Source organism: Rattus norvegicus, chromosome 1 (genome assembly GCF_036323735.1).
Source record: "Rattus norvegicus strain BN/NHsdMcwi chromosome 1, GRCr8, whole genome shotgun sequence".
Lineage (NCBI taxonomy): Eukaryota > Metazoa > Chordata > Mammalia > Rodentia > Muridae > Rattus > Rattus norvegicus.
In genome coordinates, this window is record NC_086019.1 from 133097294 (window position 1) to 133169382 (window position 72089).

Consider the following 72089-nt stretch of genomic DNA (forward strand, 5'->3'; position numbering starts at 1 on the left):
GGGGTGGGAAAGGTGGGTCCCCACCAGGGAAGAACCCCCCAAATAATCCACCCTGAAAACATACATAAAAGTAACATCATATGAACTGAGCAGGTTATATTCAAGAATATATTTATATATATGTATATAAGTATACATATATGCATGTTATAGTAATTACTAAAAAAATAAATAAAAAGAGGCCATGAATTTGATGGAGAGCAGGGAGAAATATATGGGAGGGTTTGGAGAAAAGAAAGGGAAGGAATAAATATAATTACACTATAATCTTAAAAAATACAAAAATTAAAATCTACACAAGAGAGCAGCCTACTGTAAACACTTTCAGGTTTTCTTTTAATTGAAAGTATAGTTTCAGGCACATTTCCTCATTCTTGCTATAAATCAAACTATTACATTTCATTAATGGTTTACTTTTATTGTTTAGCATCTTCTTTCCCTCTTAGAGCCTGCATGATCTTATATTGCTTTAACCACAGCATTTTACCATTAAGTTAGAACAAAGTAGTTACCCAATAAATTATTCCATGAATGGTAATTCTCAGCCTCGGCTACACCTTACAGTTCCCTAGGAGGTTTTCAAAGTCCTAACACTTAGGCCAGCCCCCAGGTCTAATGAAATCTGTGAGGTTAAGTCTTTGTTGATCTCCAGGCGACATGACTGTGAAGGTGACAGTTACTGTCCTGAGGTTCAGAGTGTAAAATGTGTGTCAAAGGTCTGCAGTATAGCCTTTCCCAGAAAACTGTCTGGAAAGGCAACAGTTCAAGCAACATGCAAACACAATCCCCTTGACCCTTCACCCAAGCAATAAGTCCAGGTTGAGCTTAAAAGGTTGAGAAGTTCTGCCTTAAATGGAATTATAACATTCTGCTTCTTAAGACTATATTTGATAATAAAAAGTGTGTGTGTGTGTGTGTGTGTGTGTGTACTTTTAAATTGTAATCATTTTTGATTTATTAATCATTTTATGTGTTTACATTTCAAATGTTATCTCATTGCTGGTCTCCCCTCTACAAACTCCCTACCCCATTCCCCCTCCTTTGTCTCTAAGAGGGTGCTCCCCACCCACCCGCTCTCACTTCACCCCTCTAGCATCCCCCTTCTCTGAGCCATCAAGCCTCTACAGAACCAAGCGCCTCCCTTCCCACTGATGCCAAATGAGGCAGTCCTCTGCTACATATGTAGTGGAAGCCATGGACTGGCCCATGTTTATTATTTGGTTGATTGTTTAGTTCCTGGGAGCTCTGTGGGGTCCCATTAGTTGATGCTGTTGTTCTTCCTCTGGGGTTACAATCCCTCCCTTTCAGCTCCTTCAGCCCTTCCCCAACTCTTCCACTGGGGTTCTCCCAGGCTCAGCCCAATGGTTGGCTGTGAGTATTTGCATCTGTCTTAGTCAGGTGCTGACAGAACTTCTCAAAGGGCAGCCATACCAGATCCTGTCTGCAAGCACATCTTGGCATTAGCAATAGTGTTATGGTTTGGTGTTTGTGGATGGAATGAATTGCATGGTGGGACAGTCTCTGGATGGCCTTTCCTTCAGTCTGTGCTCCACTTTTGTCCCTGCATTTCCTTTAGACAGGGACAATTCTGGGTTAAAATTTTTGAGATGTGTGTGTGGCCCCATCCCTCCACTGAGAGCTCTGTCTCTCTACTGGAGGTAGTCTCTTCAGGTTATATCTCCCCGCTGTTGCATATTTAGGCTAAAATCATCTCCATTGGGTCCAGGGAGCCTTTCCCATCCCTGGTATCTGGGACTTAACTAGTTCCACCAGTTCCCCACCCCCATTGCTACTTACTTCTATCTATTCTCCTGGACCTCTGGGCTTCTCCCCTTCTCTTCCCATACCTGATTCTGTGCACCCCTTTTTCCTCCCCTCCCCTATCCCACTCAGGCCCCTTCCTCCCTCTGCCTCTGTGATTATTTTGTCTATATGAAGATTATTAAGAAGGAGGGCCAAAATGTGGATGCTTCAGATCCACTTAGAAGGTTGGAGATATCTAAAGGAAAGTTGCTGTTGCCAGCCATCTGTGCCTAAACCATACCTCTGGGGAGGAAGAGAAAAGCCAGCACACTCATTTCCAAGGTAGAGTCTTTTGAGTAGCAAGCTTCCATTAAAAAAAAACCCACAGTAAAACCTCCAAAACAGACATCGGACCCACAAACAGCAATGCAGATCCAAAGTACAGAAATGAAGGGGTCTACAGACTCTGTGTGCTGGTACCAATCAAGGTGTAGTGAGGAAGGTGACTGTGGGCAGAAATAGGACAGATCATTTCCAGATCTTTAAGTGAAAGAGATTTCTAGATTCAGGGCAGTGCTGTCAGCCCTGAGAGAGAGCAATGCTGTGATACAGAATCCAGGTCCTTGCCTGGGAATACCTGCTCTTACCTCAAGATAGTGAGACGACTGAGAGCAACAGTACGGGTGAAGCACTTAACACCATGCCTGACTCACAGGAGCATCTCAGGAAGGGAACGCTGCACACATTAATATCGGAAATCATTCCCAAGCTTTTAGGAATGAAAGAAACTCAAAAGATGAAGATGATGTTTACCAGGTTTTATGGTCTCTGTATTGTTTTCCAAAGCATCTGAAAGAGAACTTGGTGTGCCTGGGGGTGACTGACTTTCAAGAAAACCCCATCATGGTTTCAAATTTCACTTATTCTATTCCTATCAAGAGGCAAGGATCCATTGTCCCCATCCAAGAACATGGGGCAGGTTGTTGACTATTGTATATATGTATGATATATTGTGATTTCCAAAGCTAGGTCCTTAGAAATGATTAGAGATGACTCTGGAAGCCAAACAACACATTGGGAAAATTAGAACAATGGCATGAAAAGACTATATGTCAGTACTCTGGCTCCCTCCCCAGCTGAGGCCAAACTGACTGCCAGCATCCACATCCTGCTTGGAAATGAGTAAACTATTATATATATGCAGTCCAGAGTCTCAGGGACACCTTCTACCCCTGAGCCTTTCTGCTTTCAGAGACCCTGACCTGCTCTTCCTGTCCCCTTTCAGAATTTGTGACCAACAGATTCCACTGTTCTCATCTTCCGTGGACTTCGGATGGTTTGTTGCAAAGCAGTAGATTACTAGAACAAGACCACCTTCACATTGCCTCCCATGATGCAGGGTCAGGACATGCAGGGCATAGCAAAGCAAGCACTAGTGTAGTGTGCACAAAGACGTAGAGCTTTGAATGAGGTTGGTTGTCAACAGAGCAAGAGCTGGATTTAAAATGAGTCAAATCTGCCTCCTTCATGTGAAGGAGGAGGGACAGTTTACAGGAAGGTAGGAAAACTATGCTATCAGTAGATAAAGTGATGTGGTGAGGTAGAGGTGTTCTTGGGCAATGTAGACAGTCAGCATGCTTCTTCACATGTATGTTTCTTTTTTGCTTGGGTTATGTTTCTTGTAGGAAGTATTGGCACTTGTAAGGTTAAAGGGCCATTGACAGAACATCCTGACGTCCATGTTGGCATACTTCTGAACTGTCAGTTGCAAACTGCCCTTGCATGGGTTCTAGGCACTTTCCTGAAAAACAACTTCCTTTAAGTGATTCCTTGTTCAAGAGTCTGTGCAGGTGTATCCATGCCTTACCTGATTCAACAGGATTCAAGATCCCTATAGTTCCAGTCTTAATGGCTCTCTGCTCCTGTCCCTGAATAGAAATTTCTTAGAGGGAATGTTCAAAATTACCTCTGGCTGACAATAACAGAAACTCAAAAACAACCACAAGCAGCATGAGCATTAGTCAAACCAGGAGGATATAACCCAAGGATGCTGCTCTCTAAGGCCATGTGGCCTAAGCAGCTTCTATCTGTCCATTCAGTGACTCTGTGGGATCTCTTTCACCCTTCTGTTGGTAGGAATGCTGGTGTACCATATAGGTTTGCCTATGTCCTCAATTAAGGCAAGAAAAGAGAAAGATCAAAGGCAAAAGACCTCTTACATCTGGCCCTTTATGTGTAGAAATAACTTCCTTGGGAACATCAACAACTGATTTCAACTTATACTTCTTGACCAAAACAGGTGTAGCCTCTCTCAGCTTCAAGGAAGCAGGAGAAATTAGTTTCTCACGTGACTATACTGTAGCCCTGAACAAAATTAGGGAAGTTGGAAGCACGAATAGCTGGTAAATGACAATGAAGAGCACAGGCTAGACCTAACAAAAGCATCCTGTGACTATTGCAAATGCTGGAGGATTGGTGTAATGTTTCCTCAGAAAATGGGAGGGACATTGTGATTTAGAGAAAAGATGAGAAGAAATTTGGAGCCAAGTAATTAATGGGTCAGGCTGCCAGTAGGCTGCCAGAAGGATAGTTCTTCCAGTTGCCTGAATCTAGCCTGGTTCTTCTTATCATTCTCAGCCATTTTTCTCAAGCACAACTGCGGAATAAATTGGAAATCCATTATTTAGAGATAGCAAGAGTCACTCTGAATACCTCAGGTTCGTACTAGGCCTAATCAGGAGCAATATACAATTCATTGCTCTGGTCTACTGTTCAAAGGGGTCTCAGTCTATGATACCAAAAGAATTGAACTGTGAAATATATATATATATATATATATATATATATATTACATGCAAATGAACCTCTATCCATCCAATGTGGCTTTCCTGAATCTGGGTACAGCAGCTCACAATAACTCTGAGGCTTCCAATGTCCATGTTGATCATCTCTAGGCAATAAACCCATGGCAATCTACCTGAGAAGATTGGAGCAAAATGGTCAAGGCATTCCTCAGTACTGTGACCCTGCTCCTCAGAACCATTTTTCGCACCTAGAGGCTGGTGTTTGAATAATCCTAGTTCAGAAGGAAGAAGGAGGCCATGTGAAAACACTGATGACTTGTGTATGTTACTTTCCTATCTTCCATCATTTGCTTTAAGCCATGTCCCATTAGGAAGTGTTAAGTCTGTAATGGCCTTGGCTCTGTAGCTGCCAATGTTTTGTGGTACTGAACTTTAAACCTGTAAGACCAAAACCTGGAAGCAGAGAATTCCAGACTCTAGGTTAGCCACATCATTTCACTAAAACACACACACTTCCATTTTCTTTCCTCACTCTTTTTCTCTTTCTTTATTTTTTCCTTTCTTTTCTTTTTTATCTCCTTCCTACTTCCTTTCTTTTCTCTCCTTCTTGCTTGCCTACCAGCTTTCTTCTTCCTTTCCCTTCCATTCCCCTCCTTTCCCTAACCAACTTTTCTCTTTCCTTCCAGCAGCTTCTCATTCTTTCCCTCTCTGTTTAATTTGTTCAAGTCCCAAAAACAAAGGATACCTTACTTATTACTAAGTCAAGCTATGGGTTACTTCATAAACTGGCTATTGTAGTGAGTCATGTCTTATTCATGTAAGAATTTTCAAAACTAAGTATCCCCAGATCTCGTCTCATAAAGAAATTTGAAGAGAATGCCTCTGTAATTCAGCTAAACAGAATAATCAAAGTAAATGAATCTCCCAGCCCTACTTTGAGATGATGACAGGACATATAAAAACAAGTATATCAACTTATATACTTGTGTGAGAATGATTAAAACAGGAGATAATCAGAGTCCTGGGTGTGGCATCTAAGGATGCACCCACTCATACCACAGCAATACCTTTAGAGAGACACTGGATGACATGCTATGCATCTAATCCCTGATTCACCCTATTCTCATGACCACAAAAAGCAAGCTGTACTTCACAAAGACGTGCTAGAATTCTTGCCATGGTTTAGCAAGAATTTGATGGTTTATTCGCCATCTTTGAGATATGAGTCTGCCAGCACTGCAGTCATTTCTTAGCGTTGTCCTGAGAGGTTTCTTTTAACAAATGCTTACAGAACTCCTGAGGCCCACTCATCTTGACCTTCTGTCTTAAAAGAAGAGCTCAGACTTAATCTGACATATTTGGAAGAGCAATGAATAACAGTGAGATGGAAGTAGGCAATGAAAGAACCTTCTACTTAGAGAATAATTATCTACCCATAATTATTTCCATGACTTGTTGATTGATCAATAAATATCAAACAAGCTGAGGGTTTATTTTCATATCTAAATTCATGTGACAGGGACTAAACACAAGTCTCCCCCTATTGAGAAGTCTAATGGGGTTGATATTGTTTTGAGATGGAATGATCATTTGTACTTAAGAGATTTTTTTTCTCCACCAAAGATTTACAATCCCCTGGGAGTCAAAATAGAGAAATCTTAATTCCAATGTATGTTGTCAATCCGAAGGAGCTCTACCATCATCAGTCTTCCTCCTTCTACAGCTGCAGCATAAAGAATTCCATACGAGATGGAAAGCTGGAATCCTGGGTGTTTAGCTGGGTGTGCATCTCCCTTTCTCATCACTGCTGCTGTTGGAAAAATACGCAACATCTGTGTTAGGAAGGCCACTGGGCCTGGAAGGAATATTTTCAAATTTGTATTTCCTCTTCCCCACTAAGGTGCTGTGTCTCTTTCACTTGGATTTTCTGTTTCTGTTTGTTTGTTTGTTTGTTTGTTTGTTTAACTAGAACTAAACTATTTTAGGAAATAGGAAGCATCCATACAATTATGGAAGCAATATGGAATCGTTGGATGACTTCATAACTACACAAAAACATGGTTTGTACAAACCCTTCCTAGTAGATAAGATTGCTAGCAGTTCACAGTATTCTCAGTAGTACTTAAAAGCCCCCTGCTTTTTCACATGAACACCGAAGTAATGCTTGGCAAGTCCCAGGATAAGATAACATAGAGTGTGCTTATAAGAAAGGGCACTTTCTATGCTTTTGAAAGACTACTGAAGGGTCTTTGTACCTTGGAGAAGAGATAATATAAAGTACATATACGATTAACTTAATGGGTCTATCTTTGGAATTACGAAACTTTGGGGCCTTTAAAAGAATAATTCTAGAAGTAACAATGCTGCTCTGGATTTGGCAAGGGGAAACAAACCAAAATATGCATACCCATACCTGGGGTTGTCACAGTGGCATCCTCCAGATAGTATAGATTCAGAGAACCTCAAAAGGAAGAGATAATAGCCGGAGCAGAAGCTGAGAAATCAAAATCACAGACATTCCATTGTGTGTGCAATTCTAGGGACGCCATGACTACAACTGAGCCAGACGTGTTCTTGCTGCTTGGTGAAACCCAAAAAAACCTCTCAGTTACAACTCACTACAAAACTCTAGCCATAATTTCCAGTTCAGATCAATGGAATATACGTGGAACTTCCATGTTTGACATAGTTTCCTCCTTTCTTTCTAGTTGTATAATGCTCTGGCCTTGTAAATCATGACATATGGATGGCATTGTATCACAGATCACTTCTACTGAGCGTCAACCGTGTGTCAGATCCTACAGCACAAATGAAGGGTAGCATGGTGCATAACAAATATATGGTCTGTGCTCTGTTCAGATTCACCCTCTCCTGGATAAAGCAGACAAGCAAGGAAGCAAATAAATGACCAGCTAGCTCCTGCTAGTGCAATGTGCACATCTCAAGCACATCTGTAGACGCCAATCATCGTTTATAAAAGAACAGCAACTCTAAATCATCTTGGTATTCGGTCCTTTATCAACCCAATTGACAAACCCACCTTCAAGTACATATTTTTAAAGAGCAGAGATCTTTTCTGAAGACCTATTGGTGACTATTTAGTCTCAGTCCCTGGGGGGAACTCCACTCGGGCTATCCTTCTGTAGCTTTCTTATTCCTCAGCTTACATTCAGCAGTATGCAGGTCTCATCATGGAAGAGGGGCTCCAAGAGCAGATTGCATGAAACCTCTCCATCAGAATAGCGGTTGATGCATTATTTGAAGGGTTTAACACTTGCCCTCAATATCTAGCAATGTTCCTGGCTGTAATTCATATTCTCTATGTATTGCTTGACTCTGTGGGTTTCATGTGTTCATTATTTGAACCAGTACTTCACTTCATTATATTCCAACAGTATTTTCCTCCCCTCCTTACTTCCAATTGTTTTTTTCTTTTCATTTTTAATATTTTTCCACCTATATTCATGTAGGAATCTCATTTCCATCTCAAAGACTATTTGAACTCTCCACTTCAACATTTCATTAGCATTTTCTTCTGATTGTTCGAAGTTCTCTCATATGATTCAGACACTTAAAAAAACACTCTGATGACCCAGTTAATAAGTGGTTACAATGAAAAACAACAGTTCAGTGCAAAAGATTAACTTTCATAAACACATATAATATAGTAATACATTATATTGCAAAATAGCTGACCCTTTAATGACACTGTTTAATTCAACATATGAGGTAAATAAATATTCTTAAATTCCTATCATCTTAGTTAACAATCACTGCCTTTATCATGATCCTGGTCTTCCAACTGGCAGCTTTGTCTTCAATGATTAGATAGTGATTCTCAGTTCGGATGACATTATTAGTATCATCTAACTAAGAACATAATTCCAGTCTCCACTCCGAGTGTATTTGTAGAAGACTCCAGCAGCAGTATTTTGTACAAATTCTCTCAGGTGATCCCAATATAAGTACAGGAAGAAAATTAAACATACTAACTTACTAAATCATGTAGAAGCACATGAAGGAATAGAAGTGTCATGAACACATAGCCTGTGAGAACTAGAGAGGAGGAAAAACATTAAAGAGAAGGCTATCCTAGGGATATTCATTGTTTACATTTTTCTGAGGTTTCTGAGTTTTGATGGCAGAGATTCCTCTCTTAGGGATTGCTATATAAGCCAATATGAAATAGACTCAGACAGAAACAAAGAGGGAGGGAGGGAAGACATGAATTTGGAAGTAAGGGGACAACTTGCAGGAGTTAGTTCTCTCTCCCTTTACTGTGTGCATAAGAGAGGTTGATCTCAAGCTTGATGGCAAGAGCCCTTACCCACTGAACCATCTCACCAGCCTAACTTCTCTGACTTTAAATACTAGCTCCTGATCCCATTTTCTATGCAAACTTTAGAGCAAGGTGTCACCAAAAGGGGGAGGAGGGTATAAATGCAAACAGCATACTCTCCTTTAAAGTCTCTCTTTTCAAGATCTCCTAGGTAACACAAATAAACCAATGATGTCAGAGGCAATGGAAAAGCAAGGTTAGTTACTTGGTTAGTCTTTGGTTAGTACTCAGCTGGTTCAACTATTCATTTGAGACTGTAGGAATTCTAGTGCTCGAGGGCTCCTTTTGCAACTTTCCAGTTCTTCTCATCTTCTGACTACTCATTTTTATTACTTTGAGGCCCGAAAATTCTTTTCCTCAAACCTATATTTGACAGAGATTTTCTTTTGTTCTCTCTTGGGTAAAGCACTACTTAGTTGCAAAAACTCACAGAGTTTATCTCCATAGTATTTGCCTTTAGATAACGATCTTCTCTTCTCCAAACCTCCAGAGGAGTGATACTTCTACACTGATACTGTTAAGTTTTACTTGTTTCCCTTAGTCAGATGTATTTTAATCTTCTTCATTCATTTCTGCCGTCATATGTTTTATAAATATCTCAGAGATGACTTTTTTTAATCCAGTCTGAAGTCCATTTTGCATAAGTGGTTTATGCCTCGCAGGTCATTTAGAGTACTCCCACTTTGATACAGCACTGTATGCTTCAGAGACTGAGCTTCTGAGTATGCTTCTGCAGTGGCTTCCATTTCAAGACGAGAGCAACAGAAGGGCTAGTGTGGGGTTAGAGTCCAGGGCAGCGAGGATTTGGAGACCACCATTCCTCCATTTGTTGCTGATGCCAGTAGTCAGATCATGGCTCCTCCCTCTGTGCTCTGACTGTCAGGGTAGCCTATACCTCCTCTACCATTCAAATATGTCAAGGCCTCTAACCACATGCTTCCGTTTTTGAGATCTCTTCCTCTCCTCTGCATGGATACTCACATACTCTGAACTAAAGTTGGAAGATAACTAAATAGACTATTTAAGAGAGTGGACATCGAAGTTATCCTGCAAAAGTCCTTTCTGTCAGAGAAAAATATGGAACTTGGATACATAGGGACTCAAAGAGTTTTTGAATTGCCTTAGAATAGCCACATTCTGTACCCCTGTCCTTCTTACGTTCCTGGACAATAACCCCATAAATGCTCTTACCGAGGCACCTGTTCTGCTTTGTGTAGGGTTCACTTGACCTAGGTCTAGTCCAAGGGGATATTTGTCTGGTGACCCCTGGCCTCTCCCTGTACTGGAATCTCCAGATCTGTCTTGAGGTAATCATTTAAATGTCACTGTATACCTCAGGCTCTGGGTTGACCCACATTTTACATATTCTCATTTGTGAGCTCTGAGATCTTAGACAATTGCTTTGAAACTCATGAATAGCTAAACCACAGCGTGTTCTGCATAGTGTTGTGAGATAGAATAAGGACATCTCGCAGTGATGAGTCCTGCTCAACTCAATGTTGCCTTAACCATTAGAACCCAGATGCCTTCAATACTTCATATAACCAACTAACTAACCATATTACTAGATAATTATCACATAAAAGAGGCTTGAATCTTAAAGGCAAGCTACTTTTAATTTAATGAAAGAATATTTTAAAGCTCTTCATATCACATCATGTGACTGAGAAACATTGGTCAAGGGAATCAACTAAACAAATTATGAAATATGGCTGAGCAGAAGCGATTATATTCACAAAAAGGTCATTACTTGAAAGTTTGTTCTATGAATTAAGCCTTTCCAAAGGAGGAAATATTTCTTGGAGTTTTAAACTGTTTGACAATAATATATGTAAATCTGGTATAAGTGAGTTTTGAGGAGATACTGGTAAGAAAATGCAGAATGCATTTTGGAGAAAAAGCAGGAATTTGAACAGGATGACTATGTAGAGGTTGCATTGGCTGGTTTGGCCTGGGGAACAGTGTTTCCCTCCAGACAAGTCTAATTCTCAAGCATAGTCAGAAACCATCACGGACTTTCTACCCAAAGATTTTCAGAGGAGCCAAAAGCTTTTGAATTCTATAGCTCCATTAAACTACTTCCTCTAAATTCAACCTTTTCAACAAAACAATCTTGTCTATGTGGTTTCTTAGTATAATTTCAGGTTTAAATCAATAAGTAAACAAAAGGATTTCACAAGGGAAAAATAGCCTTATTCATCTGCCTGTCATTTGTCATGGGGGTAGGAGAAATGGTGACAAGGTAGAAGTTTATGCATTTTAAATGCCTACCTGGTTTTGTGTTGATTTTTGGGCAATCCCAGTTTTCCTGGCTGTGTCACTCATAACATAGCATCCCTACCTGGTTGCTTAAAGCAAGAACCTTAAGTAGCAATGAAATGACAGATGTCACTCAAACGCATTGCAAGTTATTATCAGTAGGCATGTTAAATAATATATCAGAGGACTCTGTCTTTTATGGCTGCAAAAATAGAGGGAAGTAACTACCTCACCGTTCACAACATTGCATACGTGATGAGCTTCTGTGTGTCATCAGATGTGATGCCTCAGCCTCGTCAATTTTAAATCCTTTCTGATGTCTAATGTTAGAATGTGCAGTTTGCCTTAAATTGGTGCTGATATTTTTCTTGACTACCCAACGTTTTCTTGCCTGGTATATCATTATGAGATTCTGCAGTAACAAGCATTCTTCTGCTCAAATTTATATCAATTAGTTTAAGACAGTAATTCAATTGGACGACCCATTGGATTTTGAAAGACTCAAGACCATGTCAAAGTGACGACCTTTTTCCTTCTCTCTCAGCCAAGAGCAATTTTTTAACAAGGAACCCTGGAAAGAAATGCTGGTTTAATAATTAGTTATTGATCATGAGCGATGCCATGGTGAATACCATTGGATTGTCAAAGGCCAGCAAATCAGGACATGGATGTCTCTTGTCAAGATCATGGAGGGTGGGGAGGGTGTAAATCAAAGAATGACAGCAAAGATATCATAGAATAGCTAATTACATGTGTTTTTGCTCTTTGTTATCCAGTTTTTTTTCAATTTCAAATTTAGAAGTAAAACTTGAACCTGCATAGTTTGAAAGCCAAATTCTTTCAAACTATTGTATTACTGTTAAGCAAGGGACTAGTATAGCCCTATGCAAACACACTATAAAGGACCAAGGTGAGTTAAGCAGACTTGAAAAACAACACAAACCTCTTGTAACAACACCATGCAAAGTTACTTTGATGAATTAACCCTGCTTTGGCCAGCATTTTTGCTTCTCCAAGATACCATTAACCCCTGTGCCCTGAAATGCCCATTAGAAACAATTTGGATACATGCAGAAGGAAACCATAACAATTATAGACAGGAGCTCTAAAAGTATAATTGACTTTTCTGAGAGCTAATTTAGGCATCACTTTAGGGCTGAATAAAAATTTCCACATATGAGCCACTTAATGGAAGGAGAAACTTCAAAGAATGATTTTATTGTATTTGGAAGGGAAAAAACAAGGAGATATTTGCATTAGTTGTGTGATTTCTCCCTAGAATAGAAAACATACAGAAAATGTACAGCAATTGTAACGAGAGAGTCACGACGCACAGCTAGTCGGGAGGTGGGTAGCCTGCGCCTTCCCTACTAACTAGCAAAGATGGAGTCTCAAAAGGTTCAACCCTTAATGGAGTTTTTTTTTCAGGTGAAATTAATCTGATTCATACTAAGTGGATTAATACAGAAAGTGTTTTGGAGATAACTTCACTTGTTGGGAGCAGGAGAAATGCATCAGTTGTCACGCAAACAGGAAGACCCAAATTTCATTTACCAGAACCAGTTCATAATGATGCCATGTGCCGGAAACCCTGGTAGTGAGAGTGCAGAGACAGATGGACCCCAGAGCTACCTGCGGGCCAGCCTAGAAAATCAATGACTTCATTCAGGGACAGAATGTTCTCTCTCATGGGTGGTTCCTATCTTCAGAATTTTAGAATTGTGTGTTTAACTTGGAATGTCTGTAGAGACCTGAGAGCTAGAAGAGGGCTATGATGGTAGAGAAGGAGTTGTAGGAGAGGCCAGGATAGTGGAGCACATGCGGCGGAAGTAGAATGAGAGAATACTGGGAGTGGCCATGTTTAAAGGGGATAGGAGTGTGTGGGGGAAGAAGGGGTAGAAGAGAGAGTTAAATAAAATTAAAGATGCAGGATGAAGGTATGTGAAGCTCTACGTTATAAGTTAATTTAAAATATACTTATCTTTTTCAAAAGGGTTGAATAGAGATATTCTGCATACTGAATAATGAGAGCCCCAGAATCCTTGTTTTTTGTTTTTTGTTTTTTGTTTTTTGTTTTTAATGAAAATCCTGATACCAGATGCGTGATATTTTTTCGATGAGTGACTGGGACTCCAAAACACAATAGGTTTCTCTAGCCTACCATGAATATCTGTGGAAAACAGTCACATCCTGGAATTCTTTTAGAGACGGGACAACTGTCCTGATCAAGTCCACTGCCCTGTTTATATTCCAGGCAAACACTAGAAGTTAGAAATAAAGAGTTAGCCAGTGAGAGGGTGAGTTATATGGTTACTCATAAAAATTGTATACATTTCAGGAAAATTCAGCTCAGGATGTTCTGTGTGTATTTCGAAGATTTTTCTTTGTAATGGCTATAGGCGAAAAGCCCTGGTCTTCAAATAAACTAAGAGTTCTAGTCTTTTCTTGAAGTTTAAGTTTCTGGCTAACCTTAGACATGTGACATCAACCTCCTTGGACTTTGCCACCCTATAGAATATGAGGGGTGTCTAAACCCCCACCACCCATACTGTGCACCCTAGACCATCAGCCGTAGCTTTATAGGAAGTACAGAAACCCTCTCTTTGTCCTATGGCATGGGAACCTAGTTTAATTAGATCTCCAGGAAGGAATCCTGCTAAAGGACTTTGAGATCATTTCCTATTCTGTTAAGTAGGAAAACAAATTCCTTAAGTTTGAAAGAAGTACAATCAAGACATCTGGGTTGTATGCACCTAGATCTGTGGAGAGGTGTGTGTGTGTGTGTGTGTGTGTGTGTGTGTGTGTGTTTACTTATTTTTAAATGTTTCACTGTTTTTTACCTGGTGCAGGTACCCAGACCTTTTGGGGATATTTACCTAGTTCTTCATAGTTTCGTGTCAAGCTACATCTCAAGTAGCCCAAAGGTGAGCAACACAGGGCAAGGGCCCCAGCTCTGTTCCAATCTCTGTCTTAGATGTTTTCTCCCAGGGTCATAGTGCAGAGACTTCAAACTTCCTTACCACAAGAGCTCAGCTCAGCTCACATCCAAATTAGAGATGAAGAAGAAACAAATAATCTCTCTTATTTTCCCCCAGCATCACCTGATCTGTCAAGCCTGTCTTTAGTATCCCTACACCAAGATGACAGCTCTCCCCCACCCGCCCCTTCAATATGTGGATCAGTGGGGATACACGCCCCACCCCTGAGAAGATTCACTTATTCAGTAACTGCCAAGGTACTAGCAGCGAATGAACAATGGAAGGCTGTCAAGCCCGACAGCCAGCCCTGGATGTACGAGCGTCGAGCTGACAGCAAGGGCCTCAGAGGGTAAACTGCTTTGCTGGAACTAATTAAACAGATGAAATTATTACATGAATATGCAGATGTTGTTTACATTTTACCATATGGTATTATTTCAGGTAATAACTCGCAGGAGAATCCCTTCCTCTCATCAAGAGGAAATGGGTTGAAACGAAGGCCCCACGTGTCACCTTTCAGTTGCTAGGCAGACACTGATAACGCAGGTTTCCTCTCTGAGTCATGGGAAGGATTCAGTCTGGATCCCTGTGGTACTCGAAGATGAAGCTGGGCCTGCTCTCTGGAAGGAGTAGGGGGGAGGAGTGCCTTCGCCAAGCTGAAATGGCTGCAGCTGCTGCAAAATCCACTCTGAGGTTGAAGTGAATCCAACCAGGGATGTACTGCCATTCAGCAAGTGGCACGTGAGAGCCAACACTATAGCCTCTGCGGCTGGCATGGCCTGTAAGACTTGGGGCTGTGCCCATTAGGCTAAAGCAACTGATTCTTAAATTACCATGCCAACATTAGAGCATCCAAATGAATGTCACCCCCCTGCAAGGGCACCACCTTCATAGGAAAAGCGCTCGAGCCAAGACAGGGGAGCATTAACGGAGAACACCATGGGAAGGCGGAGCAAGCACGGCCAACCAGAACCCACCTGCCAAGCCGCTCCTTCCCACTCCTTCCCTCCCTGCCTCTGTGGTTGTATTCACAACCAGTCTTTTGGCCAACCACATTTATGTACGTTTGTCCCTCATCTTTTGTGGTCTTCAAATACTATGGCGTGTAAGTTTTGTTCCTAAACGGTCAACACATGGTTTTCTACTGCATCACTCCCAGTGTGCCCTACCCTGGCCTTCTGCTTGGGAAACCGATAGCATCCTTACTGCTGGTCTTTTCTTATTCTCTGACACCCTTCCTCCACTGTAGGACCTTGCTCAAATCCATACATTATGGAGCCTCAACCACCCTTCAAGTAAGCTAAACGCTTATCACAGATTTGAGTGTCAACCAAACACAAGCCAGACTGCTCCAGGTATGGTCCTATCCTATAGTCTTTCTATTCTTCACGCATGCCAGTTTTTCCTCTAGGATATATCACATGTTAAGTCTTGCTACCTAGAAAATCTTTCCTTCTTTCCTTCCTTCTCTTTTTCCTTTCCTGTTCTCTCTCCTCTTTCTCCTGCTAAGAGCTACTCACACTTTTAAGTTTAGATTGCATTTTTGTAATAATTTTTGTAATAGTTATGGTTATATACCAATAATAAAAATTATGTGTTATTATTACATTTGTAATTATTTTACATATTTGTACTTATACATTAAGTATATAATTATAAATACATGTTTACATATGCATATATGTTTAAAGCTATATTTATTATTGCTGTCATCGTTGTTGCTGTTGTTGCTTGTTTGCTGCTTCTGTAGCCAACACCAAGCCCTGAATTATTTATCCCCTTGGTGTAGTCTATATGAAACACAGACAAATCCTTCATGTCCATATGAAACACAGACAAATCCCTCACTGCGTACATGTGAAGTGTTCTTTTTTCCATACCTGAGAGCTTCTTAATTTCATTCCTCAGCAAGTAGTTCTTGACACTTGGCGATATTACAGGTACTACCTACATCAAAAGATGGAAGAATGTAGCCGTCTTTCCCAGCTCTGCAAAATGATTTGTGCTGCACACTTTTCCATCACCCGCCAGGTACTCAGGTCCCTTTCATCTTCTGTTTGGTTTTGAAATTTTGGCAAGGAAAACTGTGTGACTACAAATTTTCTTGTATGTAAATCCTGACAGAATAACATCTTTACAGTAGATAACTACTAGATCGAAAGGCTCGGGTACTTTTAAGTGTGTGTGTGTGTGTGTGTGTGTGTGTGTGTGTGTGTGTGTGTCGGAGAACAACTTGAACTATTTTCTTTCTCAGTCTGGCTTATTCTATATCCCGTATTTACAGTTGCATCTATTTTCTTTCAAATGTCAGTTTCATTTTCCATGACAGATGCATAAAAATTCTATTGCATATGAGTGCTATATTATTTTTGTTTCCTATTAATAAAAATAACTATATATTTTATAGTTCAATGTGTTGTTTTAATATACTGTAAGGAATCAAATTAGGGCAACCCACATATCCATCACTTCCAGCATCTTCTTATCTAAAATCTTCTGCCTATTTTGTAATGCGGATGTTTTTATCAATACCGAGATCTATTCATTTCTCAGTTGATACCACATCAAGTTGTTTCTCTGCTGTAGTCTTTTAAACAGTAAATAACCATCGTGTTATTTATGCCAGGATGTTTCAAATCTAAATGTACACACAAATCACTGGAGGGTCTTTTTAAAATATGGAGTCTGCTTTAAGAGATATGGTAGATCTGTCTGTGATCTAATAATGACTTTGTCCCTGTTAGCCAAAACTCACATGTGTATTCAAACTGTACATAAATTTCCAATTACCTTTGCACAAAAACTGCAGCAATCCATATTTGAAACAGGAATATGAGGGGGATTTGCCCTGGATTTCCATAATGTTATCCTACAATTTGTTGCTTCCTTTTTATCTTTATGAGCACTAATTTTACCTTGAAGCCTCTTATTATTGAAAAACTTTATACTTCAATTATTAACATGAACGTGTTTAATCTTCCTAGAAAAATATCTGAAACCATAGCTTTTAAATTGTTCTATGGTTGAAATATCTTTTTTTTAAATTGCTTCATTTATCTACATTCCAAATGTTGCTCCCCTTCCTGGTGCCCCCTCCAAGAGTTCTTCACCACCATCCTCCCTCCTCTTTGCCTTTAAGAGGGTGCTCTCCGCCCCCACCTTACTGCCCACCTCACCACACCCCCCCAACACACACACATACATCCCCATTCCCTGGGGCATCAAGTCTCTACAGTATTAGGAGCATCCTTTCCCACTGAGGTCAAACAAGACAGTCCTCTGCTACATATGTGCCTGGGGCAATGGCAAACAGCTATATTTGCTGTTTGGTTGGTGGCTTAGTCTCTGGGAGCTCTGAGGAGTCTTGGTTAGTTGACATTGCTGTTCTTCCTATAGAGCTGCCATCCCTTTCAGCTCCTTCAGTCTTTTCCCTAACTCTTCCACAGGGGTCTCCGACCTCAGTCAGTGGTTGACTGTGAGTATCTGAATCGGTCTTAGTCAGCTGCTGGTAGAGCCCCTCAGAGACAGCCATGCTAGACTCCTGTCTGCAAGGACAACATGGCATCGGTAATAGTGTCAGCCATATTTGTTCCAGGGGCCTCGAACCAGCCTGTGTTTGCTCCTGGTTGGTGGCTCAATCTCTGGCAGCGCCTGTTGCTTTTATTCATGTCTTCACCGCAAGTGAGAGTGGTGCAGAAGCACTTGATTTACATCCACAGGTCCTCACTCAGAGGCTGCGTCTCTGTCAGTTGTGTGTGTTGTCTCTTGCCTTCTTCCCATACTGCTATTAAAAATTTTGCACCTCTAAAGACTTGTAGATTGCTTTCAGCTTTTTCTGTGATATGGCGACAATAGAGCTAATTGTCTGTAACAATTTTGTTTTGTTTTGTTTTGTTTTGTTTTAGAGTTTCTGGGCTGCCAAGTCAAGACAAGTCATCTTCTTGCCTTGTAATTTCTCATATTTTTATAAAAGTTGGAGTCATTTATTTTTATATGTCTTTTCTTTTCATCAATTTCATTAGCTGTTTTTTGAATATTTATTCTTACACATGTGCTTTGAAATCCATCCACTATATGTTTCTTATTCACCCTCCAAAAATAATAACTGGAATTCAAGTTATAATTAAATCAAATTTACTAACTGGAAAAGTTGAATATTCTTTAATGTTAATAATAAAAAATATTACTATGTGTCTTGGATTTGACTTTCAGTAAAAAATTTAAAGTAGTCATCATTTAAATCAAATCTGTGATTTCATGTTAATTTTTTTTAGAATTAGGCTTTTTATGGAATTATAACAAATATACTTATTTTTAACTATAGTATGTGTATATGCCTCTATCTATCTATCTATCTATCTATCTATCTATCTATCTATCTATCTATCTCTATCTCTCTCCTGTGTGTGTGTGTGAGTGTGTGTGTGTGTATGTGAGAGTGTGTGTATGTGTGTGAGTGTGTGTGTGTGAGTGTGTGTGTGTGAGTGTGTGTGTGTATATGTGAGAGTGTGTGTGTGTATGTGAGAGTGTGTGTGTGTGTGTGTGTGTGTGTGTGTGTGTGTGTGTGTGTGTGAATGTTCATGGAATAGAAGCAGAGACCATATGAGTGCATAGGAAACTAAGGGGCTATAGTTGCAGGCTATTCTGAGGCCTATGACATGTGTCCTTGGAACCAAACTCAAGTCTTCTGCAATAGTGGGACGAATATCAACCATCGATCTCGCTGTGCCTGATCTTAGTTTTTTGAACCTTTTCTCTTTAAACTATTGTTCATCTAAATCAAAAGCAAAAACTATTTATATCACTGTCTTAAGCATATGGTTTTTATTAATGCTAATATGTTATAGTAGGTTTTTAAGATTATCATACCTACTATTATGTCTTCTACCAATAAAATTAATCTGTCTTGTTTTCTAATGATTAACTTGGAAGCTTATTTGTTTGTTTGTTCGCTTTTACTTTATTGCATTAGCTAAAACCACCAAAAATATTAACTAATATTATTATTGGCAAACTGTGGAAAAAATCTAAATACTATAAAATTATTTTGGGATTTATAGTATTTGTTTTATTGTTTGTTTGAAGATATATATTTTAATATTAATTATATTTTATGTAAAATATTTTAATGGAAATAGCTGCTAAATTTTAGAAATTGCCCTTTTGGTATTATTGATTAATGATATTGATATGATTAATTATGTTGATAAACCTCCAAAAATGAATGATTTACATTTCTATTAATCATAATATACTGACAGATTCAGTTTTCTAACATGTTCTTAATTTATATTGTAAGCAAAATTTCACTAAATTAACAGGCTTTGGAATTGAAAGGTCAGGCAGCTCACTAACCTGAACTTAGTAATTTTGATGTGGATAAACCCAAAGCCTTGGTCTTCCAAGTATGATTTGCTGCTCAGTAGAAATGGACACCACCTGTGAGCTTTGTGAAACTGAAAATCCACTGGATAAATATCCACAATTTTACAGGCCTTGTGAGTGATTTGCATACCTGATGAAGTACAGAGAGCACTAGTAGAAAGAGCCCAGTGATTATCCACTTTCTACAACTCATGCTGTGGTTGCCTGAAAAGCCATTTGGCACTGACTGAAAATAGGTAGACCAGTTACCTCCTCAATTTCTCTTACATATCTGTATAATCACTTTCTCAAGGACTTTTGTTTTTGAATGACATTTGAGCCTGCCTTTTGGTAAATCATCTTAAACTCCTTTTCATTTTCCCCCATAGATGCAACAAGTGTCTAAAGGTAAATTGTTCTCCACATATAGGAAACACTCCTGATATCTGTGGCCCTGAGACCACACCTACCAGCTGCTGCATTGATGCCCTCTTTGTCTGGCATCGGCTTTAATACATTTTGCTGCAGTGTCTTATAAACTGTCTTTCTCTCCTGATAGATTATCAAATCCAGGACAGAAACCACTACATCATGCTTACTGTCTTTGTATGCCTGGCACCAATCAAAATGCACAACACATAGGGAGTAAGCATTTAAGAAATATTCTCACTGACAGCTGGATAGATAGATGGATGGCGGTATAATCGGAGTATTCTTAAAGGGATAGCTAACATGTAATTATCCTTATATATCCCTTAAACATTTAATAGTCCTTGGCGTCCTGCATCCGGCCCAGCACAGGAAAGACAGATGTATTACCTTGAGAAATATAAAGCAGTTTTCAAACTGTAAGGTAGTGAAGTAATGGGACTGTCACGATGCGGTGTAAAAAGACATATTCCTCAGGTAAACTTACTCACATTCTAAGAACCTATTTATGCTGTAACTTGGTTACTTACACAGCCTGTGGAATTTTCCAATTCCCATGTGCTTGTGACTCTCCAATCTACTTCTAAAAATCCTCTGGGGCAAGAAATCATCCTACAAACGAATGTGTTGTATTTTGGGATCAGACATCCACAACTCAGTTTTGGACTTAGAAAACAAAGATGTTCAAGTCTGACAAAGACGTCAAAGGTAGATGTGAAACAAAAAAGCAAACACCCCAAAAGCTTACACACATGAAAACAAAAGTCAGTACTGAAGGAACACTTGCTAAAAATGGGCGAGGCTCCAGTCCAGAGCACCGGGGATACAGGCTCTAGACCTCATCATGGGCACTGAAGAAGTCTCCATTTTATATCTCCTTGTTATTTTCCATGAATACACACATATTTGTCTTCAAACTGTAATTCAGAATTATTCTTAAATCATACTATTCTTCCTAAGAAGGATGCATTTGGATCCTGGAACCAACATATATCTGTTCCCTTCCTTGCTGTGACAGAACACCCAACAAAAGCAATGTAAGTGAAGAAGGATTGATTTTCCTCCACAGTTTAATAGGATCCAGTCTATAGTGTTAAGGAAAGCATAGTAGAGAGTTTGAGTCAAGAAGCCTGGAGGAGAGTTAAGCGAGAATGAAGAACCAGGATGCAAAGTCATAAGGCGAGCCTTCCAGCAAGCTTCCTTCTGGTGAAGTCTCATCTCTTAATAGCCCCACCACCTCCCTTGGAAGCACCCCAGCCTGTGAAACTAGTGCTGAAGCATATGAACCTGTAGAACACATTCTACAGCCAAATTCTAGTAAACCACAGGAAACACTTGGTGGGTATTTGAACAACTCTGGAAACTTTTCTCAGTCACACGGGGCTTGTAGCGACCAGCCCCAGGGACATCCCCGTCCAATTGGTGAGCTCTGAACCATATCTGTGGATGCTTTGTTCCTTTCAGACTGTGGAAGATTCTCATAAGGAGCCTGTTAACAAGGGAGACCTCCAGGTTTCATGCTAGAGAACAAGACCCAATATGTTTAAGGCTATCTGTATTTGAAAAGCATCCCAGACAAGTTGAACCAAGGCCCAGCTGTAAAAAGACACTGTCCTGAGTGGTAGAAAATGGTGTATTTGAGAGATCATTCAGTTGGTCTCTTGTCAGCTGGAGATTCTCTTTCAACTGTAATAGCAAATGCTACAAAAACCCATGTGTGTGAAACCCAAGGGCTAGTTGTGATCTCTGTACAGAAAGGCAAGTGATGAGATTTCATAAAAATTGAATTCCGTGCCTTCAGTTGACTCTCCAATGGGACCTGAACACTCTTACGGAGGTTGGGAGTTGGAAAATTGACCCCGAGATAGCCAATTATTCCTAGCATGTGTGCTTGGTGGTCAAGCCGTGATCTTCACAGGCTATTGCTTATCTGTTTCTACACACCTAAAATCCTTTCCAGCAAATTACAGAAGACTCACTGCATCTTAAAAAGAGTAATGTATGACTTAAATAGGATTGGAATTGGAATCTTCAGTCCTCTGATAACCGATGAAAATAGAAACTTCCCTCTATTTGCTACCTGAGACACACCTACCTCGGCTGAGCAGCCATGCACACCCAGACCAACGTGGAATCTCTCTATCAGAGATGTTTGTGTACCTGATAGATACAGTGTTCTCTGCAGCAACTCTAGGTAAACTAGTCACTGTGTAAAAGCACTTCTAGCTCATGGACTATAAATGATTGTTTCTCAGTGGCATATCTGAGCCATTATGGAATTAAAGGTCCAAAAGCCTGGTTAAAATAAGATTTGTCTTATATACAGAAAGATGCTTTTTTAAGGCAATTGATGCTAGCAACTTAGTGTGTCTGGAAAGGGTTGTTTGTCCCACATTCTTCTCAATATTTACATATGACCTACTTGATGTAATACTTTTATCAGGCCCTTTGTATTTCTCATTTGCAATGACCGGTTTTATTTTTTAATGCTATTTTAAGTCATTGAAATCAAAGAATAAGAGAAATGGGCCTAGCTGAACATCTGAATGGGACTGGGACTCCATGTAACACTTCCCAGATACCACGTGCTCCGCGAGTCTCAGTGCCCATATCCACAAAACAGCAGTCAAACGATACATCACAGCTGATTCTGAGCAACAGTACCCATCAATTCTCAAACCTAGTTCTTCAAACGCATTTAGTTTATGTGAATGAATATTTTGCCACCATGTATGTATGTGTGCCTGGTGCCCAAGGAGACCAGAAGTTAAGTATCAGATCCCCAGGAATTCAGGTTGCAGATGGTTATGAACCACCACCAAGTTGAGATGCTAGTACTCAAACACAGATCTGCTGAATGGCCCACTGAACTGCTGAACCATTTCTACAGACCCTATATAATAATTTTTAATCCCTAATAATTTTAAATGGTTATACAATAGCATGTGACATTTCAACAAACATTTATATATGTGATGGGTAGCTTTAAATATCAACTTGATAAAACCCAAAACCACTTAGGAAGAAAGTGTCAGTGAGAGATTGTCCTACATTGGGTTGACCTGTGGGTGTGCCTATGAGGGATTGTCCTAATTAAGTTAGTTGATGTAGGAAGGCACAGTCTACTGTGGGTGGCATCATTTCCTACACAATCGTTCAGGAGCTGCTTGAGAATACTTAAATATAGCTGAGTACACAACTAGTACACAAGTGAGCATGGATGTATTCATTTCTCTCTGGTCTTAACTGTGACGGTGATATGATTAGCTGTTGGAAGTTCTTCCCTTAATTTCTGTGCAGTCATGAATGGTAACCTAGAAGTGTAAATGGGAACAAACTCCTCCCGAAGTTGCCTTTTGTCGGGGGTACTTTATCATAGCAACAGACATAAAACTAGGTCACTGTGTAAGGATCAGATTGGGTGATTGGCACATTCATCTCCTCAGTCTGTTTTCATTTCTTTGTCAAACACTCAAAATCAGCCCCTGTGGCTAGCTCGCAATACCCAATTCATTGTTGTCAGCAGAGTTATTCTTCTGTTAAATGCCATTCATCCGTCCAACTATGCCCCTGGACCCATTAACAGTGCTCTCCCTATCACTCCTTCACTGACCCCACCCCCAAGGCTCGAGTTCTGCTCCACTTCCTTGAAGTCAACTTTACCTTCCATGTATGAATGAGAATATGAAGTGTTTGTCTTCACTTGACTCGTGTCACATAGCATTATGTCTACCACTTCATGGCATGGTGCTGCCAAAGATAATGCTTGTCCCCTTCAAAAGCTGGATAGATCCCAATTGAGCATGGGCCATAGTCTGAATTCTAAGCAGAGTCTCTGTTAAGTTAGCCAAATATGTTCTCCTCCTCTCTAACAAAGATATCTCCACTGTCCCTGTCTATCAATCCTGACCATAGAAAGCAGCAGGGAACAAGCAAGAGTGTGGGATATATTATATATAATTACAGTACATATATCCATTACATACAATCCATTATATTAGATAGATACAATACATGTTCTTCATGTGCTTTCTCAATTATACCTTGCTGCCAACTTTCTTTATTGATTAAATTTTAACCATCATATTGAAAGAATGTTCTGCTTTTATCAAAACATAGAGGACAGCAGCAAAAATTGGTATAAAAGCAGTTGATCAGACTGCATCATTTGGCCTCTGGACAAAAGGTTCAATAAATTCTAATTGACAATCCTTCCTTTCCCACCTCCATTCATTTAAAATTTAGAGGTTCTACAGATTTTGATTTTGACGCACTAAAGGTTAAACAGCCCCCACCCATTCATGGCCATGCAGGTTTCAGACCACAAAAGCAGAGAAATCTGCTCTTTCAACTCCAAGTCAAACTTTGAAGATACACTCACACCAGAGACTCTACATTTTCTTCTTGAAGCTAAAACTATAGCCAACTTTGTTTGCAATATCAGGAAACATTTCATTTTGTTTAGTGTCATATTATGGGCAAGATAGATTATCTGAAAAGTCTCTAGCTATTTGTAGGCTAAAACCAGAATAAAGGCTTGAACCTTTTGTCTCTCTCATACCCAAGCTAACTCTTCCAGCACAGAAGTTCACATTCCCTCTGAAGTGTACACACGGAATGTGGCTTGGCAACTCTTGCTAACAGGTACCACAGGTAAGTGTGGAGGCAGGTGGTTTTCCGATTCACCGGAAGTGTGCATCCTTGTTGAATTAAGCTGATACAGGACCCATGTTGGCACAGCATAACACTCTTATCTCTGTTCACAGTTCAAGATAGGAGCTCAATCATCATCTCCCAAACTACCCTCTCTCAGTCTCCAACACTGCCTGTTGGCAACCCCCCTTCAGAGTGTTCCCTCTCCTCTGCATTTTCTAATCAGTTTGTTCAATTATTCAGTGATCATTTGTCTTCCCACCAAAGAGTGGGGGGAGTAATTTAAAAGAGATTTGATTCAGTGTAATGGTGTACACTCAGGTGGCAGAGGCAGAGGCAGAGGCAGAGGCAGAGGCAGAGGCAGAGGCAGAGGCAGAGGCAGAGGCAGAGGCAGAGGCAGAGGCAGAGGCAGAGGCAGAGGCAGAGGCAGAGGCAGAGGCAGAGGCAGAGGCAGAGGCAGAGGCAAAGGAAACACTAACTTTGAGGGCAGAATGATCTACATAGTAAGTTCTAAGGCATTGTAAGACTGTCTTAGGAAGAAGAGTTAGGGGGTGTGGAAGAGGAAAAGAGGGAGGAAAAGAAGAAAGAAATTAGAAAAAAGAGAAAAAGAGGAGGAAAGAGGGAGATAGATGAAGGAAGGAAAAGGTGAAAAAGAAGAAAAGCAGTAGCAGGGATTTTGTGTGTGTGTGTGTGTGTGTGTGTGTGTGTGTGTGTGTGTGTGTCTGTGTGTGGGGGTGTATGTTATGTGTCCCTAAGCCCCTTATCTTAACTTTTAGTTACAGTACCAAGTATAGCAGCTAGTCAATAAATACTCACTGAATAAAAAAATAATAATACACAAAGGCAGGGCAAGCAAACACAGGCATGGTATGTGCCTGGGAAATCAGTGATACATTGGCAGCCTTGGCAATCAGCAAGTACTTCAGGCCACCTGCTGGAACAAGGAAAAGCTGGAGATCACAGATTAATTCATGAATAAAAACTAAATAAAAGGCTAGAGAAATGGTACAGTTAGTAGAGTGGTTGCTGCGCAAACTTGAGGTAGGTCCTAAGTTCTTATCTCCAACAGCCATGTGAAAATCCGAGCGCTGCAGCATGTCCCTGAAATACCAGAAAGGGAGACCAACATTTAGTCAGCCAATCTAACCAAACAGTAAATTCTGGGTTCAGTGAAAGATTCTGTCTCAAAATAAAGTGGAAAAGTGGTTGAAGGAGACATAGAACATGGGTCTACACACACACACACACACACACACACACACACACACACACACACCACAACACAGAGAGTGGGATGGGATCGTGCATGTCTACAATCTCAGAATTGCAACTCCAAAGGCAGAGGTAGAAAGATTACCTCTAACTCAAGGCCATACTAAACTGTGTAGTAGGAGACCCAGAAGATCCCATGCGCTTAGATTTCACACCCATTCAACCCTGGTACTGTAAATCTGATGAAGTACCCATAGCTGGAGAACTCGCAGGCCTCAGGGATGAAGTTATTACTATACTTTTACTAACTAGGCATAGTATCAAACTGCCTTTTAACCTATAGATTAATACAGTTCTCAGACCTTGCCAGTGTTTTTTTGTGCTGTGGACAGTGATTAACATGGAAATCCACAAGTGGTCGAAGTACAGAGACGTCTGTGGAGTGCTTAGTCACAGATGGAATTTTATATTATATCCCTCCCCTCAAAGCTTGGGGACCATTTCAGTAGATGGATCAAAAATATTTTAAGAGCCAGAGGGCCAGAAGAAAAACAGAAGTGCCTTGCAATTACAGGATAGTTGAGCTCATGAATTCACAGCAGCTGTGATTGCCTGCACAAGACCGGCATAAGACCACACAGTCACAGCTACCATGGATCAGAAAGGAGCTCATGAGTCTCCACCCCAAACTGAGGAACTACGAACAGGAAGAGGGACAGTCAAGTTTCTGTAAGGATGTTGACCTTGGTAGATCAATCACATTCCAGTGGATGGCCCCATACCCACTAGACTAGGGACAGCACGAGTTGGACTCAACCGGTTATTAAAAGGTTAAAAAAAACCCATAATTTGTGATAGAATTTGGGTTGAGTTGAGTTTGAAAGGAGGAGGAGTTAGGGTGGACATGATTAAAGTAAACTGCATGCATTATGAAATCCTCAAAGGTGCTGGTTCCATGGTGTAATGGTTAGCACTCTGGACTCTGAAATCCTCAAAGAATTAATAAAATATTTAATATTATTTTAGTATTGATACATTTATAATAATCTTATGTTACTAATGAGTAGAAAATACAGTTTTTAAGTCACAAATATTTTCAAATTTTTAACAGTCCTCCACTTCTTTGGATATACAGATTGCATGTTGGAAAAAGTCCCACAGCTGTCTGCCAATCTCTGCGACTTAAATAAATTCATTGCTATTGTTATCTCTCCCTGGATGGTATATATTGGCATTGCTACCCAACACAAACTTTAAAATAATCTACAACATCATAAGGTGAGTTGTGTATTCTAAGGACGGCTTAGTTGCTGCAGGCTTAGTACTACTGACTTTACAGTCAAGTGTTTCCTAGCTGGGGTCCCAAGGGTTATGCTGAGAGCCCCTTAACTTCTCTTACATTGAAAGAAAAGATTTCAAGTCTGATCTTTTCTAGATATGGCCAATGTTCCTGTAGTATAGAGAAGCCAGAAACACAGACTCCAACTCGTTCCATATTGTATGACACTCTCTATGACAACAGACTGACAAACCAGTGCCAATGCTCATCATTGGTGCATTGGCTACACCTAAGTTAAGAAGGGAGCATCGTCAGACCACCCTGTTAGCCTTCCTGTTGGTACACTGGCTGTTTTAACATGCCTATGAAGCTGACACCATGAAATGCAAATATGGTTATCTGATAGAAAAATAACCTAACAATTTAGCTTCATCATAAAGTACCATTAATCAAACAAGTGTAAGACTTCTCTAAAAAAGTGAACAATAGGGGGCTGGAGAGATGGCTCAGTGGTTAAGAGCACTGACTGCTCTCCCAGAGGTCCTGAGTTCAAATCCTAGCAACCACATGGTGGCTCACAACCATCTGTAATAAGACCTGATGCCCTCTTCTGGTGTATCTGAAGACAGCTACAGTGTACTCACATATATAAAATAAATAAATAAATCTTTAAAAAAAAGTGAACAATATTTTTAATTAGTGAAATTTCTACTCTGCTTATTTCACTAGTGAACAAGGAAGCACTTGACTTATACAAGCTCTTTTTTCATGTGTAGAGCATTTTTTAATTGTGTGTGTGTATGTGTGTGAGTGTGTGTGTGTATGAGTGTGTGTGTGAGTATGTGTGTGTGTGTGTGTGTGTGTGTGTGTGTGTGTGTGTGTAGAGGGGTAAGTGCAGACATACACATGTAACAGCAAGCATGTGGAAGCCAGAGGACAATTTTAGAAGTCTGTTGCCTACTTTGGTCATTGATTTAGGGATCAAACTCAGAACATGGCTTGGCACAAGTTCCCTTACCTACTGAGCCATCTTACCTCCCCATATATGTAGCTCTTTAAAGAAGCTGTAGACTCTATGTGAGGTATACTTGAAGCATTCTAACCTCTGCAGTACAGTGGAATGTTCTAGATTTTAAGACAGTGTCTATCACTTATGACATGCTTTTCAGATAGCTTAACTCTGGTCACTGGAGCAGTGTTACACAATAATGAACACAGTAAACGAACCTATACAGTGCTTATAGCCTACCTGTAAAGACGAACAATGAATAACATCATTAAGGCCCCGAGATGAGTATCAGGCATTGAAAGCCACGTCTCACCATGAGAATTCTCTCTATCTGGAGGGACTGTTGTGACTTCTTTCAATAGGAATGCTGAGAGAACTCTGTTAATTGTTGGGTGTGTACATTCAGACACTAAGCAAATAGGGTATGGTGTTGATGGTGCATTCTACCGTATTCATTCAGACCCCAGATGTTCGTTTTTTTTTTTATCTTTATTAACTTGAGTATTTTATTTACATTTCTTTTTTTTTCCTTTTTTTCTTTATTAACTTGAGTATTTCTTATTTACATTTCAATTGTTATTCCCTTTCCTGGTTTCCGGGCCAACATCCCCCTAACTCCTCCCCCTCCTCTTCTATATGGGTGTTCCCCTCCCCATCCTCCCCCCTTACCGCCCTCCCCCCAACAATCACGTTCACTGGGGGGTTCAGTCTTAGCAGAACCAAGGGCTTCCTCTTCCACTAGTAAGAGCACTAGGCTATTCATTGCTACCTATGAGGTTGGAGCCCAGGGTCAGTCCATGTATAGTCTTTGACCCCAGATCTTCTACATCCAGTTTTTCGATGTTGCCCAAGTCACTTAACTTCTTTGAGACTTGGTTCTCACTTCTGTGAAATGTCAATTATCCCAGTACCTACTGCCTCACTGGGGTAAGTATTTTAAAAAAAATGACTTGTGTAATGAGATTAATAAAGTGCTTAGCACAAACTTTCATCAACCACTAAATCTCATTTTCCATTAAATAAGCATCTGGTGGACAAGAGGATACCTGGGCATTTCTACTACTTCCTGTGATCCAAATAGGGTTAACTGTAATTAAGAACACTTTATGCAGAGAAAAAGCCTATTTTGTTTGTTTTTATTTGTTTGTTTGCTCTGATTTTTGTTGTTTTGCAGACTGAATACTCTGCAGTTTTTCTTATGGTATAATGTCAACATCCTGAAGTCCATCCCCACTGAGCCACAGACATTATGTCAGCCAGGAACAATCCCATGAATGACATGCTATGACCATTTTACTGGATTTGTACAGAGAGGGAAACTGAGCCTGGGCAAGGCTGGAGCACTTGTAAGAAGCCACTGAGTAGCAAGTGGTAGACCCTGTATTCTAGCTCATTGGAACTGGTCTCTTCGTAACAAGGCTTGGCTGACCATGGATGGAAACATCTTCTATGACTCTAAGAGGGAGCATGGAAAGCATGGTCCAGAAGGAAAGGGACTGCAGTGTCAGACAAAATCCTGGCCCAGGGGCTCTGCCCAGACACAGCAGCCTGCCATCCTGCCTCACTTTTCCATGCTCAAATGGCCCTGCTTTCAAACAGCATTGCTTCTAGGTGCTTCAGCCAAAATATTTGAATTTTTTCATAAATTTGACTAAGTTCTGGAATACACAGTCATGGTGGATTGCAATTTCATTGTCTTGTGATTATTTTCTGCTTTTTAAGCTCAGGTAATGTCATAGACTTAAACTCACTACCTCTATATGGAGGGGGAGGGTGTTAAGTACATACACTCTCCTCAAGAAAAGAGTTCTTGACAGAATAAAGTGTAAATACATCGAAGGGCACCTTGGTGAACAAATGAGTTTTACTGGGGTTCCATACAGGAATATAGGTGAGGCGTCATTACAGGAGCAAAAATGATTCAAAGACATCAACAAAGCTCACCCCAGCATTGGGTACAGCTCATGAAAGTTGGAAATCTGGAGCGCACAGCAGTCTACAGGCAGCTCAACAGGTTAGAGTGGCCTTTGCATGGTTTCAGCTGGTCTGAACTCTTCCAGCAACTCAGCTGTTCTGTGCTTCTTCTCAGTAGTTCGTCAGGTCGGTGCTTGCTTCTGGTAGACAGGCTTCTTCTTTGCCCAGGTTCTTTACAGTTTGGCTTGTCTGTAAGTGACTCGCAGCAGTCTTTATAGGAGAAAGAAGGGATGCTAACGAACCTGGTCAGTTTTAGAAACTTCCTGAAGGTATTTTGAGTTGATTACTTTCTGTCTTCGCTTCTCTACAGAACTTTCCTTCCTCTTCAAACATGCTGTTCTTGCACTTTCAATAAACATCCTCTCACTGGTTCTTTTTTCTTAAAACAGAAAGTTTTGCTCTTGCAGGAAATTGATACACAACTCTGAGGAAGAGCAACTTGCCTTGTGCTATAACACAGCTTTAAGAAAGTAATGAAATGACCCATGTGGGCAGAATGATAACCAGAACTGTCTTTATTCTTTATAAAAATTCCTGACATGTGAGAACTAAAATGCACAGAACTTTTTAATTGTGCACATTAATATATAATTTAGAAGCCAAATAAAAACTTTTGGAATACAAAGAAGAAGGAAAGGAAGGAGGGAGGGAGGAAGAGAGGGAGGGAGGGAAGGAGAGAGAAAGAGAGGGACAGAGACAGAGAAGGAAGGAGAAAGCAATCATCTGTTGATTATTGTTGTTTACTTTCTGCCTGGGGACAGGGCTCTGCATGGGCTGATCTGGGAGTGTCTTTTGAAACATGTGTCACTGGTTTCAATTCTGAGCTTTTGGACTATACCTTGATTTTTAGGCTGCCCAGAGCAGGGAGTTAATTTTAAGAGATTCAATAAGAATCACTCATGTATCTTTCCATTCAAATCTGGCTTTCCAAATAGACTTCTCTGAAAATGGTAGCCATTCCAAAGCATCTCTCAGTTAAGTGTTGGAAGATACCAGCTTTAAGATCAAGGCTCAACCCAGAGCTTCACATGGACAGTTAAGGGTTTGCTGTCCTTTGATCCTAAAATATGCGTTTACATATATTTTGCTACCAATTAATTAGCGAGTCCACTTCAGAAAGTGGAAAGAAACCTGGTATCTAATGGTTTTCTTTAGTGTTGCTATTTATCAGATGCTTCGAGCATTAACAGAGGATATGAATTGGGTTGATAGCAGGTTTTGAGAATAAAAATAATTAATGAAGCACAAAGTCGGTTAAGTATCTAAAATTTCTGAAGTCGATAATATGTGTCACTTTAATTTTAGAGCACTTTGGTTACTTCCCTGTGTAGGAAAGTGAATGAAGAAGGTTGGTCACGTCAGGCCTGCATCTGAAAGGCAACAAGTCTAACGGCATGTGCAATGTTGCACCTGTAATTATTTTGGGAGTGCAAAATTGGCTACACCCATAATTGCTCCTATAAACAGCTAATTGTAGCTGCTGTTAGCCACTTGTGGGTGTAATTAGCTACTTGCCCTTAATCTTCATGGAATGCCCAATTCTCCCTGTAATTAGTCAATTGTCGATGCTGTTACTTTTGCAAGAGAGAAGAGATTGGATTATTTCCCTTTGAACGTCTAGACTACATCTTTAACTTTGATTCACAATTTGTGAAAGGTATGAAGAGAAATAATTGTACTCACCAAATGAATGGGAGACAGCTTTCTGTTCCTTACCTGTATCTTAGAGAGCACGTGTTCAAAATAAGAAACAGTAGGGACATCTTCCTAGTAAAATCTTATTGTGGGCTGTGTATTTTAACCTGGAATTATTATTTAAATTTAAAAAATTATATTCCTACTGAAGTTTTGTGTAAATAGTCAGGGTCCCTAGGAGTCACTGCATAAGAAAAGCCTGCAAGAAAGAGCCTAATCTTTTGGTGGGGATGGGTTGTCCAAGGAAGTTTTGAAAGTTAAAAAAAAAAAAAAACGAAAAAAGCAGATCTCCTGAGTCTGACTTTAACTTCTCTGACCTCAGTACCCTCTTCTGTGGAGTAGTAACAATGATAGTGTCACCTCTCCAGGTGGCCTTGAGAACTGCACAAACAACACAGGTACGCGGGTGACACTTGATAAATATTTGCTGATCAAAACGTGGCAAGCAAAATTCGGCTCTGTGTGTTGCTTGTGGAGCAGAGCATCGCTCACCGTGGGGCCGAAGTGTAGCTTTGTTATTTGCTCCTCAAACACAAGGACAGCATCCAAAATACATTTTCCTTCTCGCTGTTACCTGCTTTCTCACCTATGAGTTTTGAAAATTGTTTTCTATTTTCTCTTCTTTAAAAAAAAATAAAGAAGCCTACATGGTTCTGAGGCTGGTTTCGAGGCAGCAATTTGCCTGTGATAAATCTATCACATACAATAAATGCTAGAGGGTAACACATTACAAATGTAAATGTAAATTTGGATCCCTTTTGAGCAGTTGTAAAGGCTGCTTATGATTCTAATCCTTGAGACTGGGGAGATGGCTCAGTGGTGAAAGTGGTCCAAGAACCCACATAAGTCAGAAGCTGTAGTCCATTATCTGTATGTCTAGTGCTCCTACCGAGAGTTAGGAGGTTAGAGTCAGGAGGCCCTGGGAAACTCTCGGCCCAGACAGCACGGAATCAAAATACCAAGAGATCCTGACTCAAAGAATGTGAAAGAACCAGCACTTGAGGTTGCATTCCATCACACACACACACATGCATATATATATATATATATATATATATATATATATATATATATATATAGAGAGAGAGAGAGAGAGAGAGAGAGAAGAATGAAAGAAAGAACGAAAATTACAGAATCCTAATCATTAAATCATCTTCAAGTGTCAAATCTCCTCCTGGGTAAAAATAAGAAACACACCGAGGGGCACTTAGAGTAACACCCTGTCCGCAGAACATCACTACTGGGACCAACTCCAGTCTGCTGAGGTCCATCTGAATTTTCTCTACAGATACTTTGAAATGTAGCTAAAACAGTAACATTCCAGTTTGGAGGAAAAAGCATTCTCTGGGAGAAAGATGATATACATCCTAGTGTACATTCGAGCATTCACGTGACCATACCATGGCAGGGGAGGGGCCTTGGAAGGTGTGGGGTCTGAAGGAGTGGGAAGTGGGGGTTGTGAGGAGTGCTTGTCTGTATGGAAGTGTGAGTGAGTAATGTTGTCATAAAATAGACTGGACGCATGGGGAGCTTGAAGCAATATCTTTCTCCACTAAACTGCTTTATTACTGCCGTACCCTCCCTCCTGGGTGTGCAGTCAGCTGAGACTAGGCCAAATTGGCAGTCATTTTCCCGGAGCCTGGCAGGTCTGTGATCTCTGGGAGTTCCCAGCCAGCATTTCTGCCTCAACCAGCCCTTCCAAGGGTCAGTGACCACCCTGGCACTCAGGCACCAGTTTGCATGAGCTGGGTCACAAGTCAGAAGCAATATGAGTTCATATCTTAAAGTCACACTGTGAAAGCATTCCCTGCCTCCTGTGGTATTTCACAGTGCCAACTCTCCTCCACATGTTCCTCCTAATCCTCTACTGTCAGAGCACGTCGGGAGAGCATCCTTCAGATTCGGCTAGAAGCAGAAGAGCTCTTTGGTGACCAAGGGGTTAAATTGATAACATATTTTTATTTTGCTTTAAAAAAAAACACTATAATTTGGGGAGATGTGTTGACTGTTGATAAGCAGCCCTGAAATAATAACGGCTGATGGCGCTTATCACAGGCAGGCAATAGTTCTATGAGCATGTTCTGGTGGACGGGAAAAAAATGGGAACAAAAATTAATAGTGACAGAGCTGGTAGAAACAAGCCACAAATCCGATACTGAGTCATAAAATACAGACTAACCCAATAAACACATGCTACTGTTATCATATTAATATTGTTAAAAATATCATAACATTTTAAAAATGGAATGGGGGTGGAGGGACACCATTTTTTTAAACATGATTTTTACTTCGTGTGGCTTAAAGGCATTTTTTTTCCCTACTGAAAATACTAAATCCCTAACTCACCGTGGTAAAGAACCTGGCTTAGAGACAGTGTTTTAAAGGTTGCCCACGCTGGTGTCCTCGAATGAAACAAATCGGAGAGAGAGAGCTGGTGTTTATTGGGGGGGGGGGGTCTCACATGCATGACCTCGGCAAACTGTGCACTTCACATCTCCTGAAGGAGGAATATCTCGCACTCTGAACTGAGCAGGCCTGGAACAATCCAGTCAGTCCTCTGTGAATTGAGCAGCTAGCAAGAGGCAGAGAATTAAAGGCCAAACTCAAGGCCTCATCCTCAACTAGCGCTGATGGATCTGATGCTTCAGGAACTGCTCTCTACGTGTGAAGACAAGGAGGAGCTGGGACCATCTCACCAGAGTGGCTGTAAGTCAAGGTCAGCTGATAGCGCTTCCAGGAGGATGGGTGTTCCTGAGAAAGCCAGACTAGAACATTCTAAAGTAAAAGCTCACCTCCTAAATGATAGAAAAACTGAACCAGGACATAGACCCTGAGTCCCCAAAGAGCTACTTCTCAAGCCTAACACCCAGATGTATTCTTTTTCTCCCAACCATACTTGCCCTGGAAAAGATACTGTCCCCTGCTTGTTTTCTGGGCTGACAGAATTCTGCTTCCTTTGGAGACTATCTTTATTCATCCTTCAATAAATATCATCATTCTAATTGCTCTTGACATAATACCATGCCTTTTGTTTTTCCTCTCTAAAAATCCCAGATGATGAATATTAACTACAGGTCACTTGCGGGTCTGTTTGTCAAGTAGAGAAAAGAGAACAGGGTCTCTGAAATGTTTAAAATCAGATCCTCATCAATGGGGGTCTTCTTTCACATAGAAGCCGTATTTATTGCTTGACTTTTAAAGTTTAGAAGCTCAACAATGAAAAGGTACTCCTCTCCAAGAGAGGAAAACTATTCGTATTTTAAGTTGGTGAAACAAACGCCAAGATATTACTGGAGATGCCACATCTTTCCAGACGCATGCGCAAGGCTAGGCACTTTGTACCAAGCTCTTTGCTGGGTTCTGGGATTAAATCTGCTGGAGGCCATCAAAAGAATGAGCTGACGTGCCTGAATGAAATACCTTGAGTGCTCAGGGGCCCTCCAACCTTGAATATGGTCAACACAGTGTAAACTTGGATGTCTGTATGAGTCTCAGGAAATGACACACGATTTGCCCAAAACCGTTTTCTAGTATTTTTAATCTTCTCATGGCCAGCCATGTAAACAACCTAAATGAGTTCCTCTTGGGCTCTGCATTTTATTTCCACGGCTGCGTTTTCTCTCTGCCCTTTATCCCAGCCCTCTGCGTGTGATGTGGTTTCATTCTCGACAAGACATCAGATCTTGACTTAATAGGCAGCAAGGGTAAAACGCCAGCCCTTCACACACAGGGAACCCAGAGGAACATGCCAGCCTCCTTCCAAGATGTGATAACGTAATCTAAAGCCAGGCCCAGCCTGTCAGTTCAGACCTAAAGGGATTTGATTCAGTGTCAGAACCTTTGGCTCAGGGGGTCACTTTCTGTTCTTGCTTTTCTTATAACAAAAGAGGGGAGGGGGCGTTCCGCGGCAAGTGTGTATGTGTGTGTGAGCGGGGAGTCCATACGCTCACGGTTTTTTTTTTTTCTCAAGCCCCATGAATTCCTCAGCTGCTGTCTGTTGGGCACAGAGCCTTTATTTCAGCTTCCCGCAACATTTTCATTAGACAGAGGCTCTGAAGTATGCTTGAGACGTGGATTGTGCAACTAAAAATCTTAGGCCTCTCCACAAGCAGGCTGATTGAAATCAGCACTGTGTCAGGGCCTGTCATATCTCAGAAAAGACATAAAACACACGGAAACATCAATAAGCAACAAGCCCCTGACAGCTCCGAGACATTCCAGCTGACAAGAAGAGAAAGGGGGTGAGGTTAGGGCTCAGGGGGGATATTTAAAATGCCTAACAGCCAGCAGAAGCGTTGGCAGGCTTCAGGGAGGCCAGGGGAAGACAAGATAAAGTCTCAGGTTATCACCTGGCGCGAGGTAGAACCCTCCCAGCTAGGCCGCCAGGATGAGACAATGGCGCGCGCCTTCGCCCCCTCCCCGCCCCCTCCCTCTTTATTTCTAAATGTTTCTACCAATCAAGCTTCATGGGTGGTGTTGCCCGGACAACGTGTGCGCAAGAAAAGATTTTAAAATGTAAAAAAGAAAAAAAAAAAAGAAGAAAGAGAGAAAAGATGAAGAAATGTACAAGTTAAACAATTCTGCTCCCAGCTACAATGTACAGAAATCAAAAAGGCTTAACAAGGTGGTTTTTTTTTTCTTCATTTAATTTCCTGTATACCAGAAGCTTTTGTTAAGAGATCAGAGATATTGCTATTTATTGAATTTTTAATATGATCTTTATTAAAAGGCAGCACACATGTTTGGTTTTCCTCTCTCTTTCTCTCGCTCTCTTTTTTAACATGCATGGATATAAAAATCAAAGGCCAAGAATGAGCCACAGTTGTTTGATTTGGGTCCGTCTACAATGCAGGTGAGGTTTCAACTATAGGGTGCATTTAAATTTTTAAAAAGAAAACAGATAAATAACCATCCTATTTTTTGTCAGAGCGTTGGTATTTGGTAGGGGCAAAATGGCCATTATTCCTTAACTGTTCGAGCATTTCAGACAGCCGGAAGGATTAAAAAAAGAAAAAAAGATCCTGTCTTCTGGTTGCCTATGATCAATCTCAGGAGGGTGAATGGAAGTGATTTGAGATTGAGTTTGCTCTGTGACAGGGTGTGTAGGACACATGTTGGTCCCAAGAGCAGACTCGAGCTGCTGCTCAAAGGACGTTCTTTTCACTGAAAGGGTTAGAATGCAAGTCTTGGAAGCAAAAGGCTGCTAAATGGGGGTGGGTTCTAGAGTCATAGCTATAGATTCAAAAGGAGGCGCTGTGGTATCTGCTTTAGCTCAAGGCTGAGTCTGCCTGCCTCTCTGGCTCTAGAGATCCATGTATAGACTCTAGACAACGTGTTCCTTCTGCACTCCTTATTCCCCGGAGGAAGTGGGCTCTCCTAATCTTACCCCTCCCTGTGAATCGAGCTGCAGGATCGAGCCCCGATTGTGCTGAGCCCAGGAGCTTAGGCCACATGACTGTGCTTTGCATCATTTGAGAACTTTCTTCACATTAGCACAGCCCTTCCAGCTCGCACCAGGATCTTCATCTCGATTTATGTCACTTTTCGTTCATTCATTCGTTCATTCGTTCGTTCATTTGTTCGTTCATTCATTTTTGAGCTGCCTTTCTGATTAAATACTTCCTTACATTTGAACTTGGTGGCTCCAACAGTTTGGCAGCCAGAGGCTTGGCCGGCAGCACCAAGGTGCATGCCAGGAGGGATAACATGAAGGGACATGTGTTTGGTTAGCACTTGAGTGCTGCAGCTGGTGCTGCAGGGAAAACAGCCAGGGCCTTGCTGTGATGTGAGTGTAGTCTGTGTCCTCTGGGGGGTCGTTAGGATGGGCGGCATGGCCGTGTGCTGATGCTACTGGTGGGTAAGGTCTAGTTAGAGGTTTGAGGGTCACAGGAATATGACCCTGTTACCATGGGACCCTCTGTGACTGCCCACTTGGTGACACAAACACTTTTTATACATATCCCTCTGCCACCATGTGCCATAGCCAAGATCCAGATCAATGTCTGATTGATGTCTGATACCTTGGACCTCCAAACTTGGGGCCAAATAAAGGGTTTATTTTAAAAAATAAAAAAAGAAAGAGAAGCCTTGGAAGAGAAATGCAGATAAAATGAACAGTGAAAGGTAGTGTGGGAGAAACTGCAGGAATTAACACCAAGTGAACCCCAGGAATTAACACTAAGAGAACTTGGAGGTGGTTTCTATATGATCACTCGGAGCCAGGATTTTGGATGTGGCGGGTTGGGAGTTGAGAGTTGGTGTGTGTGTGTGTGTGTGGGGTGTGTGTGTGTGTGTGTGTGTGTGTGTGTGTGTGTGTGTGTGTATGTGCTTCATTGTTTAACCATTCATCTGCTGATGGGGACTTAAGCTGATTTTGTAATTCAACTATCTGGAATATCACGATGAACATGGTTGCACAGGTATCTCAATTGCATACTGACTTTGATTTCTTTGGAATATTTCCCCAGCAGTGGTATTCAGCTATAGTTTTTCGGACCTGGACAAGAATGATGATACCAGGAGCTGTCAGAGGGTGACCTGAGCTGTGGGGTATTAAACCACCACCCAGAGTTTACAGTGTGGTTCATTTTTTTGTCATCATTCTAATAGAACAAAAGGGAGCCCAATGATTCAGGGGAGGAAATTATCAGTGTAATGCTGCACTTAGAGTCAGCAATTGCTGTAAGACAAACTACTGTACTAATTCTACTGCATGAGTTGCTTCTCCAGATGAGAGCTAAGTGACAGTTCAACTGTCCAATTGCAGGAAGCCAGAAATTAGCAGGTTCCCCATTACTATAGAATGACTAATTATAATGATGTGGAGACTGTTAGCTAATTACCAGAACTAATGGCTCCATTTTCTTCTCATATATTTTGATCATATTTACTCCTTCCTCACTCCCTCCAGATCCATACTCTCCTTCCCTACCCACAAAGCTTTAGGTCTTTTTTTTTTCAATCAAGTCCAAATTGTGCTGCCCACATATTCTTGGTTGTGAGCCTTTTTCTGGAGTATGGTCAGCCTACCAGGAGCATAATCCTTAAGGAAAACTGACTCTCCCTATCCCAACAGTAGTCAGTTGTCAATAGCTCCTTGTCTAGTAGTAAAACATTGCATCCACTTCCCCCCTTGATGCTGGTATTTTATCCAACTTGAGCTGACACAGGTCTTATGCATGTTATCACTACTTATGTGAATCCATACCTACAGTCATTCTGCTGGATCCAGAAGACACCGTTTCCATGTAGTCATCTACTACCTGTGTCTCTTATGACTTTTTTCTGCTCCCTCTCTGCAATAATCGCTGAGACTTGGAGGAGAGGTGTATGATGTAGATGTCTCATCTGTGAGTAAGAGTTCCAAACTCCCTTATTTTCTATACCTACACCAACAGGAGTCTCTGTTTACCTCATTTACTGAAAGAAATTTTTCTCTGATAAGGCTTGACAAATGGCCTTGTCTATGAGTAGAGTAATAAGTCATAGAATTAGTTGAATACTATTTCCATTTAACAGAATAATGTTCACAGGTTTCCCTAACGGTCTGTGAATTATCCAATCACAGGGTCCTGGGCACAGCATGTGCCAGATGAGGATCTCAACTTGTGTAGTGGATCTCAAATCTAATCAGAGGAGTTGGTCATTCCCGTGACATTTGTGCCACTATTACCCAGCGAGCAAGCATTGCTAGTTCAATATCATTATCGCCAGCAGTCATGACTCGCAGCTAGAAAAGATGAGTGATCATTTTTCACTCCAGTAGCATAAATCGTACCTTCCAGTGGTATAAAATCTGGTCAGTAGAGATAAAGCTTTAAGGCAGATATCAGCTCAACTTCTCTGAGTTCTATTGTATGAGTATGCTGTGTCTTCAGCTATAAAATCTTATCACCAAATTGTAAAGGGCTCCCAAGAACACTGGAAATATTCTGTAATGATTGAGGGGCTCTGTGGGAGCTTACTAGCCAACAACTCCAAAAAAAGTAACCTATTCTTTGCACTGCAAGTTTTATTTGTTAGCCCATGGTGTCTAGTAGGGACATTGTCCTGTTATAGGGCAGCAGCATTTAAACTGTGTGTGTGTGCATGTTTTAGGATGCTTCTATATTCATCTTTCAAAAGTTCTTTAATGTTAGTTATTCCTCTCCATATTCCTTCTCTGTTTTGCCCTCCCAGTCCCACTTCCTTTTCCATGGTATTCTCTAACCCTCTCTGCATGTGCACTCTCTTTCCCTATCTTGAAATCCCACCCTCATGGCCTGTTAGGAGTTCCCTGGCCTCTGTGGGTATTTCAAATGGAACACTCATATCTGAAGACTCAAAGCTGATGTCTGAAAACTGAGAGAAAATAGACCTTTTTTATTCTGGTTCTGCGTTAACCATTCTCGGCATGATTATTTCTAGCTTCCTCTACTTACTTGCACATTCCATAATTTTGTTTTTCTTTATAGTTGACTAATATTCTACTGTGTACATATACCACATTTTTATTACCAAGTAATAGGCTTGGCAGTTTCCATTTCCTGGATATTATGGACATAGCAGCAATGAAGATGGACGAACAGATATGTCTATTATTGGATATATAGCTATATGCCCAAGAGTAGTATACATCATACTATAGATCTATTTTTACATTTTAAGAACATTCAAACCGATTCTCACAGTGGCTCCCCGAGTCTGTACTCCCATCAGCGGTGGATAAGTATTCCTTTCCCCTTCATCTCTACCAGCATTTGCCAACATTTTTTTTTCTTTATTAACTTGAGTATTTCTTATTTACATTCGATTGTTATTCCCTTTCCCGGTTTCTGGACCAACATCCCCCTAACCTCTCCCCCTCCCCTTCTATATGGGTGTTCCCCTCCCCATCCTCCCCCCATTACCGCACTCCCCCCAACAATCACATTCACTGGGGGTTCAGTCTTAGCAGGACCAAGGGCTTCCCCTGGTGCTCTTACTAGGCTATTCATTGGTACCTATGAGGTTGGAGCCCAGGGTCAGTAAATGTATAGTCTTTGGGTAGTGGCTAGGTCCCTGGAAGCTCTGGTTTTGCCAACACTTCTTTTGTTTTTGTTTTATTCTAGACATTCTGACTGGAGTAAGATGAAACCTTAGCCTAGTTTTGACTTTCATTTCCCTAATATCTAAGAATGTTTTAAATATTTCTTAGCTACTTGCACTTCATGTTATGAGAACTTTTTGTTTGGTTCTGTTTCTAATTTATAACTGAGTTGTAAATTAGAACTTAGTTTAGTTTTTCAGTTCTTTATATACACTACATATTAATCCTTCCATTCTTGAAGCTCCCTCTTCATTCAAGTGATGGTGTTCTTTGATGTATAGAAGCTTTTTAGTTTTATAAGGTCCTATTTTTTCAATCTTAATATCTGTTCAATTATGATCCTTTTCAGAAATTTCCTACCCATATCAATGAACTCAAGTATAACACCTACTTTTTTCTACATCATATTCAAAGAATAGTCCTATGCTGAGGTCCTTGACTTATTGTAATTGAGTTTTATCCAAGGTTAGAGGTAATGACCTAATTCTAGTCTTCATGCCAATTTCTAAGCACCATTTGTTGAAGATACTACACTTTCTTTAATGTGCATTGCTGTCCTCTTTTCAAACAGCAGATGGCTATAGAAGGGTGGGCTTATATATGGGTCCCCTATTTTATAGTATTGACCCATTTTATGCTAGATTTTTACTACTGTAGCTTGGTGGCACATCTTGCAATCTAGGATGGCAATACCAACAGTCATTCTTTAAATGTTCAAGGATGTTTTGACTCTCCTGAGTCTTTAGTGTCTCCATATGAAATTAGAGATTTTTTTTCAGTTTCTTTGAAGAATTGTATTGTCTTTGTGTTCCAGGGAGATGTAATTAAGAAATAAACAAGTGCAGTTTTATAATATCTGACTGAAGAGATAAGGAGACTCATGCTGTATACATTAAAGGAACAGCCCACCAACAGGATGGTACAGTTCTAAACAGAGATATGGCACTTTCAGGAGTACCAAATTTCATAGGAAAAAAAAACCTATTCGGTCAAAAATTACAAATTTAAACCAGAGCAAACATCACCTAAAATACTGACGGGGAAGATTAATTAAAATCGCTGATGTTGTTATTGGTAAGAAAGCTACAATCTTTCTAGCCTCAGAGATTAGATATAGAGTAAAAGACTGGGGATGGGGAGATGGACCTCCATAGAAAGTAGAAACAGAAAAGGTGATTATGGGTAGATATGAGTAGAGGGTTGGAATTGAAGACTCAAACAGTGAGAGGAAGGAAAGATAAGGACACCCAGCTAAAACTAATGACCACAAAACTAATGGCTAACTACCTAAAGACTATACATGGACTGACCCTGGACTCTGACCTCATAGGTAGCAATGAATATCCTAGTAAAAGCACCAGTGGAAGGGGAAGCCCTGGGTCCTGCTAAGACTGAACCCCCAGTGAACTAGATTGTTGGGGGAGGGCAACAAGGGGGGGAGGATGGGGAGGGGAACACCCATAAGGAAGGGGAGGGGGGAGGGGGATGTTTGCCCGGAAACCAGGTAAGGGAATAACACTTGAAATGTATATAAGAAATACTCAAGTTAATAAAAAAAAAAAACAAACAAAAAAAAAACCTAATGGCTAAAACTAGAGCCCCAATTGGACATTTCTCATCACTAAATAAAGTTTCCAGTACCAGGAATGGATCACATCAACTGAGTTATTGCTCAAAAGGGTCACGTGAGAAGCCCCAAACAACTCAGGCTATTGCCAAGGGTGGCTTTCCACAAACTAACAAACAGTAACACTCTATTTGCTGAAGATAATACCTAAAGAACTCAATGAGCATGGAGAAGCCAAGCTGGTGCCTACTTAGGGCCTTCACATCTACACACTAAAGTTCATAGCACTGGAAGGTTCTCTTGCAAGCTCCGAAAGGATGGGACAAATCCATACCAAACACTGTTTGAATGACAAAGATCCTAAGACTATATAGACCCGGGGCAGGGACCTAGGGTAAAATCAAATACTAATGGACTGAAAACAGACAGAAAGAAAAAGAAAAGGTAGCAATAAAATGACTCCTAATGACATTCTGCTATGCTTGTAGGTCATGGCCTTGTTTAGCCATCATCATGGAAACTTCTTCCTGCAACATATGGAAACAACTATAGAGACCCTCACCCACACATTATGAAGAGAATGAAAGACTTTGGAACATTCATCCCAAAACATGATGTCTCCATCAAATCCCTTCCCTGAGGGTTAAGGAAACCCTGTGGAAGAGAAGACATAAAAAGTGTAAGTCAGAGGGATGGAGACACCAAGGAAATGAGGCTTTCTAAACAGCACAGCTGAAGTACATATGAACAAACAGAGACCGTGGCAACATGTACAGGACCTACACAGGTCTGCACCAGATGGGATACTAGGGCTGAGAGAGGAAGTGGACATACACACACTTTCCCTAACCTAGGAGCTTCAGTCACTTGATACCACTTGCAGATAAAAGGCAGTTGTCTTTTTTTTTTCCTGAGAGTCTCACTTAGGAAATGACCCACTTTTAAGGTAGACTTGATGCCCAGTAGTCAATGGCCAACACAACTGATTCAGTGGTATCCATGGAAGTTCTTGCTCTTCTAAAATTATGTCAGGGCATTGTTCTTTTAACCCGACAGGTTATGTGTATATAGGATTTCTGTGTATTCAGAAGTGTCTCTGCATCCATATGTGTTTCTTGTGGTTTGCCTTTGGCTTTTTCTCTTCTTTTTGATTGGTCCTATTCTAACTTGTCTGTTTTTGTATTAATTAATCTTATTTTATCATCATTTCTTAGATGCCTATTTGTTTTCTAAGGAAATATAGGAAGAGTGTTGAACTACACAGAAGGAAGTGTAGAGGAACATGGATGGAGTTGGAGGAGGGAGCCATAATCAGAATATATTGTATGAAAAATCTATTTTCTTTTTTTAAGGGTGGAAGTTAGTGTAAATCTGCATTTTGGGAGAAAGGTAGTAGTCATTGTCATTAACTCCACAGTTCAGCATAGTTTCCATGGAGACTAGAAGAGTGGAGACCCCCTGTCACAAAGAGTTTTGTAGCAGTGGGTATAAACAGCATTGGAGAAGAAATCAACGTCTGAAAAGTATTTCCTCCAGGTTTCATCATGATTCAGCTAGCCCTTGCCAGTAGTTAGTTTGAGATTCTCCTCTGAGAGTCTGGTCTTGGACCATAACAAGCTGAGAGCTTCTCTTCCAAAAATCTCTGAGTTCTGATGTCATAGAGCAACAGGGAGCCCTGCCCTGTGCCCACAGTGAGGATGTGTTCATAGAAGCTCACGGATCAAATCCCAGTGCTTCGCTCCCTGGAGCAGACAGATTTGATGTTGTCCGATGGCTGCCATGGGTCCAAGAAGGAGACATGTGCTTAGAGCCCACCGCATGTACTGACCACTCACTACCATAGGCCAGACACACATTTTCTCTACAATATGGCAATTTGGTGGAAAGGAGTTTAGACAGTGCACTTTCAGTCTTCCAGAGATGGAAGTAACCATCTGGCGATACTGCTCCCAACTCCTTGTTCTTGTTGAAGGCTAAAGCCCGCACCTTGCAGTTGTCTGGGTTTGTATCCTTCTTGGTGATATCCTTTAAGGCCTTGTGAGCGATATGAGCATACACAGGTAATGGTGACACATTATGTCTTGCATCACTTTTGGTCAACCATCATCTGTCACCTCCCAGAGACCCATAGACCCATCCCGTGAACCAGGCACTGCAACAGTATCATTGATCCACACAATAGAAAAGATCTAATCCTTGTGTCCATCCTCACCCACACACATATGATCCAATGTAGGCAGGCAATAGATGGCAAAACTGTTTCAGTTGTCTCTTCCAGTCGCTAGGAGTCTTCTAGGATTCAGTTCAACTGCATGGATATTACAGCCCTGCTGAGTCTCACATCTAGGTTCCTGGACTTTCAGAATGGGAATCTTGGTAATGTGGCCCGTGTGGATATCCACTACAAAGAGCATGTTGCATTTTATGCCACACACCACTTGCCTACGACTCAAGCACTGAGAAGCAAACACTTTATTAAGGGTCCTAAGGTGAAATTCTCTCTCCTTGAGGAGACTGGGAAGTTGTTGTGACCCATAACCATGTAACACCTGAGAGTAGTGGGTTTCATTCTGTAGCCTGACTTCACAAGTCTTCAGGTAGTACACTAGGGATCTCTTCACTGGGGGGGGAGTCTTTTCCTTTTGTGCACCGAGTGATCCCAGCCAAACTGCCGGCACTGAGCATCTCTCCGGCTCCTGGCGAGGCAGGGGTTTTCTGTTTCCTGCTAACTGCTTTCCCGTTTCCTGCTAACTCCTTTCTGGGCTATAGTGGGCAGCATCGCTTGGCCCAGAAAATGGCCGTAGGTCCTTATGGATCCCGGGGAAACAGCCTATAAAAATGAGGCGTGTAAATGGAAGGAGGGAAAATCCAGGTTGGGACAAGGGGAGGAGATGGGAAAGTGAAAAATCTATTTTCAATAAAAGAAAATTTTCTGACACACACACACAAAAAAAATAATGATGGATAGAAGGTGCCAGAAAGGTCAAGGACACCTCCAGAAAATGTACAGAATCAACTAACCTGGGCCCATAGGGGCTCACAGAGATTGAATCACTAACCAGAGAGCATGCATGGTATGAACCTAGGCCCTCTGCACAAATCTACCAGATATGCAACTTGATCTTTATTTGGGACCCCTAATTGCAGGAACGGGGGTGTCTCTGGCTCTGTTGCCTGCCTCTCCTATCTTGGCTGTGTTGTGTAGACTCAAAAGGAGAAGATGCCTCTAGTCTTGGTGCACCTTAATATTCCAAGGTGGGTTGATATTTATGGAAGTCCTCTCTTTTCCAGAAAAGAATGAAGGGAGGTCAGGGGAAGGACAGGAAAAGACTGGAAGGAGAAGACGGGGAAAGCTTCAATCAGGATGTAAAGTAAATAAATTAATTAATTAATGGAAAAAAAGTTTCCTAAGCTAGACTTGTTATTCATCAATGGACTTGCATTCCCTAGAACAAGACCCAGAGCATGAAACCAAGCATTTTCTGTTTCCAAAGCCTGCTTGCCTTTTGAGATATGAACCATCACAAAATAAGCAAATGTCACAGACGTTACATGTGTGTAATGACTAGCTACAACTGTGATGAGCTTCATAATTTTGTCAATGTTTACTAATCATTGCTTGTTTTTGTTTAACATTTGGTGAGCACCTGTGTGTTAGCTGGTTAGATGTTAGAATTTGCAGGCCAACTCTCTTTGGGTCTGTGACATTTATTAACACAGAATTGCAATTAAGGCTAAGTACAGGGAAGCTAAGGAACTGATTTGAGTGGGGTGCTTTTGCCTTAGGCATTCGCCTGTGATTCCCCAGGGCTCGTGTTGTAGACCTATGAGCTAGTATCTTCTTGGATTCCTGAACTCAAGAAATGAAGAATGTCCATAGAAATCAAACGTGTGGTCCTTGATGTTTATCTGTGTAGAATTTGTCATTCTGAGAAAATGTCCCCCTGTCCATTGCTTTCCAGAAGGAAGACAACATGGATACCATCGAAAGAGCTGCATGGCTGAGCTTCCCAAGAGTGAATTCAGCACTCAGCATATGGAGGGAGTGCTCCTCATGATTCTTCACTACACAATAAACTTTAATGACAATGTCGCACATCTTAAATGTAATTACAACACCCAATGCCTTTTCTCTAGGTTTTGATAAATGTTCAATTACATATCATCACGACAGAGGAGTGAATGTGTATTTTAATGTTCAACAAAGCATACTCCATATAATGGATGGCAAAGGACATCAACCTAGGAAACTCATAGGCTCACTGCAGCTACAGATCCAGTAATTCAGTCACATGGGAAACTCAAAAGGGAAAAGAAAACGACGACGAACCAAGCTTCGCCAAGTATTTTCTCTTTGGAAACTTTGATTATTTTTTATTCTTGTGCGCACCTATGTCTTTGGAGATGCTTTTCTCTGCCACAGCTTCAGGGAGTGATCTGAAATGGGTGGCGTTGGATGGGCTCTGCTCAGTCTGATGGAGAGCCTCAATACAGTAGCAACAGCCATCCAGAAACTCTGCATCTGTTTTATACATCAGAAAGGAGGAAATGGGTTTATTAAATGCAGCTGGACAAGGAAGCAGGTTTATCTAGTCCTGGTAAGAAGTCTCTGTAAGAGAATAATCTCAACTGCAGTCATCCCAGAGGAGGTACGTGTGGCTGAGGTAGTTTGGTGTATAATGTCATGGTATATTCTCACTTTAATCAGGGAAGACTTTGTTGTTTACTCCTGAGTCACTCCTGGATAAAACTTTGCTAATGTCATGGATCCGGAGGCACTGGGGTCCTGGGCATGGCTGTGTTCATGTCAATAGCACACTTTCACTCAGATATTAATCTACTCTGAACACATTCACTCAAGACTTTCCCTAGTCCCCGCAAGTGTATGCCACTTGGACCCAACAAGCAGCTGAAAGGGTCACATGCAGATATGTGCACCCAACATATGAACAGAAGCTGCTGACCTCTCTAGTTGAATTAGAGGAAAGCTGGAGGAAGCTAAGGAGGAGGAGGGCAACCCAGTAGGAGGACCAGCAGTCTCAATTAACCTGGACTCCTGAGATCTCTCAGACACTGGATCACCAAGCAGGCAGCATACACTAGCTGAGATGAGACCCCAACACATATACAGCAGAGGACTTTCAGGTCTGGGTTCAATCAGAGAAGATGCACCTAACCCTCAAGAGACTGGAGGCCCCAGGGAGTTTACAGGTCTGGTGGGGTGGATGGGGTGGGGACATCCTTGTGGAGGTGGGGGGCAGGGGTACTGCGGGGGGAGGCTACTGGGGAGAGGCAGGGAGGAGGTATGGGATATGGAACCCTCAGGGGTGGACCAGGAGGGGTATAAAATCTGGAGTGTAAAAATAAAAACAAATAGATAAACAAACAAGCAAACAAACAAATAAAAGCAAGCTCTTTTCAAGGTCTTAGTAATTGTCTTCCCATCTCTCTTGCTGTCTTTGAAAGACATGGAATGGACTATGCCTGTTCTCCATGACCACTTTCTATCCATAATTCTTCCTTTTAACAATTTATATGTTTGTCATTTTTATATTAAATTGAGCCTAATTCTAAAAAGAATTGTGAATACTATAACATGGGGTGGGGTGAGAAGACTAAAATTATAGGCTGGACTTGCCCTGGCATCTAGGAAATAGCATTCCTGGTGGGGACTTGCGGCCAGGGATCATGACTTTAAAGCATCAGTTTCCTCAACCACAAATATGGCAAATATATAGGCAAATGCCAATAGTAAACCACTGAACTGAGTATGGGACCCCCGTTGAAGGAATCAGAGAAAGGACTGAAAAAGCTGAAGGGGCTTGAGACCCCATATGAACAGCAATGCCAACCAACCAGACCTTCCAGGGACTAAGCCACTACCCAAAGACCAACTGGACCGACCCTGGGCTCCAACTGCATAGGTAGCAGTGAATAGCCTAGTAAGAGCACCAGTGGAAGGGGAAGCCCTTGGTTCTTCCAAGGTTGGACCCTCAGTGAACGGGATTCTTTCTTTCGGGGAGGGCGGTAATGGGGGGAGGATGGGAAGGGGAACAACCATATAGAAGGGGAGGGGGGGTTAGGGGGATGTTGACCTGGAAACCGGGAAAGGGAATAACATTTGAAATGTATATAAGAAACACCCAACTTAATAAAGATGGGGAAAAAAAGGAAAAAGAGAAAAAAGAAATAATATTGGTTATTTTAGGTACCAAATAATTTAGGTAAAACCTTTAGCACACAATGAGTATCCAGTTCCTGATAACTACTTTTGTGGGGATTATTAAATAGTATTTCCAACATTATTTTAGAGTACTGATTTTTATATGTTTTATGGGTGCTCTTAGTTTTGAATATTTTAAATTTTCTTTTGACACATTATCTGTATTTATTTAGATCATTATTTACTGATTTGATCCTTTATCTAATTAGTTTAGTTAGCCTTAGTATCTCTTCAAACTCATTTTTTCTGTGTTAGGAAATTATGACCTCTTCGAGTCATTTTGAGGCATGTAAGTTGTTGGAGAATGTAGTTAATTTATTGTGCTATTGGATGCTAAAAAGTCAATTCTCAAATCCCGTCTCCGGAAGACTGTGAATCTTGTCTTCGCAGTTATGTTTAGCATGCATTCAGGGATATTAGTTGTCTAGGTAATGATGCAGAATGACTTTTAATATATACCCAGGATCTTTCCTTTTAAAGGATAGATATGTTGCAGGCTGGAGAGTTGGTTCAGTGGTTAAAATCACTCACTGCTTGAGGAGAACCTAGGCTTGTTTGCAAGTACCCATATGGAGGTTTGAAAGCACATCTAACTCCAGTTTCAGAGGATCCTATGCCTTCCTCAGTTACCACAGACACCAGCACACATATACATGCATGCAGGAAAGCACTCATACATGTAAAGTAAAATAAATCTTTAAAGGAAAAACAACAAAGTGGAGAGTTTGGTTAATGGTTAAGGAGTACTTGCCGCTCTTACAGAGGACCCGAGCTCTCTTTCCAGCACCCATAAAGCAGTTCACGACCATCTATAACTGCAACTTTGCAGACTCTGATGCACTCTCCTGGCCTCTGTGAGTATGTGTGTTGCACAGACATATATGCAGGAAGAACATTCATATACAGAAAATTAAAATAAATTAATTTATTTAATTTAATTTAAACATTTATTTTCTAGACTTTGCTTCGTATATTTTTGACGGTCGCTGAATCTTAATTTATTTAAAATATTATAATTGTGGTTAAACTATGTCATGAGGGTACATTTTCCCAGTAGGATTACTTATATATGAATATCTGAAATAAACTTTTTATAAGACATTTATGTAGGAAGGTTGTGTTGTTTTAAAAGGGAAAGAAAGGAAGGAAGGAAGGAAGGAAGGAAGGAAGGAAGGAAGGAAGGAAGGAAGGAAGGAAGGAAGGGAAAAAAGAGAGAAAATATATTTTTACAAGTGTCCACTGGGTGTTGTCTACATTTGTTGCTATTTTTCAAAGAAGGAAAATTAGTGAATCAGCCAGTTAGCATTATCACAAGTAAATGTACAAAGCAAATCTGATTCATGTGACGACGGGCAGTATCCACCACACACACTCAGAAGGTCCACTCATTCATCTCCCTTTTCATACAGCAGAGCCTCCTTTACCTGGAACCTCTGGATTCGCTTGTTCAGAAAATGAAACACCCCTTCCCTCTTAGGTAGAGTCAATAGTTACAGATCACACCGAGTGAGAGGCTTATCCTAAACACACCTGTAGAATACAGATCAATACATTTCCACCTTTGAGCCTTCAACAAATCATAAAGTTTGTTTTGTCATTGTGTGTATGTAAGTGTGCATATGTGCACACGTGCTCTTGTTTGTGGTACTGAGTGAGGGTGCACATATACCATATACAGTGTCATGTATGGAAAAGTCACAGGTCCACCTTGGGCTTTGTTCCTACACCGTTCACCTCATTTGAGACAGGATCTCTTTGCCGTCACAGACTAGCTGGCCTATGGATTTCTAGAGACTCCCCTCTCTCTACCTCTCATCTCACTGCAGGGGTCCTGAGATTACAGAGCTTTGCACCCCTGTATCCAATTGGCATGTGTTCTGGGATCTGAGGTCATCAGGTTTTCATGACAAGTGTATTTACCCATTGAGTCACCTCCCCGGGCCCCAACAACAAATATACATCTCTCTCTCTCTCTCTCTCTCTCTCTCTCTCTCTCTCTCTCTCTCTCTCTGTGTGTGTGTGTGTGTGTGTGTGTGTGTGTGTGTGTGAGAGAGAGAGAGAGAGAGAGAGAGAATGTGTCTTTTGTTTGTCTCTTTTTGTAATTCTTCTCCCATAAATTACATCCTGACCACAGTTGCCCTCTCTTGAGCTATCCCAGTCTCTCCCTTTCCCCAATATTTATTCCTTCTTTATTTTCTTGCAGAAAAGAACAGGCCTCCCAAGACTGTCAACTGAACATGGCTATAGTAAGACTAGGCACATAGTTTCCTATTAAGGCTGGACAAGGCAGACCAGTAGAAGAAAAAGGGCCCCAAGAGCAGGCAAAAGATTCAGACAGAAGCTTCCCTCCCACTGTTAGGACTCCCACAAGAACACCAAACACACAACCGTAGCATATATGATCTAGATCAGACCCATACAGGATCTCTTATTGTTGCTTCAGTCTCTGTGAGATCCTATGAATTCTTCTTAGTTGATCCTGTGGGCCATGTTTTGAACCTCTCTGGCTCCTACAATCATTCCTCTTCCTCTTCTCAGGAGTTCCCTGAGCTCCGCCTCATGTTTGGCTGTGGATCTCTGCATCTGCTCCTATTTGTTACTGGATGAAGCATCTCTTGTGTCTACTAGGCTAGGGTCTGGCCTAGAGTGCAGAAGAATGTCTTTTTTCCCTTTTCTTATTGGATATTTTTATTTACATTCCAAATGTTATACCCTTTCCCAGTTTCCCTCCATAAACCCCCCATCCCATTTCCCCTCCCCCTTCTTCTATGAGGGTGTTTCTCCACCCATCCACCCACCCCTTCCTGCCTCCCCACCCTGACAATCCCTTAGGAAACATTTCATTCACTTTTTTTAATGGCAGTCATGTTTAGGTCTATCCTATGTCTCTTGGCTCTCTGGTTCCTAGCCATTCAGACAGTATCAGGCATGGGCTCATTTTCCTGGCATGGTCCTCAAGTTGGAGGCCACCCCCACAAGATCTTTATCGCCATTACCAGAGCACATCTTGCAGGTAAGAGAAATTGTAAATTTAAGGTATTATGGCTGGGTTGCTGTTCCAATCCCACCACTGGAAGCCTTGCTCATCACAGAAGATGGTTCATTCAAGCTCCGTATCCCCCACTTCTAGAGTCTTTATTAAAGCCATTCTCATAGATTTCAGGAAATTTCCATTGGACTAGGATTCCGCATCACCCCCAAAATGTCCCCTGATTTCAGTCTTCTCTCCCAGTACTCTTTCTCTCCATCTGCTGTGCCCCGTGCCCCTGCCACCTGATCCCTTCTGTTCGCATGCCCACCCAGCCCCCAAGGCTACCCACAAAATCTATTCTATTCCCCTTCTCAGGGAGATCCATGTGTGCCCTCCTGACCCTCTTTTTTTATTTAGCCTTTCTGGTTATGTGGAATGTAGCATAATTATCTCTTACTTAACAGATAATATACATGCCATGGTTATCTTGGTCTGGTTTACCTCACTCAGGATGATTTTTTTCTAATTTCATTCATTCAAATCTTATTCTAAAAAGATACCATTCATTTTTCCAACATTGTTGTATTTGATGTAAAAATGAATGTGATAATAGTATCTGCCCTACAAAATTATTTCTGAAAATTAAATAAAATAATGTTTTTGTTATTTCATGCCTGCCCCATCGTAAACCCCCTGTAAATGTCTTCTGCTTTTAAATGGTATCATTTTGTTGTAAGTCTGAGTACTTAACTTAGTTCCAGAGAGCTGTGACACATGTGTTGGAATAATATAAACGACAACACATTGACATAGAGACTTCTCATTAGTTCGGCAAAGATCAGATAACTTGGAAATGGAGTTGAAGATCTTGTCTAATTATGACTATATTGCATGCTATTAATAATAGTTTTTAAAAGAGCAGGCTAGGTTTTTTTGCCCCAGAAGAGTCTCCTCAATTTTCACATAAATATTCAAACTGTGTGAATAAATAAATATGTGAAAATCAGAGACTGATCCAATGATTGACATCTGGGTTACTAACCCATTTTCATCCTCATGTTGAAATTATTATCCGGCATATAGCATGAGCAGTTCCTGACTTCCTATAGGAGGGAGGACAGTGTGGAATCATAACAGCAGATTAGTACTGATTCTTGACGACCTCTACCAGAAGCCCTGTTTGTAAACATAGTAAACCACTTAGAATTAAACTTTTAATTCCTCCCTCCCTTTTTAATTAAAGAAGGTTATGAACAAAAAATTGCATTCATTTCCATGATATTGAAAGCAAGCAACAGGGAAAGAAATATTAGCTGGCTTTTTAATCTGAGCAATCCGGTGGGGACTGGTGACAGCTTTCTGAGAAGGGATGACAACCAAGTGGTCTAACAGTCCCAAGAAAACTTAAGTTAGTTTGCAAACTCTCTCACAGACTGTTGCAATTGCTGCTTGAATCTGTACTTTAGTCCCTGAACAATATTGATCCACTTAGAAACACAGAAGCACCTGAGTTAATAAGGGGCTGTGCTACAATGCATCCCCAAAGATTAAGAAGCAGCAGTCATCTCACCAAAGGAAAACATTCTGTAGATGACCTTGCCCATTCTCGTGACTGTGTCACAGTCATAGGAACTAAGACTTGAAATGAGACGCACAGGCAGGATGACCGGGTCCAGTGTGTGGTCCTACAATGTACCTTCTGAAGGTATTTTAAAAGATGCCACAATTCCAAGCACAGCTTGAGTGTCACTGTGTCCACTTTACTGAAATGAAAGCATCCATCTCATCGGCTAGAGGGAAGAACATTGCAACAATGTAGCATACACTAGGATGTCACTTACTAAAATCTGTGTGTTTACAGATAAGTGTTCTGTAAATGCACAAGTTGTCTGTACTAACTAGAATTTTAAATCAACTTCTACTGGTTTTCTGTTTTTCCTTCTATGGTAGCACCAAAGGTCACTCTTTTGTGTTTGTACAGCAAATGCACTCAAATATGGAGAAGAGAAAATCCTCCATTGATGGGGCATCCAAGATTCTGTAGATTCTTCACACACACACACACACACACACACACACACACACACACACACACACACGTTTACAAAGCTCTTGTATTTCTCAAACCCAAGCTCACTGATAACTTTCTTTCCCATATTTGTAACAATTCATGCTACTTTTGTGACTTCAAAGAAGGGAAACCCACTGTTCATTTGCCTGCGTTTATTGGAACATATGCTCAAACCCTGTACTAAAGACAGCTTCAGAAACCATTGAGGTGGAGCAATGAAAGCCTCTTTGCAAACTCTTGAATCTTGCCTTCTCAAGTAGCTATGTGCTAGACTGTTGCAACGTTGGTGGGGAGTCAACAAAGTCTAGACTTTAGCAAGCAAGAGCCCTCTGTGTGACTTCATATAAAGGAAGAATAAGTCTTCATTTACAAACATTATTTAGATGCTCTTCCACACATCCCTTCCTCTGATTAAGAACTAGTATTTATGAGAGGTCATCAAAATAAAGTTCCTTCTTTTTTTTATTATATTACATGCCCCATTTCTAATTAAAGCCTCTGCCTTGTAATGAGCCTTTAATTTATTTGCATTCAATTAATGAGCTTTGGAAACGAACCATATTCATGCACCTTTCCCCACTCTTTCCCTTTTAAAAAATGCTACAAAAAATTGTTGAGGAAATGGGAAGTCTGAAATCGTAAGTGTCAAAATCACTGGGGCTGGATTCTAAAGAATTAGAGAAGTCTGTGTTGTTGTTTCAGGGGCAAGTTGATACCCAAACACCAATCCTGAGCCATTGATAAACTCTGGTAAACTGCCATGGCACACAGTTGACAGAACTTGACTTCCAAATGCTTATAAAAGTAAAACCAAGATTCATGACATTTAACAGGTCCCTCCAGGAAGATGGTACTGTACACCTTACAGGAAAGAAGTGTGGTGTTGTCATTTGGACAGGTGAGAAGATGAGGTTGTCAGGAAAATAAATTTTATGGCCCTTTTCTTATGACAGTTGTGTATAAATAAATACCAACTCCACATTTTCAATTCACTAGAAGGATTACCACATCCAACTTTTCTTATTTTGCTTAAGTTTTGATTTTAAATACTACACAATAATGATTAGAGTTGCTTTCATTTTAATAACGGTACCTGAGGCTATGAAATCATCCTGTCTTCCACTTTCTCTTTATGTCTTGGAATATTGCACATCTTCTGAGACACCCCCAATCCCTCTTTCCTTCCTTCCATCCCTCCATCCTTCCAGCCCTGCATCCTTCCATCTTTCCATCCCTCCATCATCCCTCCATCATTCTCTCCCTTCACCCATGAGAGGTGAAATCATCTCAGCATTTGCTTCCTCATTTTGATTCTTTGATGTGGCATTATCTTTTTTCCTTATAGTATCCTCTAGGGTACTAATCCCTTCTCTCTGCAACAAAAGAATCTGGACTTTTTTCATTAAAGACCAGTTCAGCAAGATACAGCCATCTGTTTGACTTGGTATCTTAAATGTCGCATTGCTTTGATGAGAGAACAGATGCCCAGCCAAAACCTGTACTGATATACTTGGTTGAATATGAATATCTAACTTCAGGGCAAGTTCCTAGGGTAGATATTTGGTCCTGGACCAGTCTTTATTTCTAATTTATGAAAACAAAGGAGAGGGTCTGAGTCATTCTAAGACATTTATTAAGCTGTGTGTTAGTTTGCTCTTTTTGAAGATCAGATCTCCTCTTTGTCTCTCTTCTTTTGTAGCTGTTATTTAATTCTGGCTTGGAAAATGTCTCTACTCCTCCCTTTCCACTCTGTCTCTTCTGAGGACCTGGCTTTCAAGGCGCCCTCTGTTCTTCCCCAAACTAAACTCCTGGGTGTTTGATTTTCCCAGTCCTGTTTCACACTTCCTCCATGCTGGTGCTGGGACCTGGAAGAATGCCCTCCCTTTCAAGCCTTCCCCTCCCCCAGCTTCGAATCCCACCCCCTGCACAAAGCTCTCTTTATGTGTTCTGTGGTATTGGAGAAGGCTTTGGGGAAGTGGGTAATGAAGGTATTCATGTATGTGGTTGAGGGTGAGAAAATAGAATGGATAATTGGATTTTGAACAAACAGGCTCATTACCTAACTCAAGATACCAAAACATGAAATGAGAGTAAATGCTTGATGTGTCCCTTAATTCTGTAATATATTCCCAATTTTAGAAAGATAGGAGTCGGACATTTTGTTTCTTTTATGTCCAGCCTTTTTCAACAAGGGCTTAACAAAGAACTCAGTGCAATAATAGCCATGGTCCTCTGGCAGGAGAGAGGCACAGAATGAGAAGAATTGTGAAGCAGATAAAACTTGAGGCACACATTGGGAAAGCTCTAACCGGTTCCTAGATGGGGACAGAGCCACACCTTGAAAGCTCTCTCTATGCATTCAAGGTCAAAGGCACACTTGCAGAATGGTCCAGCTGGCACTCTGTCCCCTTAGTCCTTGGCTATAGTCAGAAGGTTGTATTTTCTCACAAGTGTTTGGATAAACTTAGTTCTTGTGATTTATCTTGGCATCTATATCATAATGACAAGCCCCAAGGTTAACCACTGACCTTCTGGTCAGTGTTTAAGCTCTGAGTTCTATACAAGATGTGTGCTTCAGGAAATATTGAGTAGACCATTCCATGTCACTTTGCATGGAAAAAATTGTCTAGAAATTCGGGAGCAGCCTGTAGAAATTGCGTGGGACTTAGGCCTTCTACTTTTACCACACTTCTGCATAGTAAGCAAAGGAGCATAAAATCTGGGAGAGAGCAAGTGTGTGGGGACTGAGCAGATGGCTCACTGGGTAAAGCACTTGCCTTGCAAAGACTAGTACCGGTGAAAGATCTCTAAAACACACATCAAAATGTCCGACTTAGTGGCTCATGTGTATAATCAGAGAGCTGGAGATGCAGAAACAAAAGCATCTCTGGGACTCTGTGATATCTAATTGGTGATTCCAGACCATCAGAGACTCTGTCTTAAAGATGTGGGTGGCACTTCTTTTTTTTTTTATTAACTTGAGTATTTCTTATATACATTTCGAGTGTTATTCCCTTTCCCGGTTTCCAGGCAAACATCCCCCTTCCCCCCTCTTTATGGGTGTTCCCCTCCCCACCCTCCCCCCATTGCGCCCTCCCCCCAACAGTCTAGTTCATTGGGGGTTCAGTCTTAGCAGGACCCAGGGCTTCCCCTTCCACTGGTGCTCTTACTAGGATATTCATTGCTACCTATGAGGTCAGAGTCCAGGGTCAGTCCATGTATAGTATTTAGGTAGTGGCTTAGTCCCTGGAAGCTCTGGTTGCTTGGCATTGTTGTACATATGGGGTCTCGAGCCCCTTCAAGCTCTTCCAGTTCTTTCTCTGATTCCTTCAACGGGGGTCCTATTCTCAGTTCAGTGGTTTGCTGCTGGCATTCGCCTCTCTGTATTTGCTATATTCTGGCTGTTTCTCTCAGGAGCGATCTACATCCGGCTCCTATCGGTCTGCACTTCTTGCTTCATCCATCTTCTCTAATTGGGTGGCTGTATATGTATGGGCCACATGTGGGGCAGGCTCTGAATGGGTGTTCCTTCAGTCTCTGTTTTAATCTTTGCCTCTCTATTCCCTTCCAAGGGTATTCTTGTTCCCCTTTTAAAGAAGGAGTGAAGCATTCACATTTTGATCATCCGTCTTGAGTTTCATTTGTTCTAGGCATCTAGGGTAATTCAAGCATTTGGGCTAATAGCCACTTATCAATGAGTGCATACCATGTATGTCTTTCTGTGATTGGGTTAGCTCACTCAGGATGACATTTTCCAGTTCCAACCATTTGCCTACGAATTTCATAAAGTCATTGTTTTTGATAGCTGAGTAATATTCCATTGTGTAGATGTACCATATTTTCTGTATCCATTCCTCTGTTGAAGGGCATCTGGGTTCTTTCCAGCTTCTGGCTATTGTAAATAAGGCTGCGATGAACATAGTGGAGCACGTGTCTTTTTTATATGTTGGAGCATCTTTTGGGTATATGCCCAAGAGAGGTATAGCTGGATCCTCAGGCAGTTCAATGTCCAATTTTCTGAGGAACCGCCAGACTGATTTCCAGAATGGTTGTACCAGTCTGCAATCCCACCAACAATGGAGGAGTGTTCCTCTTTCTCCACATCCTCACCAGCATCTGCTGTCACCTGAGTTTTTATCTTAGTCATTCTCACTGGTGTGAGGTGAAATCTCAGGGTTGTTTTGATTTGCATTTCCCTTATGACTAAAGATGTTGAACATTTCTTTAGGTGTTTCTCAGCCATTCGGCATTCCTCAGCTGTGAATTGTTTGTTTAGCTCTGAACCCCAATTTTTAATAGGGTTATTTGTCTCCCTGCGGTCTAACTTCTTGAGTTCTTTGTATATTTTGGATATAAGGACTCTATCTGTTATAGGATTGGTAAAGATCTTTTCCCAATCTGTTGGTTGCCGTTTTGTCCTAACCACAGTGTCCTTTGCCTTACAGAAGCTTTGCAGTTTTATGAGATCCCATTTGTCGATTCTTGATCTTAGAGCATAAGCCATTGGTGTTTTGTTCAGGAAATTTTTTCCAGTGCCCATGTGTTCCAGATGCTTCCCTAGTTTTTCTTCTATTAGTTTGAGTGTGTCTGGTTTGATGTGGAGGTCCTTGATCCACTTGGACTTAAGCTTTGTACAGGGTGATAAGCATGGATCGATCTGCATTCTTCTACATGTTGACCTCCAGTTGAACCAGCACCATTTGCTGAAAATGCTATCTTTTTTCCATTGGATGGTTTTGGCTCCTTTGTCAAAAATCAAGTGACCATAGGTGTGTGGGTTCATTTCTGGATCTTCAATTCTATTCCATTGGTCTATCTGTCTGTCTCTGTACCAATACCATGCAGTTTTTATCACTATTGCTCTGTAATACTGCTTGAGTTCAGGGATAGTGATTCCCCCTGAAATCCTTTTATTGTTGAGGATAGTTTTAGCTATCCTGGGTTTTTTGTTATTCCAGATGAATTTGCAAATTGTTCTGTCTAACTCTTTGAAGAATTGGATTGGTATTTTGATGGGGATTGCATTGAATCTGTAGATCGCTATTGGTAAAATGGCCATTTTTACTATATTAATCCTGCCAATCCATGAGCATGGGAGATCTTTCCATCTTCTGAGGTCTTCTTCAATTTCTTTCTTCAGTGTCTTGAAGTTCTTATTGTACAGATCTTTTACTTGCTTGGTTAAAGTCACACCGAGGTACTTTATATTATTTGGGTCTCTTATAAAGGGTGTCGTTTCCCTAATTTCTTTCTCGGCTAGTTTCTCTTTTGTGTAGAGGAAGGCTACCGATTTATTTGAGTTAATTTTATACCCAGCCACTTTGCTGAAGTTGTTTATCAGCTTTAGTAGTTCTCTGGTGGAACTTTTGGGATCACTTAAATATACTATCATATCATCTGCAAATAGTGATATTTTGACTTCTTCTTTTCCGATCTGTATCCCCTTGACGTCCTTTTGTTGTCTGATTGCTCTGGCTAGAACTTCAAGAACTATATTGAATAAGTAGGGAGAGAGTGGGCAGCCTTGTCTAGTCCCTGATTTTACTAGGATTGCTTCAAGTTTCTCTCCATTTAGTTTAATGTTAGCAACTGGTTTGCTGTATATGGCTTTTACTATGTTTAGGTATGGGCCTTGAATTCCTATTCTTTCCAGGACTTTTATCATGAAGGGGTGTTCAATTTTGTCAAATGCTTTCTCAGCATCTAATGAAATGATCATGTGGTTTTGTTCTTTCAGTTTGTTTATATGATGGATCACGTTGATGGTTTTCCATATATTAAACCATCCCTGCATGCCTCGGATGAAGCCTACTTGATCATGGTGGATGATTGTTTTGATGTGCTCTTGAATTCGGTTTGCCAGAATTTTATTGAGTATTTTTGCGTCGATATTCATAAGGGAAATTGGTCTGAAGTTCTCTTTCTTTGTTGGGTCTTTGTGTGGTTTAAGTATAAGAGTAATTGTGGCTTCATAGAAGGAATTTGGTAGTGATCCATCTGTTTCAATTTTGTGGAATAGTTTGGATAATATTGGTATGAGGTCTTCTATGAAGGTCTGACAGAATTCTGCACTAAAACCGTCTGGACCTGGGCTCTTTTTGGTTGGGAGACCTTTAATGACTGCTTCTATTTCCTTAGGAGTTATGGGGTTGTTTAACTGGTTTATCTGTTCCTGATTTAACTTCGGTACCTGGTATTTGTCTAGGAAATTGTCCATTTCCTGCAGATTTTCAAGTTTTGTTGAATATAGGCTTTTATAGTAAGATCTGATGATTTTTTGAATTTCCTCTGAATCTGTAGTTATGTCTCCCTTTTCATTTCTGATTTTGTTAATTTGGACACACTCTCTGTGTCCTCTCGTTAGTCTGGCTAAGGGTTTATCTATCTTGTTGATTTTCTCAAAGAACCAACTTTTGGTTTTGTTGATTCTATGGTCCTTTTTGTTTCTACTTGGTTGATTTCAGCTCTGAGTTTGATTATTTCCTGCCTTCTACTCCTCCTGGGTGTATTTGCTTCTTTTTGTTCTAGAGCTTTTAGGTGTGCTGTCAAGCTGCTGACATATGCTCTTTCCTGTTTCTTTCTGCAGGCACTCAGCCCTATGAGTTTTCCTCTTAGCACAGCTTTCATTGTGTCCCATAAGTTTGGGTATGTTGTACCTTCATTTTCATTAAATTCTAAAAAGTTTTTAATTTCTTTCTTTATTTCTTCCTTGACCAGGTTATCATTGAGTAGAGCATTGTTCAATTTCCACGTATATGTGGGCATTCTTGCCTTATTGTTACTGAAGACCAGTTTTAGGCTGTGGTGGTCTGATTGCATGCATGGGATTATTTCTATCTTTCTGTTGAGGCCCGTTTTTTGACCAATTATATGGTCAGTTTTGGAGAAAGTACCATGAGGAGCTGAGAAGAAGGTATATCCTTTTGCTTTAGGATAGAATGTTCTATAAATATCTGTTAAGTTCATTTGGCTCATGACTTCTCTTAGTCTGTCTATGTGTCTGTTTAAATTCTGTTTCTATGATCTGTCCATGGATGAGAGTGGGGTGTTGAAATCTCCTACTATTATTGTGTGAGGTGCAATGTGTGTTTTGAGCTTTAGTAAGGTTTCTTTTACGTATGTAGGTGCCCTTGTATTTGGGGCATAGATATTTAGGATTGAGAGTTAATCTTGGTGGATTTTTCCTTTGATGAATATGAAGTGTCCTTTCTTATCTTTTTTGATGACTTTTAGTTGAAAATTGATTTTATTTGTTAGTAGAATGGCTACTCCAGCTTGCTTCTTCTGACCATTTGCTTGGAAAGTTGTTATCCAGCCTTTCACTCTGAGGTAGTGTTTGTCCTTGTCTCTGAGGTGTGTTTCCTGTAGGCAGCAGAATGCAGGGTCCTCGTTGCGTATCCAGTTTGTTAATCTCTGTCTTTTTATTGGGGAATTGAGGCCATTGATGTTGAGAGATATTAAGGAATAGTGATTATTGCTTCCTGTTATATTCATATTTGGATGTGAGGTTATATTTGTGTGCTTTTCTTCTCATTGTTTTGTTGCCAAGATGATTAGTTTCTTGCTTCTTCTAGGGTATAGCTTGCCTCCTTATGTTGGGCTTTACCATTTATTATCCTTTGTCGTGCTGGATTTGTAGAAAGATATTGTGTAAATTTGGTTTTGTCATGGAATATCTTGGTTTCTCCATCTATGTTAATTGAGAGTTTTGCAGGATATAGTAACCTGGGCTGGCATTTGTGTTCTCTTAGGGTCAGTATGACATCTGTCCAGGATCTTCTGGCCTTCATAGTTTCTGGAGAAAAGTCTGGTGTGATTCTGATAGGTCTGCCTTTATATGTTACTTGACCTTTTTCCCTTACGGCTTTTAATATTCTTTCTTTATTTTGTGCGTTTGGTGTTTTGACTATTATGTGATGGGAGGTGTTTCTTTTCTGGTCCAATCTATTTGGAGTTCTGTAGGCTTCTTGTATGCCTATGGGTATCTCTTTTTTTAGGTTAGGGAAGTTTTCTTCTATGATTTTGTTGAAGATATTTACTGGTCCTTTGAGCTGGGAGTCTTCACTCTCTTCTATACCTATTATCCTTAGGTTTGATCTTCTCATTGAGTCCTGGATTTCCTGTATGTTTTGGACCAGTAGCTTTTTCCGCTTTACATTATCTTTGACAGTTGAGTCAATGATTCCTATGGATTCTTCTGCTCCTGAGATTCTCTCTTCCATCTCTTGTATTCTGTTGGTGAAGCTCGTATCTACAGCTCCTTGTCTCTTCTTTTGGTTTTCTATATCCAGGGTTGTTTCCATGTGTTCTTTCTTGATTGCTTCTATTTCCATTTTTAATTCCTTCAGCTGTTTGATTGTGTTTTCCTGGAATTCTTTCAGGGATTTTTGTGACTCCTCTCTATGGGCTTCTACTTGTTTATTTATGATTTCCTGGAATTCTTTCAGGGATTTTTGCGATTCCTCTCTCTAGGCTTCTACTTGTTCTCTAAGGGAGTTCTTCACGTCTTTCTTGAAGTCCTCCAGCATCATGATCAAATATGATTTTGAAACTAGATCTTGCTTTTCTGGTGTGTTTGGATATTCCATGTTTGTTTTGATGGGAGAATTGGGCTCCGATGGTGCCATGTAGTCTTGGTTTCTGTTGCTTGGGTTCCTGCGCTTGCTTCTTGCCATCAGATTATCTCTAGTGTTGCTTTGTTCTGCTATTTCTGACAGTGGCTAGACTGTCCTATAATCCTGTGTGTCAGGAGTGCTGTAGACCTATTTTCCTGTTTTCTTTCAGCCTGTTATGTGGACAGAGTGTTCTGCTTTTGGGCATGTAGTTTTTCCTCTCTACAGGTCTTCAGCTGTTCCTGAGGGCCTGTGTCTTGAGTTCACCAGGCAGGTCACTTGCAGCAGAAAAGTTGGTCTTACCTGTGGTCCCAAGGCTCAAGTTTGCTCTCGGGGTGCTGCCCACGAGCCCTCTGCAGCGGCAGCAACCAGGAAGATCCGTGGGTGGCACCTCTAAGGATGATTTCTCAAGTTGTCTTCCAACCTCCGCATGCACATGTGCACATGCATCCTCATAAATAAAACACACAAACATACACATGCATGTACGCATTGAAAGTGGGAATATCTGCCCATCACACTTGCTTTCAAGACCTATTTTACTAGGTACAGTGTGGAACAGTTGTCAAGTGTGAGAACTTGTTGAAAAGTTAATATATAAGATGTCAATTTCCTGGAAATGGCAGAAGTCACAATGCAAAAAATGTTGCCCAGTTAAGAAAGAGAGAGAAACAGAGAGGGGGGGGGGGACAGAGACAGAGACAGACAGAGAGACAGAGAGACAGAGAGACAGAGAGACAGAGAGACAGAGAGAAAAGATTTTCAGAGGTTGATGTTCTCTGTAGTCTAAAGAATTGCAAGAAAAAATGAGAGGAGGACTGGTTCTAAAGAAATTGTCAACTACTAAAAAGGATAGATACTCAATGAGGGAAGGGAAGAGGGACCAGGTTTTAAAATCCAGATCTTCTTCTAAGGCATGTTAGAATGAGGGAGAGCTCACAGAATCAGGAGGGTAGCCTGAGATTTGAATTTGAAGGCCTGCTTGCAGCTTCAGGTGATGACTGGTCAGGGACACCTGGGTAATGAAGGCCAAAGGCCACTTGGGACATCTGTCCTGTTGAAATGAGTGTTGCTAACTCTCAGACTGGTTTTCTCTTCACACTTCCTTCCATCCTCTACTGGAGGCTCCCAAGAATCTTAACTCTGCACCTCAGACCACATACACCCTTCATCAACTCACTTGACCCAGAGAAGAAAGACAGAAAGAGACTTAGATGTGCCTATGAGCCCTTAGGCCTTCAACACACCATCATAGAGACTGACTATAGTTTTTGCTTACAGAAGACCATCACTCTGCTGAAGATACAAATAAATGAGTCCAGATACGTTAAGAAGCACAATGAAAGTCACACAGCAAGAAGAAGAAAGACCACCACATCATTTAAGCTTTGTGCCAGAGCCCTGATCACTTCTGTTATGAGTTGTAGCCCATGGGACCAGAGATAGAGACCATGTCTACCCATTACTTCATTTTGTCTATGGAAAGTTGGTTCCAGTTTCCAAGGAGCTAGACATAGGACATACATTGAAACAGGCTGCACTGATGATGCATAAGACCAACAAGAAGACATCCATAACATAGAGGTGGGCCACAGGAGAAAACCCAAGGAAGCCTGATGAGAATTTAGCAGAATCCCAAATAATACTAACTTTCTCATTCTGAAACTAGACAAGGATATTCTAATCTTGTTGCAACTCAAGGAAAAGTAGTGTATAAGAATAGCCCAAACAGTTAAAGATGAAAACACAAAAACAGTAGTTTACACACACACACACACACACACACACACACACACACACACACACACACAGAGAGAGAGAGAGAGAGAGAGAGAGAGAGAGAGAGAGAGAGATACCATTGACTATGACACAATGGAAAAATGAATTTATATATAGAAAATGTTGTTGATAAATTAACAATTAAGAAAGCCAAATTACTATGCTAAGTATTCAAAATAAATTAGAACTATACTTAAAACTAGAGAAACTTAGCCTCATTTAACCAAAATTAATATTTAAATGTAATTAAAAATAATTAATAATGGTCAAATTAATGAAATGATTATATTAATTTGTGCATAATTAAATATATAATTATCTATAAAATAATAGACTGATATAATATAATTAAGTACAATATAGTCATAATTAATTATAAGAATAAATTATCAAATTCAAAGCCCAATGACAAACTGAGAGAAAAAATGCTTCTGAGTGCAAGCCAATCATTCAGATAAAGAACAACCCCTCCAGAGCAAGAGGTTGAGGAAAATTTATAATAGAAACTTAATCCAGTTTAGTTTTAAAAAAATCAAAAACTGAAGAAATATTTTGGAAGGCTCCTACTTCCTGATTTTATAACATACTGTAAAGCTACGATAGTCAAAACAGTGTGGTAGTGGCATGAAGAAAGAAAAATACCTCACTGTAGTAGAATCAAAGATTCAAGGCAGGGGAAAAAAACCATACTACTACAGTCAGGTAATTTTAACAAAGGTTATAACACAGCCAGCAGAGTTGACAAAGGATACTTTCTTTTTCACCAGAGTAGATTCTGGATCAATTAAATATCCACCTGCTCCTACCTTATGTCACAAGAATAAAGAAATTCAAAATTTATCAAAGGCCTAAAAGTCAGAATTTGAGCTAAAAGCATGTCTTTGTAGCTGAGGACCAGTGACAGTCACATGTGACATAAAGTAATAAAAGAACATTTGGATAAAGAGAGATCACGGAAATTGAGAGATTTATACTTCAGTGCACAGCATCTACAGACCAAGAAGATGAGCTGTGGAGAGAGGAAATACATGCAGACCCTTTATGTGTGATAAGGAGGTATTGTCTCCTTATTAGGAAACAGACTCAGCAAGAGATAGACAACCCTATTAAAACAGACATTTTGCCAGTGAAGACACAAATAACTCATACACAAAAGAGAAGGCTCCTGGCATCACTACACCTGTGAAATGCAAGTCACAACAGAGATGGCGCACTACTCCATATCCGCGGGCAAGGCTGTCACCAAGCTGAAGAGGACACCGGATGTTGGTGCAGAAGTAGTAATTCAAAATCTTCATGCACTGTGGGAAGAATTCAAAATGACCCTCGGAGGACAATTGGAAAACACCCCATGTGGTTAAACATAGTCATCATGTGACCCAACAAATACACTGCTAAGCAGATACCCAATGGATTTGAAGACTTGGCAAAAGCTTCCTCACGCATGCTCACAGCACCGGTACTTGGAACCGAGGAAAGGGATTCACAACCGCAAACTCCATCAACCAGTGAAAGACAACGTGCATATCCACACGAGGAATACTCTTCTGCCTTAGACAGGAAAACTTCGGATACATACCACAACAATGAAGTTAGTACATCAAGTAAAATAAATGACACAGATTGCCTCGCACTATGTGATTCAACTTATATAAAATACCCATAGAGAGATGGATTGGCTATGGTAATCCTGGGAGCTGTGGAACATACAGGGCCTATTTCGGAGATGGTTAGAATACAGTTTTCTTTTCTTCAGTGTATTAAACTAACACAGCAGATAATCTCGACTACCTTGGTGAGTAAGTCAAGGCAATTAAACAAATCACAGTGGTATATCATCCACCAATCATTGAATCCGAGGATCCTAACACCTGGCAAAGAATGAGAAGGAAAAAGAAATCCTCCTGGCAGGAATAGGACTTGAACTGGTATGATTTCTTTAGGAAGTGGCATAGTAATGTTACCAGTAACTGCAACACTGACCAGTCCCTCTAGGCTTGTACCCTCAGGCAAACTCTCCCAGGCGCCCAGCTATTACCATCAAAGACAAAGCATTTGGAACTGTGTATGCTGTGCACACAGGGGCGAGCACTCTACCATTCACTTACATCTTGTTGCCCTTGCTCCAGACAAAGGAAAAAAAATCTACAAACAAACTTCGACCTGTCTGTGCTGAGGAATATTATGAAGCATGTTCTAAGAAATTAAGCAGATACAATACGTAAACTACTTCAGGTCAGACCAAGGTGGGAAAATTGCAGAAGGCCTACTTTGATCCCATCTGGGGTTTATTATACACGAAGTTATTTCTCAGACATACACATGTGTGCTAGCATACGTACAATAAACACCCACAAAGGCCCATGCCACAGTGTACACTGATTACCTTTGAGAAAGGGGTGTAGAGGAGCGCTACAAATGTACAGCTCTTGTTTGTTTGTTTTTATTGAGGGTTCTCCTGTGCTATTAAGAAGAAAATCTGAAAGGAGGGAGGGTGGAGAGTCGGGAGAGACTGCGGGAAGAACAAAGAGAAAATACAAATACACAAGAAGCCCTGCACGGTCATCCACAGAGCAAACCTGTTGGCTTAAGGCTGCGGGATTGCTCACCCAGCAGCGAGGCCACATTATCTATGCGCCCGGCTCGCAGCCCTTCCCTGTCCTGCTACTTTGATTTAAGAGCATTAGGAAACTGTGTAATTTTTTTTTTTGGTTCTCTTTTTATTTCCATGGTAATTTGTGTCTGTGGGTAAGCATTTTATTTTATCAGAGGCATGGGGCTAGAGTTATTTTCCGAGGCGCTTGAGTTTTCCTTTGATGCCACGGAAATGAAAGGCGGCGCTGCAGACGGTACCCACGCTGTTTGTTAGAGAGTCAGAGGTTAGAATTACATTTGCTGCCATTTATTGTGACTATTCCGTGCCAGTCGTTAGGGTAGCACTTCTCATGGGCACTGCGGTATTATTAATATTGCAGACATCAAAACATTTGTGAATGGGATATAATTGACTTGTCAGTCATATTAACAATGTCCCCCATGGAATACCCTCCAACAATGGCCAAGCAGAATATGGTTAGGTTATTTACAAGTGACTCTTTTAGTCTTCAACCTTTGAAAAATACCAAAGTTTCATTTTAGCATTAACACAATATTGAGATATAATTTTTGTGACTGATGTATATATGTAAATTGGTGGCAAAGCTTACTCTCAAGGCTACAAGTGAATAATTTTCAAAGAAAGGATTGTTTTAATATGTGAGAAGCCAGCCATCTTGTGAAAATAATGGTTCAGCATTCTAGATCTTTTCTAAAGAACGGGAGGTCCTCTAATCTATGATTATGATAAAAACTCGTCAATATTTAAATGGTGTTTGAACAGATAAACAAGAATAATTACAAACAATGCCAAAGCTTAAAAAGGGTATGAAGGAGAAATACATTTTAAAATTCCATGTTAAATACATAGGAAGGGGGAAATAAAACTGAAACCATCTAAAGTGGACTTTTGAATGTTATTTTAAAATCTCTGCTTTCAACCCATGGGTTACGGTTAGTTTTAGCTTACCACAAATCGAGGTAAGAGCAATGGTCTCACTAAAAATAAAATATCAGTCCTTTACTGATTGCCATGCAAAATTGATGGGGGACCACGCAGTTGGTATTCGAAAGCCAGTTTCTAAGAGGTACATAATGTTTGTTTTACAAGCAAGTTGGTTAATTTAAATTGGAATTGCATTAATATTTGAGGCAAGCAAAAAAAAAAACTATTCAGTACAGTCAAGTGCTTTTTAAACTAATTCACCTGAGGATTTTTACAGTGAGACCCGCTGGTTTGTTATTTAAATTTTTACAGAAATATCTAATGAGGAATTAATAACAAGCCATTGTATTTACATAAGAGCATTTTTTTTACTTCTTTTTACTTCTTTTTTTTACTGCTTTTTTTTTTTACTTCATCTGTATTACGCACCCAGCTCAGAACAGATTTTCAGATCCCCTGCCTCAACTCCCTCTCTGTGCACGCAGAACTATTGTCTAATGGAAACAGCTCACTGACATCAGGCCGGTCCTTCTCTACGGCATTTGGAGCTCTCTTATTATGACCTCCTCTCTCTCATACAGAAGTCGGTGAATTCTCCCCTCACCTCAATATCTGAATGAAAGTAAAAACGATTTAACTGCTAAGAGACCCCTTCAATCACTCGACAACCATGTCCCGAGCACCTAGGATGTGGCAGTTGTTCCGGTATGTTCTGAGTTCTGGAGGTTAACAAAACCGGGGGAGGAAGCTGCTATCATGTAACCTTGTCAAGGCTTCAGCACAACCCCAGTAAACCATGGAATAAGGAACTGAGAGACCCCGGAAGAGACGCGCTCCAGGTTGGACTCAAGTTCTGCTGGTCCTCTTCTCTCTGCAGTCGGGCGGCCCTCACTTCTTATGATGGGTGACGGGCCTAGACAGAAGGAATAGGAATTCATTCTGATACCTGCCAGACCAGCTCTGCAAATCCAGTCTCCAGAGGTGTGGGTTTGGGTTTGGCTTGACCAAGGTACCAGACGACAAATTCTCAAATTTTAAACTCAGAATATAATAGCCAGGATTCCCAAGACCCACATGTGAGAAGGAGAGAACCAGCTCCCAACATTATCCTCTGACCTCTAAATTCAGCACGGAATATGGCAACGCATACACGTACATTAAATAAATAAATGTAAAAAGTATTTAAATCCTTACCTGAGACCAAGAAGCATCAGAGCAAACTTCCTCTGTCTTTGTTCTCTAGAACACCTGAAAGTCCCAACTTGATTCATAGCTGCAGTGTATCACATTCACTCTGGGTCACCAAAACACACACATATTCCAACAAACAATTTCTCTGCTTTAACTGAGATTAGTTCAAAGTTAAATGACAAGAATTAGTAGTAAAATATCACTGAGAGAGGGAATAGCAACCAAGAAGATCAAATTACTAAAGTTTATGATTAGTCAGATAGGATCCCGGCAGATTTCAATACATAATATATGAATAATATATCAAATGTTACATGCAGTATATATTATGTATTGTGGTATCTATGTATTATAGTATATTTATATATTTGTATTTACTATATATGTATTGTATCTATATTACCTTATATACATATGATATATCAATAAATTATTTAGACACATGTATATACACATTCAGATACTAAAGATATATATGTTTATGTGTTATATAGATATGGGGCTGGAGGAGCCAAGAGTTCTACATCTTGATCCAAAAGCCAGTCAAGAGGAGACCGTCTTCAGCAGGCAGCCAGAAAGAAATATCATCCACACTGGGCAGACCTTGAGCACTAGGAGAGCTCAAAGCCCACCTGCACAGTGACTTCCTACAAGACGAAAGCTATTCCAACAAGGCCACACTCCCTAACAATGACACTATCCACGGGCCAAGCATATTCAAATCACCACAGAATATGAAATAATTTTTAATCCTTTTTATAATATTACATGACTATAGCATGCCATTTTGTTCCCTTATAAGTGTTGGAGTAGTAGAAGAGCCTTGCAGTCCTAAGATAGGGAGATGCTGAACTGAGGGAGAAACAGACATGTTTGAGTGAGACACTGGTAATTAGAGAAACTCAAAAGTAATCACATCTTTCCCACTATCATCTGGCAATAAGACTCTTTAAAACCTTGTAAAGGAGTGTGATGATTCAGATGAAAATGTCCCCAATAGGCTCAGATGCTTGAATACTCACCCCCCAGTGTGTGGAACTGTTTAAGAAGGGTTAAAAGGTGTGACCATGTTGAAGAAGGTGTGTCACGGGTAAGCTTTGAGGTTTCCAAAGACAAATGCCATTCTTGCTATGCCTCCTGTTTCTCTACTTGCAGATCCTGATATCTTTGACGTCATACGTCCAATTAACGGCTTTCTGTTAGGCTTGATGCCCCAGCGTAGGGGAATGCCAGAGTAAGGAGGACGGAGGAAGTAGGTGGTGGGGGAGCACCCTCATAGAAGCAGGGGAGAGGGGCAGGGGGTTGCTGGAGGGGAAACAAGGAAAAGGGACTTTGAAATGTAAATAAATGAAATATCCAAAAAAAGAAAAAAAGAAAAGGCTTTCTGATATAAGGTACCTTAGTCATGGTGTTTTATTACAACAATAAAAAGCAACTGAGAGAGAGTTTTCAAGCCCTTCCAGAGGGTTGGGGATTTAGCTCAGTGGTAGAGCGCTTGCCTAGGAAGCGCAAGGCCCTGGGTTCGGTCCCCAGCTCCGAAAAAAAAGAACCAAAAAAAAAAAAAAAAAAAAAGAACCAAAAAGATGTCGTTTGTGGTTCCATTGGTCTGCCTTTCTGTTTCTTCTTCATAGGGAATCCTTTGGTAGCTCATAGAATAGAAGGCGTGTGGGTCTTAGAACATCAGTTTATGGGTGGCATCTGCAAACTGATCCAGACCTTCATTTTGTCTATATCAAAACACATTTTGGCGAAATTTGCATTTGTCCAAGAACTTTTCTGTGTCCTACTCACTGGCAGCATAGGAAATTTTAGATAACTAAATCACTTCTTTTAGTTGGGTTGGCCTTGCCCTGCATACTCTCAAAACTGTTGTACAGAAAGCAATCTCTATACTGAGAAGTAAGAGAGAGGAAATAATCCTGTTACGAAGATTGCAAGTTCTAAATTGAGTGCCCTGAGGCTTTTCCCAAGTTAGCATAATTGTCCAATGACTGAATGTACAGAAAATTTCTAGATCTAAAGTCTGTCTTCACTCCCATTTTGTGGTTGTCTTTCAGAAACATCCCACAGCCACGGCCATTCTGATCTCTTTCTGAAAGCATGACATGTAGGGAGCACCTAGGCTGCCGACCTGGCCGCAGTGCAGTGAACCTGGGCACCAGTGTTCCTGAGTTTGCAGAACTTCTAAACAAGTACCTGTGTGTATTGGTTTATTATTTCATTTGTGGAAGATGGTATAGTGAGGAAAGCACTCTCTCTCTCTCTCTCTCTCTCTCTCTCTCTCTCTCTCTCCCTCTCTTCTTCTTCTTCTTCTTCTTCTTCTTCTTCTTCTTCTTCTTCTTCTCCTCCTCCTCCTCCTCCTCCTCCTCCTCCTCCTCTTCCTCCTCCTCCTCCTCTTCCTCCTCCGCCTCTTCCGCCTCCTCCTTCTTCTTCTCCCTTCCTTCTTCCTTCACTCAAAAGGAACCTTTCATGTTAAGTCAAATTGCATCTGTATTTTAAAAAAAACACTGTCCGGCTGCTGTCGAGACCTCCTGTCAGGCGACAGGGACACTAAGTGGTATATTAGCCATGAAAACATAAAGGGCTTCCAGGTGGCCCCCTGCTGCAAGTCTCTGGAGGAAGTAAGACCATCCTTGTCACAATTTGTTCTTCTTGTTGAAAGCGCTGAGACAGTAGCTCTCAAGCTGTCTAATGCTGTGACCCTTTAGTACAGTTCCTCATGTTTTGATGATCCACCAACCATAAAATTATTTGGTTGTTACTTCATAACTGTAATTTTTCACTGTTGTGAATTATAATATAAATATCTGATATGGCAGATAACCAATATGTGACTCCAAAGGAGTCATAACCTACAGGTTGAGAAAACGGCTACTTTCAGAAGAGGTTGGTACCCACTGTATTGTGTCACACTACTCCTAGAGAAGTTTGTCTCCCAAGTCAGAACAGAATGTTTCTCTTAGAAGATCAGGGTTTGGAAGCACTTTGCTACAGTTGACTACAAATGTAGCCACTCTAGGATGAGTGAATAAAGGAGTAAGCAAGCAAAACAAAACTTAACTGACAAGTGTGTTTGCTACGGTGGTCTCGTTACAAACAGGTAGAGGATGCTGCCTATTGCATATGGATTGGGGGAAGGCAGCTGGTATATGGAGTCTTAACTAAATTCGCCAGCCGAGATAGCAAAGGCTTTTGAAGGCTATAACTATCTTGTACATGCAGATTCTGAGCTTTTCTATGGCCCTGCCTCAGCTCAGACAACACCTCCATTGAAGGCTATAACTATCTTGTACATGCAGATTCTGAGCTTTTCTATGGCCCTGCCTCAG

At 40.8% G+C, this 72089-nt stretch overlaps 1 long non-coding RNA gene and 1 pseudogene across 1 annotated transcript; one reads left to right on the plus strand and one right to left on the minus strand.

The window, feature by feature from the left end:
• Nucleotides 1-37714: 37714 nt before the first annotated feature.
• Nucleotides 37715-46482, plus strand: LOC134484900 (uncharacterized). Its single transcript, XR_010062707.1, has 4 exons — nucleotides 37715-37861; nucleotides 42861-43051; nucleotides 45520-45627; nucleotides 46335-46482. It is a non-coding gene; the product is annotated as an uncharacterized LOC134484900 (long non-coding RNA).
• Dcaf12-ps1 (DDB1 and CUL4 associated factor 12, pseudogene 1) lies at nucleotides 43778-45403 on the minus strand (annotated as a pseudogene).
• Nucleotides 46483-72089: the final 25607 nt, after the last annotated feature.